General features: G+C 44.7%; 2 protein-coding genes across 3 annotated transcripts; both read right to left on the bottom strand.

Annotated features, from left to right (window-relative positions):
* Positions 1-25,904: 25,904 nt before the first annotated feature.
* Positions 25,905-53,149, bottom strand: RNASEL (ribonuclease L). Its single transcript, XM_036078651.2, is given in 8 exon segments — positions 25,905-28,056; positions 28,058-28,166; positions 28,830-28,975; positions 31,723-31,864; positions 39,254-39,459; positions 40,634-40,719; positions 48,813-50,473; positions 53,054-53,149. Coding segments are annotated over 7 exon segments (2,214 nt in total). The 5' UTR covers positions 50,287-50,473; positions 53,054-53,149; the 3' UTR covers positions 25,905-28,005.
* Positions 53,150-59,986: 6,837 nt separating this feature from the next.
* Positions 59,987-65,767, bottom strand: RGS16 (regulator of G protein signaling 16). Of its 2 annotated transcripts, none has more exons than XM_036078652.2 (5): positions 65,575-65,767; positions 64,535-64,645; positions 63,711-63,775; positions 63,258-63,424; positions 59,987-61,863 (listed from the first exon to the last, which is right to left on the bottom strand). In XM_036078652.2, the coding sequence occupies exons 1-5, from the start codon at positions 65,616-65,618 to the stop codon at positions 61,642-61,644; spliced, it is 609 nt and encodes a 202-aa protein (XP_035934545.1). In that variant the 5' UTR covers positions 65,619-65,767; the 3' UTR covers positions 59,987-61,641. The 2 variants fall into 2 exon arrangements, with proteins under 2 accessions (XP_035934545.1, XP_035934546.1); XM_036078653.2 differs by having other exon boundaries at positions 63,711-63,772.
* Between the last annotated feature and the right edge of the window lie 6,322 nt (positions 65,768-72,089).

Genomic DNA, 72,089 nt, shown 5'->3' with positions numbered 1-72,089 from the left:
AAGGTGGCAGCTTCACATAGGTAAGAGTCAGACCACACTTGGACTGGCTGGCCTATGAGGTCCTGGGCTTTTCCAGCAATCAAGCTCCCAAGTGTCTCTTATAGGCGGCTACCCTAGCCACTCTGCCTGGCACCACCCTGGCAAGGCGGTACAGCTTCCTGCTGATCTGCCTTCAGGGGAAATAAGCACGCTTGTTTAGGTTATGGCTTGGAATCAAGTAGATGCCTTGTAAACCCAACAGCCTGCTCTCATGAGCAGCTTCTGCCCAAATTTTTCCTGTAATAGTCCCTGGTTATGCTGCCTGTGTGGACTGCACATGTATGTACCCAGAAGCCAGCTTGTGCAGACCCAGCCCTCCAAGCTTATGGAACTCTAGCCAGGCCCCAACCACCTGCAGATCCTCTAAGGGTAGAGGGAGCCCACCTACCGGAAAAAGCTCTGAGGCAGAAGCTGCAAATGTACAACAGTCTGTCATCTTGTGGGTTTGCTGCCTGAGGGGTCCTGGCCTGAACAAGGAACAAGGACTCCCACGTGTCTCCTCACAGTGGGATACTCTGTCCTGCACACCCTGCCTCTCCCTGGCAGAGCAGTTGAAAAACCTTCAGCTCTGCCTTTCGGGGGAATATTGCATAATGGGTAGGTAGGCCTTACAATTAGGTCCATACCTTGTACCCCAGGAGCCTGCACCAGTGACATGACCTCTCCTGATACTTGCCCCATTCCAGGTCCCTGACTAACCTGACCTCACTGCCCATGCATATGCAGTAAGCACCACTTCAGCCACTTTGGGCTGCCTAGGCTCTCCCGACCTGTGGAGCTAGAGCCCATCCCCAAACCCCTGCATTGCCTCAAGGTTGGAGGGAGCGCATACTCCAAAAATCACTCTGAGGTAGCAATTGAAACGGGTGACAATCAGTCCCCATGTGGACTTACTGTGGCTGGTTTCCCAGGCTTACCAGTAATCAGGGCTCCCAGGAGTCTCTTACTGAAGGATACCCTGGCCAGTATGACTTGCCCCTTCCTGGCAAGGAGGTCCAGATTCCTTCAGCTCTGCTTTCAGAAGACACAAGTGCATTTGTGTAGGTTAGGCCTTAGACTTGGGCAGATGCCAGGTAGCCCAAACATTCCACTGTTGAGATCTGGCTTCTCCCAAGTCTTGAGCGGTTCCAATTTCCTGTTTACCCTGAACTGCAATGCCAGGGCATGCACAGTTGGAAGCCCTGCACAGGCTGTAGTGTGGAGGGTGCTCACCACCAAAAATCACCATGAGTCTACAGCTGCAAATTGGCTACTATCAGTCCCAATTTGGACTTGCTGCCTGATGGAGTCCTGGGCTTCTCTAGCAACCAGGATCCCAAATGTCTCTTACTAGATGATACCCCAGCCAGCACACCCACCCTGCCCTAGGAAGGCAGACCAGTATCCTCCAGTCCTGTTGTCAAAGGGAATATGCACAAAGGTATAGGTGAGAGCTTGAATTGAGGCAGATGCCTTTTGTCCAAAAGATCTTGTTCCATGACTCAGCCTCCCTGGATCTGTGCCTTTTTTTCCAGATTCCTAGCTACCCTGAACTGCTCTGACCGTGCATGCATAGTTAGCACCCCTCCAGCTGGCCTGAGGCCTCAAGGGCCCTCCAGGCTGATGGAGCAGGGCCTGGCCCCAAACACCTGCATAAGCTTTGGTGTGGAGGGGGACCACCCCCTAAATTCACCCTGAAGCTGCATTTGGACTTACTGCCTCAAGGAGTCCTGGAGTTCTCCATCAACCAGAACTTCTTAGATACATTCATAAGCTTACACCAGCTAGCCCTCTTGGCCCTGCTCAGGCAAAAGAGGCCAGTATCCTCCATCTTTACCTTCAGGGGGAATATGCACATTGTGTAAGACAGGGCCTGGAATTAGGCAGATGTCATGGACACCTTGGAACCCATTCTTCAGACCTGGCCTCTCCTGACACTTGCCCAGTTCCAGGCCCCTGGCGTACCTGACCTGTGTGACCTGAGCATGTATAGTATGAGCCCTGTCATCCTGCCTTGGGCATCTGAGGCCCATCCCCAGATTGAAGGGAGCCCATCCTTGAAAATCTTTCTGAGGTGAAAGCTTTAGCCTGGTCCCCATTTGGATGGCTGCATAATGGGGTCCCAGGCTTACCAGTAATTAAGACTCCCAGATGTTTCTTAGTGAAGAATACCCAAGATGGCCAGCTGGCCTGACTCCACACTGATGTTAAAAAGAAAACCAAAGGGGTGCCTGGGTGGCTCAGTTGGTTAAGCGTCTGCCTTCAGCTCAGGTCACCATCCCAGGGTCCTGGGATCGAGTCCTACATCGGGCCCCTTGCTCAGCAGGGAGCCTGCTTTTCCCTCTCCCTCTGCCACCTTCCCTGCTTGTGCTCTCTCTCTCTCACTCTCTCTCTCTCTGACAAATAAATAAATACAATCTTTAAAAAAAAAAATGTATGTAAAAGCAAGGGTTCCTAAATTAAACAGAATGGGATACCCATTTTAATTGGCAAGGAAAAGCCTCCAGAAGATTTCAAAATTCCAAAATAGTTTCATTGAAAGGTTACAAAAGGCTGAAGAAAATTTAAAGACGTAAGAGATACCTAAAAGAAAAGACTACAAAACTGATGTAACTCCTACTACTGCCCTCTTTCCTCTTTTGAGTGCTCACTCTAGTCTAAATTGTTTGTCCACTCTGAAAGACTATATACAACCATAAACAAATGTCTTTCAAGTTAATGGAAGGACAGGAGAGTCCTCAGACGGCCAAAATTGATGACACTGAGGGATTTTTGGTGAACTATTATTCCTTAAATAGCCAAGGGGGAACTCTGGTAGATACCAGAGCCTATAGGGGGGATCTTAGAAAAACTGACAGAAGCCAGCAAAGAGTAAAAATTCTTACCAGAATCAATTCTTCTGAATCTCTGTCTGTAGCACCCAGGCAAGAGGTAAAGATAATATTTTACACTGTCCTTTCCTTTCCAAATCCAAACCCATTGGTTAATTAATCCTTTCTCTCTCAGAGATAGTCATTGCCTTCTTGCTTGTCTCATTTTACATAACTGGGCTTGGCTTTCTGCCTGCCTGGTACATGCCAGTTGTTGGTTTTTTCCTTTGGCTATCATTGGGAGTGACTCTGGATCTTGGGAAGGTACTATCTTTTGCACCCTCTTTAGGGACCCATCTTACACCCAAGGTGGGGGTAGTTATTCAATACTGCCAAAAAAATTTTAAATTAAAACTATGTACCCAGTGAAAAGAAGTACATTAAGAATAATATAGTTAGATAGGGGGATCAACTTATGATGTAATTTAAGTTACAATCCAAGTCTCTGAGAAATTGAGAGCAACTCTCCTTATCTTACAAATCTTTTGCAAAACAAAAGTCAGCTCTGGAGGCAATTCAAACTTTAGCTATTCCCGTACCTATCACAAAACTTCCCCTATTTATCTCAGAAGGCTTGTAAATTATTGCTTTAGAAAACCAAAGTCCTTCTTAGAACTTACATTCTTTTTCTGTCTGTTGAAGTTATACATCTTATCATGCCACTGAAATGTAAACACAGCCCACAATCACCTGAGACTAGAAGGGTAAAAAAGAAAAGAGGCTTTCTTAAAATACAAACTGCTAGACAGGAGCAAGTCCCATTGCTACAGCCAGCCTGGACGCACTGGGTAAAGGAAAAAAAAAAAAAAAACAGCTAGAATACAAAAAGACCCACCCTAAAACTTCACCAAGTGGCAGGGGAGCTGCTGGAATGCTCTCCAGGTCAGAGAGCCTGGTGGGCACAGATTATGTTCCCCCTCTGCCTTGATAGCATGGATAGGAGCAGGGTTCAGGTGCCCTAGCTGACCTACTGCCTCAGTGAGCTCTGGGCCCCTAGGTCACACCAGCCCAAGCTGTCCCACCAAAGAAGCCCCAACACAGCGCACCCTGGGACATCCCTGTTCAGCATTCACTACAGCTCCAGCCATGTCACCAAGGTGACACAGGTGCAAAGCACCCCAGTACATTCCAGGCCCATACCACTTCAGCTCCGGAAAGCTTGCTAGGGCACCCCAGCAGAGAGCACTCTCCGACCTCTCAGCTCATGCCTGCTTTGGCTCCAGCCACCCCTCCAAAGCACCTGGGAACACACGGCCCATGACCACCTTGGTTTCAACCTCCCCTCCCAGGTACCTCTTGTATGGAGTGCCCAGGACACCTTGGCTTGCACCCACTTCAGCTTTAGCTGTACTGCTTAGGAGCTCTCTGCACAGAAAGCCACAAGATGACCCAACCCACACCCATTTCAGATTCAGATGCCCAGCCAGGGCACCCCATGCATGGAGAGTCCCAGGACCATCCCAGCCCATGCTCACTTCAGCTCTGGCCATTGCATCAGGGCAACTCCAGCACACAGTACCACAGGATCCCCATCCTACCCCAACCACAGCTCCAGCCAGCCAGCCAAAGTCACCAGGCACACACAGACTACACAGGAAATGACCATACACAAGACCCTTCTTTCAGGTTTAGGAGAAGTAGGTGTTCTGCTGAATTCTTAGAAACAAACACAGAAAGTGAAGCAAAATTAGGAGATAGAGGAATATGATCCAAGCAAAAGAACAAGACAAAAATCTCAGAAAAAGAACTAAATGAAACAGAGATAACCAATCTTCCTGATAAAGAGTTCAAATTAATGTCATAAAGATATTTACTGCATTGGAAAAAAGAAGGGATGAACTTAGAATTTCAACAAAGAGAAAGAAAATAAAAAAATTAAAAAATCAGGGTTGAAGAATACAATAACTGAAATGAAAAATACACTAAAGGGAATCAACAGCAGATTAGAGGATGCCAAACAGATCAGTGACCTGGAAGACAGGTAATGTGAACACCCAAGCTGAACAGCAGAAAGAAAAAAAAAGAATAAAACAAAAGGAGGACAGGTTAAGGGATCTCTTGGTCAACATCAAGCAGACAAACATTTGCATTAAAAGGGTCCCAAAAGGAGAAGAGAGAGAGAAAGGAGCAGAAAACTTATTTGAAGAAATAATATTTGAAAACTTCCCTAACCTGGAAAAGGAAACAGACATCCAGGTTCAGGAAGCATAGAGAGTTCCAAATAAGATGAATGCAAGGAGGGCCACACCACAAGACACATAATAAAAGTGTTAAAGATTAAAGATAAAGACAGAATTTTAAAAAGCAGCAAGAAGCAACTAGTAATGTACAGAAGAAACCCCATAAGGCCATCAGCTGATTTTTCAGCAGAAGGTTTGCAGGTCAGAAGGGAGTGGCATGATATATTCAAAGTGTTAAAAAGAAAAAAACCTACAACAAAGAATACTCTTCCCATGAGATTATCATTCAGAATAGAAGGAAACATAAAGAGTTCCCCAGACAAACAAGAGTTAGAGTTCAGCACCATTAAACTTACAAGAAATGTTAAAAGAACTTTTCTAAGTGGAAACGAAAAGGCCATAATTAGAAGAAAGTTATAAAAGGAAAAAATATCATGAGTAAAAGCAAACATATAGTAAAGGTAGTAGAGCAATTATTTATTCAGCTAGTATGAAGGTTAAAAGGCAAAGTAGTAAAATCAGTTATATCTTTAAATTAGGTAAGGAGATTCAAAAAAAAGATATAAAATATGAAAACATACACATAAAATATGGAGTAAAAATGAAATTCTTTTAGGGCACCTGGGTGGCTCAGTTGGTTAAGCAACTGCCTTTGGCTCAGGTCATGATCTCCAGGTCCTGGGATCCAGTCCTGCGTCAGGCTCCCCCTGCTCTGTGGGGAGTCTGCATCTCCCTCTGCCTCTGCCTGCCACTCCCCCTGCTTGTGCTCTCTCTCTCCTTCTCTCTCTGTGTCAAATAAATAAATAAAATCTTTTAAAAAAATGAAGTTCTTCTAGAATGTATTTGAAATTAAGTGATCATCAACTTAATATGGACTGCCATACACTGAGGATGTTATATATGAAACTCATGGTAAGCACAAACAAAAAACCTACAATAGATACACAAAAAAAGAAAAAGAAAAAATCCAAGCATAACAATAAAGAAAGTCATCAACCACAAGGAAAGAGATTACAAGGAGAGGAAGAAGAAAGGAAAAGAGAACTACAAAAACAAATGGAAAATGATTAAAATGGCAGTAAGTACATACTTACCAATAATTACTTTAAATGTAAATGGTCTAAATGTTCTAATCAAAAGACACAGAGTGAACTGAATGGATAAAAAAAAGTATATGCTGCCTACAAGAGACTCACTTCAGACCTAAAGATATGCACTAAAAGTGAAATATCCCACGTAAGTGAAAGCAAAAGAACAAGCTGGGGTAGCAATACTTATATCAGAGAAAATAGACTTTAAAACAAAGACTGTAACAAGAGACAAAGAAGGGCATTACATAATGAGAAAGAGGTCAATCCAACAAGAGAATATAAAAATTGTAAGTATCTACGCACCCAACATTGGAGCACCTAAATACATAAAGCAAATATTAACTGACATAAAGGGAGAACTTGACAGTAACACAATAATAGTAGGAGACTTTAACACTTCATTTACATTAATGGAAAGATCTCCAAGCAGAAAATCAATAAGCAAACAGTGTCTTTGGATCACACATTAGACCAGATGGACTTAACAGATATATACAGAACATACAAAATACACATTCTTTTCAAGAGAACATAAAACATTCTCCAGGATAGATCACATGTTAAGCGACAAAACAAGTCTTGATAAATTTAAGAAGACTGAAGATCATATCATGCATCTTTTCTGGCCACAACAGTATAAAACTAGAAATCAGTTACAAGGGGGAAAAAAAACTGGAATAAAACACAAATGCACGGAGGCTAAACTATATGCTACTAAACAACAAATGAGTTAACCAAGAAATCAAAAAGGAAATTTAAAAAAAAAAAAAAAACACATGAAGACGAAAATGAAAACACAATGGTCCAAAATCTTTGAGGTGCAGCAAAAGCAGTTCCAGGAGGGAAGTTTATAGTGATAAAGGCCTACCTCAAGAAACAGGAAAAATCTCAAATAAACAATTTAACCTTATACCTAAAGGAACTAGAAAACAAACAAAACCTGAAGCTAGTAGAAGAGAGGGAATAATAAAGGCCAGATTAGAAATAAATGAAATAGAGACCAAAAAACAAAAAACAAGGAAACCAAGAGCTAATTCTTTAAAAAGATAAACAAAATTTATAAAACTTAGCCAGACTTGGAGCACCTGGCTGGCTCAGCTGGAAGAACCTGCGACTCTTGATCTCAGGGTTGTGAGTTCAAGCCCCATGTTGGGTGTAGAGATTACTTAAAAATAAATAAATAAAATTAAATTTAAAAACTTTAGCAAGACTCATCAAGAAAACAAGAGAGAGGACCCAAATAAATAACATCAGAAATGAAAGAGGAGAAATAACTGATACCATAGAAATACAAAGTATTATAACATACTACTATGAAAAATTATATGCCAACAAATGGTCAACATAGAAGAAATGGATGAATTCCTAGAAACATACAATCTTCCAAAATTGAATCCAGAATAGAAAACCTCAACAGACCAATTATTAGTAACAAATTGAATCTGTAATCAAAAAACTCCCAACAAACAAAAGGCCAGCTTCAGGTGAATTCTACCAAATATATAAAGAAGAGTTAATACTTATTCTCAAACTATTCCAAAAAACAGAAGAGGAAGAAAAACTTCCACATACATTCTATGTGGCTAGTATTTCCCTGATACCTAAACCAAAGACAGTACAGAAAAACAAAAACAAATAAAAACCTACAGCTCAATAACCTTGAGAAACATAGATGCAAAAATCCTCAACAAAATATTAGCAAACCTCATTCAACAATACACTAAAAGGCTCATTCACCATGATCATGTTGGAGATTTATCCCAGGGATGTAAGGATGGTTCAATATTCATAAATCAATCCATGTGATACACACATTAACAAAAGGAAAGATAAAAATCATAAGATCATCTCAATAGGTGCAGAAAAAGCATTTGACATAATTCAACATCCATTCATGATAAAATCTCTCCACAAAGGAGTTTAGAGGGAACATACTTCAACATAATAAAGGCCATATATGGCAAACCCACACCTAACATTATATTCAGTGGTGACAAACTCAGAGCTTTCCCTCTAAAATCGGAAACAAGACAGGAAGATCCACTCTCTTCAGTTCATTCAACATAGTACTGGAAGTCCTAGCCATAGCAATCAAACTAACTAAATAAATAAATGGTATCCAAATTGGTGAAGAAGTAGTAAAACTACCACTATTTGCATATGACATGATACTATACATAGAAAACCCTTAAGACTCCACCAAAAACCATTAGAAGTAATAAATGAATTCAGTAAAGTTGCAGAATATAAAATTAATATACAGAAATATGTTGTGATCCTATAGACTAATAACAAAGTACCAGAAAGAGAAATTAAGAAAGCAACGTCATTTACAATTGCATCAAAATGAATAAAATACCTAGGGATAAACCAAGGAGGTAAAAGATCTGTACTCTGAAAACTATAAAATATTGATGAAAGAAATTGAAGATGACACAGATGGAAAAGACATACCATGCTCATGGATTGGAAAAATACTGTTAGGAGGGCCATACTACACAAAGAATACACAGATCCAATGCAATCCTTCTCAAAATACCAATAGTATTATTCACAGAGCTAGAACAAATAATCCCAAAATTTGTATAAAACCCAAAAGACCACAAATAGCCAAAGCAATCTTAAGAAAGAAGAACAGAGCTAGAAGTATCACAATCCCAGATTTCAAGACATACTACAAAGTTACAGTAATCAAAACAGCATGGTACCTGCACAAAAATTAAAACATAAATCCATGGAGGGGTGCCTGGGTGGCTCAGTTGGTTAAGTGTCTGACTTCTGCTTAGGTCATGATCTCAGGGTCCTGGGACTGAGCCCTGCATTGGGCTCCCCACTCAGCAGGGAGTCTGCTTGTCCCTCTGCCCCTCCCCCCACTCACGCTCACACTCTCTCACACATGTGCTCTCTCTCTCTCAAATAAATAAATAAAATCTTTTTTTAAAAAAACATATATCAATGGAACAGGACAATCCAGAATAAACCCACCCTTACATGGTCAATTAATAAATGACAAAGAAGGCAAGAATATACAGTGGGGAAAAAGACAGTCTCTTCAATAAATGGTGTTAGGAAAACTGGACAGCTACAGATGTTTTTCAAGTTTACATGATCTGGGAAAAATATTTGATATTAAGGCTAATTTAATGTTGTTGGCTTCATTAAAATAAACAGGTCTTTAGATTTATCAATCTTAAATATGAAACTCTTACTCTTGAGTTTACTAGCCAAGTAAGTTTATATTACCTCTTATAAGATCTGTCAACAAAAAAAGAATAGCTTGGAAGAATGGCTGATATTGTCTGATGTCTCATAAAATTTTCCTGGGTAATTGAAACATAATTATTGAGGGCAAATGATTTAGACATAAGTAAAACAAGAGTTTATTGATACATTTTTTTTAAGATTTTATTTATTTATTTATTTGACAGAGAGAAAGACAGCAAGAGAGGGAACACAAGCAGGGGGAGTGGGAGAAGCAGGCTTCCCACAGAGCAGGGAGCCAATGTGGGGCTTGATCCCAGGACCCTGGGATCATGACCTGACCCGAAGGCAGATGCTTAACAACTGAGCCACCCAGGCGCCCCTACACATACATTTTTTTCAACTATTATATTTTGTGGTATATGTACTCAAAAACAGTTTCCCCAAATCTTTTTGGTAACCTGAAACAAAGTTTTACTAAATTAACTGATGAGTTAAATTCATTAAATATCTAGATTATTTCCACATAAGATAAGCTACTAAACATTAATTACTGAACATAGATTTATCTACTTTTGGCTTCCATTACAGAGAAACTAAAAATAAACTTGGGTCTATTCGTAAACATATTTTGTGGTTTATTGAAAGATTGTACTATGAAGAAGCATATGTTTCTAGAAATTATAAAATGTATTCATAAATTTACAAATCTAGGGGTGCCTGGGTGGCTCAGTCGTTAAGCATCTGCCTTCAGCTCAGGTCATGATCTCAGGGTCCTGGGATCGAGCCCGGCATCGGGCTCCCTGCTCCGCGGGAAGCCTGCTTCTCCCTCTCCCATTCCCCCTGCTTGTGTTCCCTGTCTTGCTGTGTCTCCCTCTGTCAAATCAATAAATAAAATCTTTTTAAAAAATTAAAAAAATAAAAATTTACAAATCTAAAGAATACTGGTGTAACAGTTCACAATTGCTTACTACTGAGTTTTACTGAGTTAAGGTTTCTAACGGTTAAAAATTCCAATTAATGTAAGTAATTAAAACTACTAAAAATAATAAGGGAAACATGTCCATGTGCCAGGAAAGTAGGATGTGTTTTCAGTAGCAGAAGGTACAAGAAATGGAGATGCATTTTTTGTAAGGGTAAAGAGTGGAATCTTGTTCTAGGGTAAGGCTTGTCATTAAAAAAAAAAAAAAGAACAAAATCAGAACGTAAAAAAGAAAGTTGTAAAAGTTTTGTGGAAAATAAATCTTTAAAAAGAAATGTTAATATGTCATCAGCTGGTTTTCATGTAAAGACAGCAAGAACAGAATCTATAAAGATGGTGGCACATGTAGATAAAGTCCATTCTGCTTCTAGAAAAAAAATAACCCCTCATTGCCAGACTTCTGCCAGCCTAATGTCCTTATAATATGGCAACAGTGTGCCCTGAATCAGAGAAATTAAGATGCATAAACAATGGCTGTAAATTAAATGAACAGTCAGGGCTATGGAAAAACCAAGACGGTGACCTGGTTCTTCCCAGCTCCCTAACAAACCCTGCTGCTTTGTGTTTATATTCCTTCACCCGTTTAAGTGCACTTAAAATGACTCAAATTACAAATACACATTAGTGGGGAAACTTCTATAGAATTGCAAAAACATTCTACAAACCATGTCTGACTGGTCAGGTCCATAATCCTGGAAAAACTGTTTTTGTTCCCAGGAAGCATCAGACCTCCTCCCTCCGGCCTATAAACATCTACAGCCAGACTTCATTCAACTGCCACTTAGTCTGGGTTACTAATATATTTTTGTTATTGTTCTATTGTTTGTATGTTTTTCCAGACGGGTTGAAGCCTTTCCCTGCCACAAGGCTGATGCCCTCACAGTGTGTGTGTGTGTGTGTTGGGGAGGGGGGCGGGCTGTTCAAAAATGTGTTTCCTACTTAGGGTATACGGACCTTTAATCTCCAGTAACTGAGGCACCAACTTCCCTGGGCAAATCATACAAGCCTTAACAAAAACCTTACAAACTTCTTAGAATTGTCCCATGCTAGTATGACCAGCTACTTAAGTCTCTCGTGTCTTATGTTCACGCCTATCATCCACAGGTTAAAGAAACCTCGCCAGATTCCAATTCAATGGATCCTGCTGGCCACAGTTTAGAGCCTGGTGATTCGATATTTTATAAATTTCAACACAGAAAAATAGCTCTTGAGCCCCATGGGAAGGGACTTTACCCAGCTCTCCTGACCGCTGGCACTGCTGCAAAACTAGAAGTTATTAAGCCTCGGGTACACATCTCATGCCTTAAAAGGCTCCATCTGCCACCTGGTCCTGTGTAGACACTAGAGACCTCCAAATCAAATTGATGAGGAAGAGAAGTAGCTGACATTGATGCAAATTGTTTCTACCCAAGCCAACGAATCAAAATTCCATACTTTAACCGAACATAAAACCCCTTCTCCTTCTTTTTGTTTCCTTTAGTTCGGCATTGGCCTGGAGAGATAACACCCTCGTCTTTATCTCCCAGGCCCATGCTAAGGGGGTAACCTCTGGAATTGAATAAAACCTTTTATTCCAAGCTAGGAGAAAAGCAAAATAAGACATTTAAGACACCCTGAATTTACATTGTTGAGTTAAAAAGACATAGCAGGAGGCTTTCACGGGATTCACTCCTTTGGGCAGCTTCCTATCTCCCTGGTTAGGGATAAATATAAATGAGGCTATAATCAAAAACTTCTCCTTAATTCTTAAAATTATTGCAGAAACTGCAAATAAATAAAGCTGCTCAACAAAGATCTTTAGATTGGCCAAAGTTGTTCTTGACAATAGGATACCTCTTGATTATCTTTTAACAAGCAAGCAGGTGTCTGTGTTGTGGCCAATACCACCTGCTATGTACGTCTGCCTGTGTTAACACTTCTGGGGAAGTTAAAACTCAGTGACATCAGGTAACAAAACAAACCACTTGGCTTCAAGAGGTGACTCCCTCCACGGGGCGGGGCGGAGTTTACTTTGACTTGTTCAATTTTAATTGGTTTGTGTCTTGGGTACCATGGCTCCAAAATGTACTCCAAACATTGGGAATTATCATGGTTATAGTCATCATAATAACCCCTCAAAAGCTTTGAATGCAGGTGTATAGCCGCTAACCACCAAGCAAATGATCACCCTAAACCTGGAATGTCAAAAAACAAAGAGGATGGACAAAAAACGAAGAGGATGGACAAATCAAAAATGTCAAAAATCACCCTAAACCTGGAATGTCAAAAAACGAAGAGGATGGACAAATTAAAGTAAACCTCAAGTCGTAACCTGTGAATATCACAGAGTTTAAGCAAAAAAGTCATGACCTATGCATACCAGGCGAAGGAACAACGGAAACATCGAGAACTGCAGAGCTGCGGCTAAGAGAGGCGATGCCTGAAATTTTGATCCCATCTCTCAGTTAAGCTGGGGCTGATCAAAAGGGGGGAAATTATTAAAAAGAAAACCACAGGCCCAGAATCACTTAGGTTAAGGCACCAAGTCAGCAAACCAAGACTTAGTACATAACCTAATTGCAGTTTCAACCCCCCACCCCCCAGGAATGTAACCTTTAACCAGTCAACATGGAATTTCCTGATCAATACTAAGAAATTTACTGATAAACCTCTTCCACTCCCCGTAGGAAGGCAAACTTGCCTAAAAAATGCATTCCTTGCTAATAAATTCCTCTTTTTTTTTTTTTAATGCCTTCTCTCTGCCTTTAAAATCCTTTCTCTTGTTTAGCTCAGTGGAGCTCCCCTCTGCTTGCTAGATGGGATGCTGCCCAATTCATAAATCGTTTAATAAGACCAACTAGAGCTTCAAATTTACCCAAAAAAAAATTGACCCTGGCAAGGCAGTGCAGTTTCCTCCAGTCTTGCCTTCTGTGGGTATACACACATTGGTGTAGGTTAGAGCTTTGAATATGCAGATGCTTTATGCCCCCAACAGCCATCTCTTGTGATCAGGTTTCTCCAGACACTTACCCTGTAACAAGTCCCTGGCTACCCTAAATGCTCAATACAAGCATGCACAGAAGGCACTCCATCAACCAAGCTTGGGCAGCCAAGGAACTGCAGGCCTCGGCATCTCTGGGTGGTCCTAACCATCTGCATATCCTCCAGGGTGGAGGGTGCACATCCCCTGAAAATCTTTCTGAGGCATTAGCTTTAAACTAGGAAGAGCCAGCCCCCGTTTAGACTGGCTGCCTGATGGGGTCCCAGCCTTACCAATAATCAAGACTCACAGGAGTTTCAGTGGAGGCTAGCCCCTGGACAGGCCACCCGGCCCCCTTTTGGCAAGGCTGTCCAGATGATTCCAGCTTTACCTTCAGGGGAAATATGTGTATTTGTGTACATTAGGGCTTAAAATTAGGTAGATGCCATGGACCCCCAAGAGCCCATTCATGAGACCTGAATCCCCCAATATTGCCCAGGTGCATGTCCCTGGCTGTCCTGACATGTACATCCGTTGCATGAACAGTATGCACCCTGTCCTGCAGGCTTGTTGAGCTGGGGTCCTCCTGACCTATGGAGCTCAGGCCAATGGCAATCACTAGAAGATCCTCCAGGGTAAAAAGCCCACACCCAGAAATCATTCTGAAGAGGCAGCTTTAAACTGGTGACCGTCAGTCCAGGTGTGGACTCACTGACTGGCTTTCTGCTGGTGTCCCAGGCTTCAGCCACGATTAAGGCCATAGGTGTCCCTTACTGGAGCACACCCTGAGCAAAGCAGCCCGGATTCCTCCAGCTCTGCCTTCAGCATGAGTATGTCCATTTGTGTAGGCAACAGCTAGGAATTAGGCAGATCCCTTGTAAGTACAAGAGCCTGCTCCTGTGACCCAGCCACTCCTGACACTTGCCTTCTGCCAGGTTTCTGGCTACCCTGACCTGGAAGGCCCGCACATGCACGGCATGCAGCCCACAAACGGGCTTTGGGCAGACTGGGCCATCCAAGCCTGTGAAACTGGCCAGGCCCCAACTACCGGCACAGCCTCTGGCATGGAGGCTTCCGAAAATCTATCTGAGCCCAGAGCTGCAAATGGGTGATAGTTAGTCCCCATGTGCACTGGCAGCCAATGGGGTCCTGGGCTTCTCTAGGAACCAGAACTCCCAAGTGTCTCCAAATGGAGGCTCCCCTTTCCCTGCCTGCCTGGCCGCTCCCTGTCAAGGCAGTCAGAAAACCTCTAGCTCTGCCTTAAGGAGGAATATTAAACAATGGGTAGGTAGGCCTTAGGCATTAGACCAATGTCTTAGTCCCCCAGTAGCTCTCTATGGTGACCCAACCTCACCCAACATTGCCCTACCCCAGGTCCCTGGGTGCCCTAACCTGCACTCGGGACACGGTCAGCCAGACTCAGGCTGCGGGGCACTCCGGGCCTGCACACTGTCGGCCAGAACCCGACCACTTGAATGGCCTCAGGGTGGAGGGAGCCCACTGCCCCAAACCTTTCTGAGGTGGCAGGTTGAAACTGGCAACAGTCCCCAACTGGGACTCAAGGCCTGATGGAATTCCCGGGCTTCTCTAGCAACCAAGTCTGCCAGGGGTCTCTTGCTAAAGGCAGCACCAGATAGCCTTCCCAGCCCATAATGGCAAAGCAGTTCAGATCCCCCGGCTCTGCCCTCAGCGGAAACATGCCCATTCTTGCAGATGAAGGCTTAGACTCAGGCAGATGCCTGGTACTTCTGATAGCCTGCCCTTCTCACCCAGCCTCTCCCAACACGGGCCCTGTGCCAGGTCTCCAGGTTCCCTGAGCAACGCATCTCACACCTATGTATTTCGTACCCCATCAGCCATCCTCAGGAAGCGGAGGCCCTCCAGACCTTACAGCTAGGGCCCATCCCCAACCACCTGCAGATCCTCAGGGATGGAGGGAGCCCACGCCCATTGCTCTGAGGTTCCAGCTAAAAAGGGCACCCATGTGGACTTACTGTGTGCTGGGGTCCCAGGCTTCTGCAGCAATCAGGGCTCCCCGGTGTCTCTTATTTAGGATACCCAGCCAGCCCATGTGATCCAGCCCTGGCAAGGCAGTCCGGAGGATTCTGGCTTGGCCTTTAGTGGGAATATACACACTTAGTAGGTAGGTGAAGCTTGTAACCATGGAGTTGCTTTGTAACCCCAAGAGTCCGCTCCAGTGACCCGGCCTCTCCAGAGGCTTGCCCTGTTCAGCGACTTGGCTGACCTGCCCCGCCCACACATGCGCAGTAAAGACCCATAAGCCAGCCTCAGGCCAACCCGAAACTCCAGCCAGGCGGTAATTACCTGCAGAGCCTCCGGCCTGGAGGGAACCAACATTCTGAAAATCGCTCTGACTGAGGCGGCAGCTGCAAATGGGTGACAGACCCCATGTGGACTTCATCTCTGATGGGGTCCAGGGCTTCTCCGGGACCCAGGACTCCCAGGTGTCTCCAAAAGGAGGATGCCCTTTCTTGCCCACCTGGCTCCTCCCTCACAAGGCAGTTGAAAAACCTCCCGCTTTGCCGTCGGAGTGAATATTCCACATTATTAGATAGGCCTTGAGATTAAGCCCACGTTTTGGACCTCCAACGACTCTCTGCTGTGACGAGCCCTCTTCCAGGTCCCTGGCAAGCCTGACTGCTCCTCCCACGCATGTGCAGTATACATTCCAGGGTAGCTGGGACCCTCAGGCCTTTGGAACTATGGCTCATCCTCAAACACCTGCATTGCCTTAAGGGTGGAGGAAGCCCATCTTCCCCCCGCCCCTCCCCCCACCAAAGAACTCTGAGGTGGCTGCTGAAATGGGCAACAATCAGGCCCCATGTGGACTGGCTACCTGATAGGGTCCCAGCTTCTGCTGCCATCAATTCTCCCAGGTGTCTCTTATTGGAGGCTACCCCAGCCAGCCCGCCAGATCTAGTCCTGCTAAGGCAGTCAAGCCTCCTCCAGCTCTGCCTTCAGGGAACTATGTACATTTGGGTAGGTTAAGGCTGAGAATTAGGTAGATGCCTTGTACTCCTAATAGGCCCTCCTGTGACCGTGCCTCTCTGACTTTGCCCTGATCCAGGTCCCTGGTTATTCCCTATCCGCAGGGCCCATGCCTATGCAGTCTGCTGTCTGTCAGCCAGTTTTGGCCTGCAGGGGGCATTCCAGGCCTGTGAAGCTCAGGACTGACCCCAAGCACTTGATTGGCCTCAGGGTAGAGAGAGCCCTTCCCATGAAAATCTTTCCAAGGTGCCAGCTTTTAACTGGTGAACTAATAACCACCCCCCCCCATTCGTTTGGACTGCCTACCTGATGGGGCCCCAGGCCTCTCCAGCAACCAGGGCTCCCTGGTGTCTCCTACTTGCAGGTACCCCTGCAAACCAACCCTGCCCACCTTGGTGAGGAAGTCCAGACACCTCCAGTTCTACCTTTCAGGGGAAATATGCCCATTTGTGTAGGTTAAGCCATGGATTTGGCAGATGCCAGGTATTTCCTGATAAGATTTTCCTGATTTCCTTCACAATGTGGAAGAAGTTTTTTTTAAATGTGAACAAATACGTTTGATAATTTCAGGTAGTGATTAGTGCTATAATGTCTTCAAAAATAATGACAGCTGTGAACAACTTTGGAGAAGGAAGGCCTGTCAAAAGACAGCAGCTGAAGCCTAGCAGATGAAAAGGGATTACCATGCCAGGATCAGCAGGATAAAACTCCAGGCAGAGGGGACCACAAAAGCCACAGCCTTTGAACAGGCAATGGTGTCAGCATTCTTGAGGAACAGAGATAAAGCCAGGGTGGGAGGAGGTGAGCAAGTGAAAGCAATAAGCACAGAGTTCTAGGGCCCTGTATGTGATGGTGACAGTTTGGGCTTTATCCTAACTACAATGAAAAGCCATTGGAGGATTTTAAGCAGGGAGGTGACCTGATCTGATTTCCTTTTCTTTTTTTTTCTTTCAAGGTCATTTTGTAGAGGAAGGATTGTTAGGGGACAAGTATGGAAGTCCAATAATCAGTTATGAGGCTCATGCTCAAATGAAAAATGGTGGTTTGACCCAGCCAGTGGACACAACAGGTTGTGAGCAGATTTGGGATTTATTTTGGAGGGAGAACCAACTGGACTTAATAGATTGGATGTTGGCAGGTGGATAAAAAGAAACAAGACTAATAATTTGGGGGCAACTAGGCAGAGGATGGTAGTAACATCCATAGGTAGAACCTGAATTTCCAAACATGAATATCATCTGCCAACTTATGATGCCATCAGTCATGGTATTTGAAGAGGTTATCTAAGGAGAAAGGGAAAAAAGTGAGTTGTTCAAGGACTATGCCAGGGACACTCAGTGTTTAGAGGATGAGCAGAGAAGTTGCTGGCAAAGGATACTGGGGAGGAGCAATCAACAGGGAGAAAAAGCAGGTGAGTGGTGCTAAGGACAGGTGACAAAGCAGAAGAGCAGCCAGCTGTTAGACTGATTAAAACAGAGAAGCACCTTTGGACTTGGTACTATGAAGGTCATGGGTAACTTTGGTCATGGGTAACCACCTAGGCTTCACTGGAAGGAACAGATGAAAGCCCTAATAACCCCTACTCACAATAATCATCCAGCCTGCCCAAGCTCACCATCTTTGGCACTCCAGCAAGACCATACCCTGTGGACTTGCAGACCTGGGTTTTGCATCCTGACTCTTCCACTTACCACTTATGTGAACCTAGGCAACTTATCAATCCTTTCTACACAGTAGTTACCTCTTCTGTAAAATGGGAAAATTGCATCTCATAGGATTGTCCTGGGTGTTGCCAGACACCATGTATAAAAGCATTAGGCAGTGGAGCAAGATGGCGGAGGAGTAGGAGACCTGGGTTTTGTCTGGTCCCAGGAATTCAGCTGGATAGGGATCAAACCATTCTGAACACCTACAGACTCAACAGGAGATCGAAGAAAAGAATAGCAACAACTCCCTGAACAGAAAAGCGACCACTTTCCGGGAGGTAGGACATGCAGAGAAGTGAATCCAAGGCGATATTCGGGAGGATAGACGGCGGGGGAAGGGGCCTCCGTCGGCCGCTTCTGGCAAGTGATAGAGCCGCGGAGCACAAAATCAGAACTTTTAGAAGTCCGCTCCGCTGAGGGACGTCGCTCCAGTGGCTAAGCAGGGGGTGGAACCCTTGTGGGACAGTGTGGTCCTGGGACCCTCGGGGTCACAGAAAGACCGGGGGTGCCTGAGTGTGGCAGAGCTCCCAGGTATCGGACCAGGGAAGCCGGCTGCAGAGACGGAGCCAAGGCGCAGGCTCTCAGCTCCGGGTTGCCATAAACCGTGATCCGCGGCACAGTCGGGCCACTGCTCCTCCAGCAGGGACCCAACAAGCGACAGATCCGGGGAGACTTACCTTCCTCCCCCGGGAGGAGCGGCTCAGGAGCGCACCACAGGGATCTGCTGGGTTTGGAGACTCCACACCGAGTCGGGTGCCAGAGATAGAAACGCTAGGTCACAGGCCAGGTGAGCACAGAGTGTGGCCGGAGACCGGGGAAACAGGAGTGATTGACTGCTTTTCTCTGGGGGTGCACTGAGGAGTGGGGCCCTGAGTTCTCATCTCCTCCGGGACGGAGATTGGGAGGCCACCATTTTCACTCTCATCCTCTAAAACTGTACGGAAAGCTTGCAGGGAACCAAAGCTCCTGAGTGCAAACCCGAGCATATTACTTAGCCCGGACCGGGCAAGGGCGGGGCACTTCCGCCTCTGGCAAAGACATTTGGTAACCATGGCAACAGGCCCCTCCCCCAGAAGATCAGCGAGAACAGCCAGCCAAGACCAAGTTTACTGATCAATGAGAATGGCAGAACTCCAGAGCTAGGGGAATAGAGCACAAGAATTCATGGCTTTTTTCCCATGAGTCTTTAGTCTTTCCAAGTTAATTTTTTTTTAACTTTTTTTTTTTTTGAATTTTTTTTTCCCTTTTTCAACCAACATCCTATCAATCCCTTTTTTAAAAAATATTTTTTATTTTTCATTTTTAGAGTCATATTCTATCCCTTCATAGTGGTTACCATTATTTTTGATATATATATATAAGTTGTTCTCTCTTTAAAATTTTGAGATACAGTTTCTTCTAACAGATCAAAATATGCCCTAAATCTCTAGTGTATGGCTTTGTCCTAGTCTCCTGACTGATCACATTCTCTCTCTCTTTTTTTTTAATCCTCTTCTTTCTTTTTTCAACCAACTTCTTATCTTATCAATTCCTTTTATAAAATCTTTTATAATTTTCATCTTTACATTCGTATTCCATCCCTTCATCGTATTAACCCTTATTTTTGTACATATATAAGTTTTTCTTTCTTTAAAATTTTGGGAGGCACTTTCTTCTAACAGACCAAAATACGCCCAAAATCTAGTGTGTGTGGCACTGATCTATGCACCAACCTGATCATATTTGATCATATTATGTTTTCTTTGTTTTGTTTTGTTTTTGTTTGTTTTTATCTTTTTCTTTTTCTTTTTTTTTTTTTCTTTGTTCCTTCTTTTCCCTTCTTTTCCTCTGGTTTCAGGTCTTTTCTGATTTGTTTAGTGTATATTTTCTGGGGACGTTGTTACCCTGTTAGCATTTTGTTCTCTCATTCATCTGTTCTCCTCTGGGCAAAATGACAAGATGGAAAAAATCACCTCAACAAAAAGAAAAAGAGGCAGTACCGACTGCCAGGGACCTAATCAATATGGACATTAGTAAGATGTCAGAACTAGAGTTCAGAATGATGATTTTAAAGATACTAGCTGGGCTTGAAAAAAGCATGCAAGTTATTAGAGAAACCCTTTCTGGAGAAATAAAAGAATTAAAATCTAACCAAGTCGAAATCAAAAAGGCTATTAATGAGGTGCAATCAAAAAATGGAGGCTCTAACTGCTAAGATAAATGAGGCAGAAGAAAGAATTAGTGATATAGAAGACCAAATGATGGAAAATAAAGAAGCTGAGAAAAAGAGAGATAAACAACTACTGGATCATGAGGGCAGAATTCGAGAGATAAGTGATACCATAAGACGAAACAACATTGGAATAGTTAGGATCCCGGAAGAAGAAGGAGAGAGAGGGGCAGAAGGTACATTGGAGGAAATTATAGCAGAGAACTTCCCTAATTTGGGGAAGGAAACAGGCATCAAAATCCAGGAGGCACAGAGAACCCCTCTCAAAATCAATAAAAATAGGTCAACACCCCAACATCTAATAGTAAAACTTACAAGTCTCAGAGACAAAGAGAAAATCCTGAAAGCAGCTCGGGAGAAGAGATCTGTAACCTACAATGGTAGAAATATTAGATTGGCAACAGACCTATCCACAGAGACCTGGCAGGCCAGAAAGGACTGGCATGATATATTCAGAGCACTAAATGAGAAAAATATGCAGCCAAGAGTACTATATCCAGCTAGGCTGTCATTGAAAATAGAAGGGGAGATAAAAAGCTTCCAGGACAAACAAAAACTAAAGGAATTTGCAAACACAAAACCAGCCCTACAAGAAATCTTGAAAGGGGTCCTCTAAGCAAAGGAGAGCCTAACAGCAACATAGACCAGAAAGGAACACAGACAATATACAGTAACAGTCACCTTACAGGCAATACAGTGGCACTAAATTCCTATCTTTCAATAGTTACCCTGAATGTAAATGGGCTAAATGCCCCAATCAAAAGACACAGGCTATCAGATTGGATAAAAAAATAAGACTCATCGATATGCTGTTTGCAAGAGACTCATTTTAGACCCAAAGACACCCCCAGATTGAAACTGAGGGGGTGGAAAACCATTTACCATGCTAATGGACACCAAAAGAGAGCTGGGTGGCAATCCTTATATCAGACAAATTAGATTTTAAACCAAAGACTATAATAAGAGATGAAGGACACTATATCATACTTAAAGGGTCTCTCCAACAAGAAGATCTAACAATTGTAAATATCTATGCCCCTAACATGGGAGCAGCCAATTAATAACAAAAGCAAAGAAACACATCAACAACAATACAATAATAGTGGGGGACTTTAACACCCCCCTCACTGAAATGGACAGATCACCTAAGCAAAAGATCAACAAGAAATAAAGACTTTAAATGACACACTGGACCAAATGGACTTCACAGATATATTCAGAACATTCCATCTCAAAGCAACAGAATACACATTCTTCTCTAGTGCCCATGGAACATTCTCCAGAATAGATCACATCCTAGGTCACAAATCAGGTCTCAACCAGTACCAAAAGATTGGGATCATTCCCTGCCTATTTTCGGACCACAATGTTTTGAAACTAGAACTCAATCACAAGAGGAAAGTCAGAAAGAACTCAAATACATGGAGGCTAAAGAGCATCCTACTAAAGAATGAATGGGTCAACCAGGAAATTAAAGAAGAATTAAAAAAATTCATGGAAACAAATGAAAATGAAAACACAACTGTTCAAAATCTTTGGGATACAGCAAAGGCAGTCCTGAGAGGAAAGTATATAGCAATACAAGCCTTTCTCAAGAAACAAGAAAGGTCTCAAATACACAACCTAACCCTACACCTAAAGGAGCTGGAGGAAGAACAGCAAATCAAGCCTAAACCCAGCAGGAGAAGAGAAATAATAAAGATCAGAGCAGAAATCAATGAAATAGAAACCAAAAGAACAGTAGAACAGATCAACAGAGCTGGTTCTTTGAAAGAATTAACAAGATTGATAAACCCCTGGCCAGACTTATCAAAAAGAAAAGAGAAATGACCCAAATCAACAAAATCATGAATGAAAGAGGAGAGATCACAACCAACACCAAAGAAATACAAACAATTATAAGAACATATTATGAGCAACTATAGGCCAGCAAATTAGATAATCTGGAAGAAATGGATGCATTCCTAGAGATGTATCAACTACCAAAACTGAACCAGGAAGAAATAGAAAACCTGAACAGACCTATAACCACTAAGGAAATTGAAGCAGTAACCAAAAATCTTCCAACAAACAAAAGCCCAGGGCCAGATGGCTTCCCAGGGGAGTTCTACCAAACATTTAAAGAAGAATTAATACCTATTCTTCTGAAACTGTTCCAAAAAATAGAAATGGAAGGAAAACTTCCAAACTCATTTATGAGGCCACCATTACCTTGATCCCCAAACCAGACAAAGACCCCATCAAAAAGGAGAATTACAGACCAATATCCTTGATGAACATGGATGCAAAAATTCTCACCAAAATACTAGCCAATAGGATCCAACAGTACATTAAAAGGATTATTCACCACGACCAAGTGGGATTTATTCCTGGGCTGCAAGGCTGGTTCAACATCTGTGAATCAATCAATGTGATACAATACATTAACAAGAGAAAGAACAAGAACCATATGATCCTCTCAATAGATGCAGAAAAAGCATTTGACAAAGTACAGCATCCTTTCTTGATCAAAACGCTTCAGAGTATAGGGATAGAGGGTACATACCTCAATATCATAAAAGCCATCTATGAAAAACCCACAGCGAATATCATTCTCAATGGGGAGAAAATGAGAGCTTTCCCCCTAAGGTCAGGAACACGGCAGGGATGTCCATTATCACCACTGCTATTCAACATAGCATTAGAAGTCCTAGCCACAGCAATCAGACAACAAAAAGAAATCAAAGGCATCCAAATCGGCAAAGAAGAAGTCAAACTCTCACTCTTTGCAGATGATATGATACTTTATGTGGAAAACCCAAAAGACTCCACCCCAAAACTGCTAGAACTCATTACAGGAATTCAGTAAAGTGGCAGGATATAAAATCAATGCACAGAAATCAGTGGCATTCCTATATAACAACAACAAGACAGAAGAAAGAGAAATTAAGGAGTTGATCCCATTTACAATTGCACCCAAAACCATAAGATACCTAGGAATAAATCTAACCAAAGAGGCAAAGAATCTGTACTCAGAAAACTATAAAATACTCATGAAAGAAATTGAGGAAGACACAATGAAATGGAAAAACGTTCCATGCTCATGGATTGGAAGAACAAATACTGTGAAGATGTCAATGCTACCTAGAGCAATCTACACATTCAATGCAATCCCTATCAAAATACCATCCACTTTTTTCAAAGAAATGGAACAAATAATCCTAAAATTTGTATGGAACCAGAAAAGACCCCAAATAGCCAGGGGAATGTTGAAAAAGAAAAGGAAAGCTGGCAGCATCAGAATTCCAGACTTCAAGCTCTATTACAAAGCTGTCATCATCAAGACAGTATGGTACTGGCACAAAAACAGACACATAGATCAATGGAACAGAATAGAGAGCCCAGAAATGGACCCTCAACTCTATGGTCAACTAATCTTTGACAAAGCAGGAAAGAATGTCCAATGGAAAAAAGACAGTCTCTTCAACAAATGGTGTTGGGAAAATTGGACAACCACATGCAGAAGAATGAAACTGGACCATTTCCTTACACCAACACAAAAACAGACTCAAAATGGCTGAAAGACCTAAATGTGAGACAGGAGTCCATCAAAATCCTAAAGGAGAGGGCGCCTGGGTGGCTCAGTTGGTTAAGCGACTGCCTTCGGCTCAGGTCATGATCCTGGAGTCCCGGGATCAAGTCCCACATTGGGCTCCCTGCTGAACAGGGAGCCTGCTTCTCCCTCTGACCCTCCCCCCTCTCATGCTCTCTCTATCTCATTCTCTCTCTCAAATAAATAAATAAAATCTTTAAAAAAAAAAAATCCTAAAGGAGAACACAGGCAGCAACCTCTTCGATCTCAGCCACAGCAACTTCTTCCTAGAAACATTACCAAAGGCAAGGGAAGCAAGGGCAAAAGTGAACTATCGGGACTTCATCAAGATAAAAAGCTTTTGCACAGCAAAAGAAACAGTCAACAAAACCAAAAGACAACCGACAGAATGGGAGAAGGTATTTGCAAATGACATATCAGATAAAGGGCTAGTATCCAAAATCTATAAAGAACTTATCAAACTCAACACCCAAAGAACAAATGATCCAATCAAGAAATGGGAAGAAGACATGAACAGACATTTTTCCAAAGAAGACATCCAAATAGCCAACAGACACATGAAAAAGTGCTCAACATCACTCGGCATCAGGGAAATCCAGATCAAAACCTCAATGAGATATCACCTCACACCAGTCAGAATGGCTAAAATTAACAAGTCAGGAAATGACAGATGTTGGCGGGGATGTGGAGAAAGGGGAACGCTCCTACACTGTTGGTGGGAATGCAAGCTGGTGCAACAACTCTAGAAAACAGTATGGAGGTTCCTCAAAAAGTTGAAAATAGAGCTACCATACGACCCAGCAATTGCACTACTGGGTATTTACCCCAAAGATACAAATGAAGGGATCCAAAGGGGTATGTGCACCCTGAGGTTTTTAGCAGCAATGTCCACAATAGCCAATCTGTGGAAAAAGCCAAGATGTCCATCGACAGAGGAATGGATAAAGATGTGGTATATATATACAATAGAATATTATGCAGCCACCCAAAGGAATGAAATCTTGCCATTTGCAATGACGTGGATAGAACTGGAGGGTGTTATGCTGAGCGAAATAAGTCAATCAGAGAAAGACATGTATCATATGACCTCACTGATATGAGGAATTCTTAATCTCAGGAAACAAACTGAGGGTTGCTGGAGTGGTGGGGGGTGGGAGGTATGGGGTGGCTGGGTGATAGACATTGGGGAGGGTATGTGCTATGGTGAGTGCTGTGAATTGTGCAAGACTGTTGAATCACAGATCTGTACCTCTGAAACAAATAATACATTAGATGTTAAAAAAAAAAAAGAAGATAGCAGGAGGGGAAGGATGAAGGGGGTATTTGGAGGGAGAGACAAACCATGAGAGACAATGGACTCTGAAAAACAAACTGGGGGTTCTAGAGGGGAGGCGGGTGGGAGGACTGTTGGCCTGGTGATGGGTATTAAAGAGGGCACGTTCTGCATGGAGCACTGGGTGTTATATGCAAACAATGAATCATGGAACGCTACATCAAAAACTAATGATGTAATGTATGGTGATTAACATAACATAATAATAAAAAAAAAGAAAGAAAAAATATATATATACCTCAAAAAAAAAAAAAAAAAGCATTAGGCACTGGAAACCAGCAGGTGCTCAAGAAGTGGTGATTGTTACTTTACCATTATTTTCTCTCCTATGTTGCTTGTCCAGAACATTCCAGGCGGGCAACCTCCTCTCCTCTCTCTATAACTGGCACTCCTGCTTGACAAGCCCAGGCATAGAATCACCTTGCCTAACACAGTACCCAACATGAGCCACAAACTCAATTAAATGTTTGTGATAATGACAATGTCATGAGAAATATTTGCAGAGTGTCCAAGAAACCTTCAGAGAATTAAAGCAGAGGGTAAATTGTTCAGTTCTTTCCTTCCCTCTCTACAAAGACACCCAAGCTGGCTACTGTTCCAGAATAACTGGAGGGCTGAAAATAGCCTCCTTTTTCCATTACTAAAGAGCAAGATGCCCTTTCTTAAAATTTACCCAGGCATTACTCATTGAACATTTTCTATTATACTTATCACTACTCTTTATAATGAAAATATCACTTTGAGAAAATCAGACTTATTAAGATGATTCCAAGTTTTATTGAATATGCTTTACAAATGGGCATTTTGATTGACATATCCAGGCTTACTACAAATCAAAAAAACAAAACTTAATTTTAAAACCTAAAGCAATCTTCTTGTTTCTAAAACCTTATAGAACAGCCTGAAGTTTCTTTCTTCCAGTACTTCCTTTTTTTTTTTTAAGCAAGGAGAGAATGATCCATGCAATCACAGGTGAGAGCGGAAGACATCAATGTCAATTTTGTTTAGTTTAACTTCCAACACTTCTTGACTTTAATGAAGTCAATGAAGCCTGGTTCAAGCTACCTTCTCTTCAGAAAGAACCTAAGATACTGTTGTTTTTTGTTTGTTTCTTTGTTTGTTTCCCCAGATCCTCCCATTACAAAGCTCCACCTTGACCACCACAACGAGAATAAGTGGAAAATACATCAGACTTAATGCCAGAAAATATGTTCAAATCAAGACAGTGATACTTCCTAGCTATGTATTAGAGCAAATCAACATGTCTCTATCCTCATCTGCAAAATGAGGATAACAGCATTTACCTCACAGGATTGTTTTGAAAACTAAAAGAGAAAATATGTAGGTGTAATTTATAAATTATAAAGCACCATTAAAATGTAAGGTAGCATTATTATTCATGTATGAAGATGGTTCATTCATTTTTCAATGAATATTTATGTGGCAGACTTTTTGCTAAGCATTAATGATACAAATAAATTTTATATATATATATATCTCATTATATATATAACTCATTGGCACTTGAGCTCTTATCTTATAGTCCAGTAGGGAAGAAGCATGTGAAGGTGGAGGGAAGCATGCTTTGATGTGGCTATAGGTGCTAGGGAGCCAGAGAAAACACTTGGACTGGGGTGTGGAAAGTGAGGGTGTTCAGGGGACTTCTTGGAGAGGTGACACTGGAATTGTTTCACTACAAATTCAAAAGCAAGAAAACAAATCCAAGTCACTCCTCTGTGAGGTGGTCCACATAATCCATGGTCCTGGGGCCCAAGTCAGTTCAAAGGTGTCCTGATCCCTTAAGGCAGAGTTTCTCAGTCTTGGTACAACTGATATTTTAGGCTGGATAATTCCATGTTGTGGGGGGGGGCTATCCTGTGCACCGTAAAATGTTTGGCGTCATCCCTGACCTCCATCTACCAGATGCCAATAATATCCCCTTATCTTCCAGATTTGAAACCGAAAGCATCCCTGGACACTGCCAAATGGCCCCTCAGGGGCAAAACTGCCCCTAGTTGAGAACTACTGCCATAAGGTCATAGAAAACCAGTGCAGGTGGTTCTAGAAGGAATGGAATTCATACAATTAGTGCCTAGGCTTATTCTAGGTGCTCAAAAAATATTGAATGAATGAATAAGTGGAGTCAATGAATGAATGAGCTTCCTGGAGTCCCCTTGACATATTCCTTTTGGGATCCATCCAGAAGATCCCTGGGCTAGTAATTAAGTTCAAAAGTACCCACGTGAGTAATAACAATAACACAACATGCATTTATACAGTGCTCTGTAAAAATTGTGTGATCTTGGGTAAGTAGTTCAAACTGTCTGAGTCTCAAGTCTACCAGTTCTTGTTCTTTTTTTTTTTTTTTTCCAGAGATTTTAAGTAATCTCCACACCTACCATGGGGCTCAAACTCACAACCTCGAGACCAAGAGTCACATGCTTTACCGACTGAGCCAGCCAGGTGCCCCAGGTCTGCCAGTTCTTATGTGGAGATAACAAACCCTAGCTTGCAAGGTCATTGGGAGAACCAAATGAGATAATCAAGCATTAGAGGTCTAAGCACTCACTCCTTCGTTGCAACTGATAAGAGGACTCTTAGCAAGATGCCCCCCCACCCAGCTCCTGCCACTAAGCTTTACCTGTAAGAAGGACAAGGAGGGTAGTTGGAGTGTATACTTTTTTGGTTATAAACATGTGGGGAATACTGAGCACTGTGCCAGGACCTGACACATCCACTATCTAACTCACCCTTGCAAGCAACCAGGTTAGTTAAGAGGCCCAGAGAGTTGTGACATGCCCAGGATCACACAGCTAAATAAGTGCCTCCCTGAAAGCAAAAGCCTCAGCCACCACTCAGGGCTGACCTTCATCACACCAATGCTTGTTTGGATTGTGAGTTTTTGGGGAAATGCTTTCTGTATTCTGTGTTCTGTAGTTTCTTATAGACATACATGACCAGATCGGGAAAATTCTTCTGCAAATACTGGAAAGGTTCTCCAATTCTCGACCTCATCCTGAAATGAAACATAAATGTATTAGCATTGTTGTCCCCAGATCATCTTCCCCCTTTATAGCATCTGGGCCCGGAGATCTCTTTGCTCCCTCAATTTCTAGAGCAGAGCACGTCAGGACTTTGGAATCCAACAGAACAAGATTCATCTCCTAACAACTCTTCAGCTAATTGGCAACTTATTTGTGAACCCCAGTTTTATCATTCATAACATGGAGATGATATAGTTCCACAATCTCTTACCTACAGTTCCAAAATCCAAAAAAGCCCTGAAAACTGCAAGGTTTTTTGAGTTCGCAGCTACCATTTTGGGCAGCAAAAGCTGATTTCACTAACACGGGTCTACTTTTTAGACATTTACAGTGCTACATTCACCTTACCCAGCTGCCCAGTCCCCTGCACTGCTTCCCACGAGGGAGTCACTACCCTTCTGTTCAAGAGGGCTCAGCAAAAAGCTAAGAAGGAAGATGAGAGCCTGCCAGGCACATCCATCATTTATTGTTCTGACAATGTGTTGGCCCTTTTCCAAACAGAGGGAAGGAATTACTTTTCATTTCATCAAAATAAATTTTCTTCTTTCTAACAAATAGCAGATATAAATTTAGAATGGGATTTTTTAATCATCCTCATTTCATATATGGCTTACAGGAACAGAAATAATACTCACTCCTTATTTTTTTCTTCATTAATATGTTCTCCCAGATTCCGGATGAACCTTAGCAGATCATTCACAGTGTCCTTATAGGTGTAGGTGTAGGTATACCTTTTATTTTCATAAAATTTATTCATTTCTCCCATAACATACTTGTCAATCTAAAAAAAACATTATGCAAAAGATGTGGTAGCACCACAGAATAAATCCTCATGGGATGTTAATACAAAGAGGCAAAATACAAATTTGAATATATGCCCAATTTACCACTAATTAATAGAGCAAATTAATAGAAAGAAATGAATGGAAGTAAATACTATACAGTAATGGCGTCTGGATGTGGGATCATAAGGAACTCTACATTCCAGTCTCTCTTTTCCAAATGAACTATTTTCATGAGAAATTAAATATATTGAAACATGGTTTAGGAATTCTTTGGCTGTTATACCAGGAAATTTGCTCATCATGCTATGCAGTATTTTTATCCTTGCAGTGACCCATCCGAGTTGGTAACTGATTGCATTTCCCCCTTGAAGAGGATTCATTCAGACTAACAATAGACCTGACAGCCATTGCCGAAGCGAGGGTGGTTGTTTTTGTTCGGTTTTGTTTTGAATTCTATTTCCAAAGGTCTCATGTTTCTCCTTGCCTCTAAGTGTCCCAGAGCAGTTTCTCTCAAGTCAACGCCTCTCTCTTTGTGCGTGCACCCTTGTCGATGGCTGTCATATTTAGAAAGCCTGTCTGTGTGGCAGGACGGGGCAGCCTGTGGAGAGGAGGCAGCAGCAAACACTGGAAAACCTGGCTCCTCCACATCGCCGCAAAGCTGAACGTCCAACCGTGAAAATGGGCAAGTCACGAAAAGCAACAGAAAATCAAAGTCTCACATGGGAACTAACAGATAAGACTTGAGTCTGTCAAAATTCAATATAAGTCAATGAAGTTTAGGGGAAAGAACTGATGAACTGGGAAACGAAAGAACAGGTTTTCCCTCCCGGTTCTGCCAATCTCTGCCTCTCCAGTCCTGGCTATTTCAGGTCACACCTCTGAGTCTCAATGTGCTCAACCGTTAAATGGGTTGGTGGACTCGATGGCACCATCTCTTCCTGCAGGGAGTGGCTTTAGCACACGGCCTTGGCAGCCAGACTGCCCAGTGGCAGACTCTGGGGCTGGCTCTGGACCGTTGGAAAAAGTGATTTGTCTGTGCCTCCATGGGCCCACCTGTGACAGGGAGGCAATTAGCTCAGAGGTTGTTATAAGGATTAACCGTGGAGACTCATAAAGCCCTGGGAATGGTAACTGCCATATAGTCAGCACTAGAGAATTGTCAGCTATTACTGTCATCGGCTTTGGTTTCAGACTTCTCTATTTCTGCAAGTTTAAGTTTTAGAAGAGGCTTTTTTTTTTTTTTTAAGATTTTATTTATTTATTTGAGAGAGAGCACGAGCAGGCTGAAGGGGCAAAGGGAGAGGGCAAAACAGGCTTCCCGCTGAGCAGGGAGCCGGGCACGGGGCTCGATCTCAGGACCCTGAGATCATGACTTGAGCCCAAGGCAGACGCTTAACCGACTGAGCCACCCAGGCGCCCCTTAGCTGAAGTTTTATAGACATTCATTAGCAGAGTCATGGTGCACCTACTCCATGCCAGGAATTCAGTAGTGGACAAGACAACGGACAGTCTCTTCCCTTGTGGAATTTGCAGGGTAGCCGGAAAGATGGACACCAAGGCAGCAATTATGAGTGTGATGTATCATCTAGGGGCAAGCGAGGGAAGGAAAGCAAAATGAGAGTCAGAAACAAAGAGGTGTGGGAGAAGCAGTCCTAGATCAGGCACAGGATAGGGAAGCTGTTGGTCTCAGTCAAAGAACTGAGGATTATGGATTCTCCCATAGTGCTTTGCACAGTCTCTGGGCTACCCAGCATGCATCCCACAGGCAATGTTTCCGTGGGTCTCTCGGCCTTGCATGGACCATGCTGTACTCTGCTTCACATGCCCATGGCCTTGTGTGGGTCCAGCAGGTAACTGGTACTTGATAGATGTCTGCTAAGTAATAATAATGAAAGTTCTGGGAGGTGCCTGGGTGACACAGTTGGTTAAGTGTCCAACTCTTGGTTTCGGCTCAGGTCATGATCTCAGAGATGTAGCCCTGCCTCGGGCTCCACACTCAGCACAGAGTCTGCTTAAGATTCTCTCTCTCTCTCTCCATCTCCCTCTGCCCCTCCCCCCTCCCTGCTCTCACACACACGCATGCACTCTCTCTCTGAAGATAAATAAATCTTAAAAAAAAAGAAAGTTCTGATAGCACCGACTAGATTGAGATGATGGCTGATTTTTTATGTTTTACTATATTTAGTTCAAGTTAGGTGGACCCTTTCCTGAAGAGGAGGAATTTGAAAGATCACCTTTTCTTCACAGTGTGTTTTCTCAGGCAGAAGGTAGATGTGTGTGTGGCTGCTCAGAGCTGGGCTGTACACAGATAGCAGAGGCAGCTGATCACTCCCTGGATGAGAAGCCTCATGGTGGAGCAGCTCCTTGGGGTTAAACTCTTATTTAATCAGCTGCTCTTGTCACAGTAGTAATAAGATCATTAGCCAGGCCTCTCTTAGAACCAAGGCTGGAAGGAAAGAGCCCTAAGAAAGGAAAAGACCCCTGGACTGGGACAAGGCCTTCCTAAAGAGGAGTGTAGATGAAAGTCTGTCTGTCAGGAGGGCCTGGCCTCTGAAAGATGGAGCAGGGACCCAACAGGGCAGAGGGGGACTGGGATGGAGAGACAGGCAGGGAAATCACCTCTTCCACCCCTTGGTTGAGCCAGGCCAACAATATAAAAAAAAAAAGTTAGAAAAACTAACTTAACACATTATACAGATCCTTATTCCTAGAATAACTTCCAGATCATAGGAACTGTTCATACCTTAGAAGTCCACTTGGCAAAACTTCTGGAACATTCAGATTTTTCAGGTTTTAGTAGTTGAACAATCTTGCTCTTATGCAATCGTCTTTTGCAACTTTTAATGTCAGATTCATTTCCCACATCCCTAAGGGTCCTATAGCGGCTGAGGATGACAGAATTATCATGGTCATTCCATCTGCCCTCTCTTTTCAGAAAGAAAACAATGTTACATTTTGCTTTTTGATAAAAGTAGTAAAACCATGTCTCTAAAAATCCTGCATGATGAGAGAGGCAGACAGGCATCTTTTTCTCTCTCTCTTTTGCTGTTCTTCAGAAAACAAAACCAGAGGGACACCTGGGTAGCTCAGTCGGTTAAGCGTCTGCCTTCGGCTCAGGTCATGATCTCAGGGTTCTGGGATTGAGCCCCACATTGGGCTCCGTGCTCGTGGGGACTCTGCTTCTCCCTCTTCCTCTGCCTACTGCTCTGCCTACTTGTGCTCTCTATCTCTCTGTCAAATAAATAAATAAAATCTTTAAAATTAAAAAAAAAGAAAGAAAACAAAACAAAAACAGAATCTAGAGAGGTTAAGTCACTGCTCCAAAGACACACAGCCAGGAAATGCCAAGCTGAGAGGAGAGCCTGGGTCTGTTGATTCCTAGCCTGACTCATTCCCACACCGCCCTACCACTATGGTTAATATCATGTGTTAATTTGTCTGGCCACAAGGGGCCCAGATTAAATAATATTCTAGGTGTATCTGTGAGGTGTTTCCAGATGAGATTCGCATTTGAGCTGGTGAACTCAGTAAGGCAGATCACCATCCCCAATGTGAATGGGCCTCATCCAACCCACTGACAGCCTATTTAGAATAGAATATGGAGGAAGGGAAAAGATGGCGGAGGAGTAGGGGACCCTATTCCAACCAGTCCCCAGAACTGAGCTGGATATCTACCAGACCACTCTGAACACCCACGAAATCAGCCTGAGATGTAAGAAGATAGATCTGGATCTCTACAAACAGAATATCGCAGGCGGTTCGTTTCAAGGTACAAGCAGGGAGCTGGAATTCCACGGGCAGATGTCGGAGGATAAACAGAAGGGGTAGGGAGCTGTGGGTGACTGGTGAGCGATGGCCTCTCATGCTAGGGCTGGGGCACAGACTTGCAGACCAGTAGCAGCAGGGAAAGGACTTTAGGGCAGCCCCCCCAGAGGGAAACCCAGAGCAGGGCCAAGCGTGCGAACTGGGGTGGCTGCTGGTTTTAGAAGCACAAAGGGCAGAGACGTGCCCTGACCTGGAGGCAGGACTGGGAGCCCTGCAGAGGGGCACACAACCCAGGACACTGCTGTTTGTAGCAGCATGGACAGAAACTGAGATAGTGTGGCCGGGAGAGCTCACTGAAGAACAGATGGCAATCTCTCTGCTCTGAGGCAGAGGGTTGGAAACAGTCTCTTCTGCTCTCTCGGAAGAGACGCAGAAAGCTGCCAGGGAAAGCCCCCAGAGAACAAAAGCCCCAAAAAACCGGTTTTTACCAAGCCCATCCCACCTCATAGAGGGCAGGGCAACTCTGCCCAAACAGGGTTGCCTGAGTAACAGTGAGGCAGGCCCCTCCCCCCAGAAGACAGGCTGGGAAAACAAGAGGCCAGCAGCCCTAAGGTCCCTAGAAAACAGGTGCATCTTGCTTGGGTTGTGGTCAATAATTTGGACTCCATACATTCCCTCAACCACCCCTCAACAAAATGACTAGGAGGAGGAACCCCCAAAATAAGAAAGACTCAGAGATTATGATTTATGCCAAAGATTTACAAATGCATTCAGATATAACCAAGATGTCGGAGATGGAATTCAAGCTAGCAATTGTGAAGACAATGGCTAGAATGGAGAAATCAATTAATGGCAACATAGAGTCTCTAAGGGCAGAAATGAAAGCTGAATTGGCAGAACTTAAAAATGTTATCAATGAGATCCAATCTAATCTAGATAATCTAACAGCTAGGGTAAGCAAGGCAGAAGAACGAATTAGTGACCTGGAAGACCATTTAGTAGATAAAAAGGGAAAAGAGGAGGCCAGGGAAAAACAACTCAGAATCCATGAAAATAGAATCAGAGAAATAAGTGACACCATGAAACGTTCCAATGTCAGAATTATTGGGATCCCTGAGGGGTAGAGAGAGAGAGAGGACTAGAAGATATAATTGAGCAAATCGTAGCTGAGAACTTCCCTAATCTGGGGATTGAAACAAACACTTGTGTCCTAGAGGCAGAGAGGACCCCTCCCAGGATCAAGGAAAACAGGCCAACACCCCAGCATGTAATAGTAAAACTCACAAATCTTAGAACCAAGAAAGCCATCTTAAGGGCAGTTAGGGGGAAGAGATTCCTTACGTACAGAGAGAGGAACATAAGAATAAGGTCAGACCTACCCACAGAGACCTGGCAAGCCAGAAAGGCCTGGAAAGACATATTTAAGGTACTAAACAAGAAGAACATGCAGCCAAGAATACTTTATCCGGCAAGGCTGTTATTTAGAATGGATGGAGAGATGCAGAGCTCCCAAGACGGGCAGAAACTGAAAGAACATGTGACCACTAGGCCGGCCCTGCAAGAAATATTAAGGGGGGTTCTATAAGAGGAGAAAGACTCCAAGAGTGATACAGAAAAGAAATTTACAGGAACAATCTATAAAAACAAGGTCTTCACAGGCAACATGATGACAATAAATTCATATCTTTCAATAATCACTCTCAACCAATGAGAACAAACGAAATCAATGTGGACGGCCTAAATGCTCCCATAAAATGGCACAGGGTTGCAGACTGGATAAAAAGACAGGACCCATCCATATACTGTCTACAAGAGACTCATTTTGAACCTAAAGATACATCCAGACTGAAAGTGAGGGGATGGAGATCCATCTTCCATGCCAGCGGACCTCAAAAGAAAGCTGGGGTAGCAATTCTCAGACAAATTAGATTTTAAACTAAAGACTGTAGTTAGAGACACAGAAGGACACTATATCATTCTTAAAGGGTCTATCCAACAAGAAGATCTAACAATTGTAAATATCTAGGCTCCCCAACATGGGAGCAGCCATCTACATAAGCCAACTGTTAACCAAAATAAAGAGTCATATTGATAACAATAGGTTAATTGTAGGAGACCTCATCTAAGCAATAGACAGATCATCTAAGCAGAAAATCAACAAAGAAACAAGAGCTTTGAATGACACACTGGACCAGATGGACCTCATAGATATATACAGAACATTCTACCCTACAACAACAGAATACTCATTCTTCTCGAATGCACATGGAACTTTCTCCAGAATAGACCACATAGTGGGTCACAAATCAGGTCTCAACCAATACCAAAAGATTGAGATTATTCCCTGCATATTCTCAGACCATAATGCTTTAAAACTGGAACTCAATCACAAGAAAAAATTTGGCAGAAATTCAAACACTTGGAAGCTAAAGACCACTCTGCTCAAGAATGTTTGGGTCAACCAGGAAATAAAAGAAGAACTTAAACAATTCATGGAAACCAATGAGAACGAAAACACATTGGTCCAAAACCCATGGGACACTGCAAAGGTGGTCCTAAGGGGGAAATACATAGCCATCCAAGCCTCACTCAAAAAAATAGAAAAATCCCAAATTCACCAACTAACTCTACACCTTAAAGAACTAGAGAAAAAGCAACAAACGATGCCTAAGCCATGCATTAGAAGAGAAATAATTAAGATTAGAGCAGAGATCAATGAATTAGAAACCAGAAACAAGTAGATCAGATCAACAAAACTAGAAGCTGGTTCTTTGAAAGAATTAATAAGATTGATAAACCACTGGCCAGACTTATCCAAAAGAAAAGAGAAAGGACCAAATTAATAAAATTATGAATGAAAGGGGAGAGATCCCAACTAACACCAAGGAAATAGAAATAATTATTAGAAATTATTATCAACAACTCTATGCCAATAAAGTGAGCAATCTGGATGAAATGGATGCCTTCCTGGAAACCTATAAACGGTCAAGACTGAAACAGGAAGAAATTGACAACCTGAATATGCCAATAACCAGTAACGAGATTGAAGCAGTGATCAAAAACCTCCCAAAAAACAAGAGTCCAGGGCCTGATGGATTCCCTGGAGAATTCTACCAAACACTCAAAGAAGAAATAATACCTATTCTCCTGAAGCTGTTTCAAAAAATAGAAACAGAAGGAAAGCTTCCAGACTCATCCTATGAGGTCAGCATTACCTTAATCCCCAAACCAGGCAAAGACCCCATCAAAAAGGAGAATTTCAGACTGATATCCCTGATGGATATGGATTCCCAAATCCTCAACAAAATCCAAGCTAATAGGATCCAACAATACATTAAAAGGATCATCCACAATGACCAAGTCGGATTTATCCCCAGGATGCAAGAGTGGTTCAATATTCACAAATCAATCAATGTGATAGGACACATTAATAGGAGGAGAGAGAAGAACCATATGGTCCTCTCAATTGATGCAGAAAAAGCATTTGACAAAATACAACATCCTTTCCTGATTAAAACTCTTCAGAGTATAGGGGTAGAGGGAATATTCCTCAAGTTCATAAAATCCATCTATGAAAAACCCACAGCAAATATCATCCTCAATGGGGAAAAGCTGAGAGCCTTTCCCTTAAGATCAGGAACACATCAAGGATGCCCACTCTTGCCACTATTGTTCAACATAGTACTAAAAGTCCTAGGAACAGCAATCAGACAACAAAACAAAATAAAAGGTATTCAGATTGGCAAAGAAGAAGTCAAACTCTCTCTTTTCACAGATGACATGATACTTTACGTGGAAAACCCAAAAGACTCCACCCCAAAATTACTAGAACTCATCCAGCAATTCAGTAATGTGGCAGGATACAAAATCAATGCACAGAAATCAGTTGCTTTCTTATACAATAACAATGCAACTGTAGAAAGAGAAATTAGAGAAACAATTCCATTTACTATAGCACCAAAAACCATAAGATACCTCGGAATAAACCTAACCAAAGAGGTAAAGGATCTATACTCTAGGAACTACAGAACGCTCATGAAGGAAACTGAAGAAGACAAAAAAAGATGGAAAAATATTCCATGCTCATGGATTGGAAGAATAAATATTGTTAAAAATGTCTATGCTACCCAGAGCAATCTATACCTTCAATGCCATCCCAATCAAAATTCCAATGACATTTTTCAAAGTGCAGGAAAAAACAATCCTAAAATTTGTATGGAATCAGAAAAGACCCCCAATCACCAAGGAAATGTTGAAAAAGAAAAACAAAGCTGGGGTCATCATGTTACCCAATTTCAAGCTATATCACAAGCTGATCACCAAGACAGCATGGTACTGGCACAAAAACAGACATATAGACCAATGGAACAGAATAGAGAGCCCAGATATGGACCCTCAACTCTATGGTCAAATAATCTTTGACAAAGCAGGAAAAAATATGCAATGGGAAAAGGCAGTCTCTTCAATAAATGGTGCTGGGAAAATTGGACAGCCACATGCAGAAGAATGAAACTCAACCATTCTCTAACACCATTCCCAAAGATAAACTCAAAATGGATGAAAGACCTCAACATGAGACAGGAATCCATCAAAATCCTAGAAGAGAACATAGGCAGTAACCTCTTTGACATCGACCACAGCAACTTCTTTCAAGATACATCTCCAAAGGCTAGTGAAACAAAAGCAAAAATGAACTTTTGGGACTTCATCAAGACAAAAACCTTCTGCACAGCAAAGGAAACAGTCAACAAAACAAAGAGGCAACCCCCAGAAGGGAGAAGATATTTGCAAATGACACTACAGATAAAGGGCTAGTATCTAAGATCTATAAAGAACTTCTCAAACCCAACACCCAAAAAACAAATAATCAAGTCAAAAAATGGGCAGAAGATATGAACAGACACTTCTCCGAAGACATACAAATGGCCAACAGACACATGAAAAAATGTTCATCATCATTAGCCATCAGGGAAATTCAAATCAAAACCACATTGAGATACCACCTACACCAGTTAGAATGGCAAAAATTGACACGGTAAGAAACAACAAATGTTGGAGAGGTTGTGGAGAAAGGGGAACCCTCTTACACTGCTGGTGGGAATGCAAGTTGGTACAGCCACTTTGGAAAACAGTGTGGAGGTGCCTCAAAAAATTAAAAATAGCGCTACCCTATGACCCAGCAATTGCACTCCTAGGTATTTACCCCAAAGACCCAGATGTAGTGAAAAGAAGGGCCATATGCACCCCAATGTTCACAGCAGCAATGTCCAATTGGAAAACCCTGGGGCAAGAGCTCTCCTGAGGTCCTGAAATAGAGCCCCAATGTTCACAGCACAATAGCCAAACTGTGGAAAGAGCCAAGATGCCCTTCAACAGACTAATGGATAAAGAAGATGTGGTCCATATATACAATGGGATATTACTCAGCCATCAGAAAGGATGAATACCCAACTTTTACATCAACATGGATGGGACTGGAGGGGCTTATGCTAAGTGAAATAAGTCAAGCAGAGAAAGTCAATTATCATATGGTTTCACTTATTTGTGGAACATAAGGAATAGCATGGAGGACATTAGGAGAAGGAAGGGAAAAATGAAGGGGGGGAAATCGGAGGGAGAGATGAACCATGAGAGACTATGGACTCTGAGAAACAATCTGAGGGTTTTAGAGGGGAGGGGGTGGGGGGATGGGTTAGCCTGGTGATGGGTATTAAGGAGGGCACGTACTGCATGGAGCACTGGGTGTTATACGAAAACAATGAATTGTGGATCACTACATCAAAAATTAATGATGTATTGTATGGTGACTAACATAACATAATAAAATAAAATTTAAAAAAAAGAAAGGTAAAAAAATAAATTTTATTGACATAAATATTAAAAAAGAAATAGAATAAAAGATGGAACTCATCCCTTCTTGTCTGATTTTTTTCAGCTGGGCCATCAATCTTCTCTTGCCCTCAGCCCTCCCAGTTCTCAGGCCTTCAGACCCTTACTGGAACCCACATCATCAGTGCCCCTGGCTCTCAGGCCTTTGGATTTGGACTAAATTACACTATGGGCTTTCCTGGGTCTCCAGCTTGCAGAGGCAGATTGTGAGAATTCTCAGCCTTAATACTGCATGAGCCATTTCCTTCTAAAAAAATAAATATATAGGGATGCCTGAGTGGCTCAGTTGGTTAAAGTGCCTCACTCTTGATTTCGGCTCAGGTCATGATCTCAGGGTCCTGAAATAGAGCCCCACGTCGGGTTCTGTGCTCAGCACAGCAGTATCTACTTAAGATTCTCTAAATAAATAAATAAAATATTTTTAATAAGTAAATCTATATTTATATTTATCATTTGGATATCTATATCTATATCTATCTAGCTATATATCATTTGAACATATATATATCTCATGACTAATACACTCATTGTCTCCCTTCTGGAGGCCTGGAATATGCCATCAACTTTTTTTTTTTTTTAAAGATTTTATTTATTTATTTATGAGAGCAACTTTTACTTACTTCTCCCAACTCCAAAAGAAGGGATGACCCAGCAGGCCACTCAGGTGCCCCTGCACATTGTCTCCAGGGTTAAACAGTTGATGAATGAGGTCCCGAGTTTCCTCATCTGGAGAAAGTTGAATCACCTCTTCATTACTTTTAGTCTTCAGTGTCTCAAAAGGGAGCTTTCCCTTCCTTACCACATATAGGACTAGCTGTCCAAGGGCCTGCACAAAAGCCACAAATCAAGCCAAAGGTGTCTGTGAATTCTCACTCTGTATGGAGGTGTGGTGCAGGTTATGACCAAAAGAAAGTGGGAGAAATCTCGAGGAGTCCACAGGTTCTGCATGGAGAACCCTTCAAGACAGTATATGGTCCCCACAATTTAGGTTTATAAGGAGCAAAAGATAATCCTAGGCCAGAGTTGTCAGGGCAAACTGCTTAGAGGAAGAGGAATTTGAGCTGGACCTTAAAGTATGGATCGAATGTCAATAAACAGGGGAGAGGAAAACTGTTTTCAACAAGGGAAATGCCAGGTCTCTGGCTGGAAACTGAGACTTTGGGTTGGGACTATGTGAGATGGCAGATAAAGGAGCCAGTCCAGGTCCAGTGGGACACGGTGACAGCTCCAGGAGTTAGGCCATGACAGGGAAGAAAGGTCAAGCAGGAGGCCAACATAGGCACTTCCTACAGCAGGCAAGACACCAGTCACGGAAGGAGCTAAAATCCTTTTAGCAGCAAAGGCCAAATGTGGCTGGAGAGCTCTTGCCCCAGGGTTGAACGTTCTGCACCCTGGAGAACCCCCCCAGGAGGAAACTGCCTGGACAGGGTGAGAGTCAGCCTGGAAGCTTTGGTCCACAGGGGTCAGGCTCTGTTTCTGCTGTCTCCTCCCAGGAGAAACAGCTATTTCAGGCTCTTAACCTCTGTGGCCAAGATTAGTTTCTTTCAAGCTGAAGACCAATCCAATCCCTCCCATGGGTTTCAGAGGGCCTTCGTATCTGGCCCTTCTAGGAGTTTAGCATACGAGTTTGAACGGAATGGGAAAAGAAATCCCATTTGCTTTGTCTGCAGGCAGGAAATACCTCCTGCAGGAATTTTGGAGGCCATTTGGACATACCTCCTGAAGGTAATTTTAGAAGAGGTATGGCATGCTCAATTCATTTCCTATCTAGCTGGTGGAGGAAGAGAGAGCCAAAGAGATACAGAAAGGGGCCACAGCAGCCCAGAGAAATGCCACTGTCGGCAAGGGAGGGAAGGCAGTGAGCCCTGGGCGAATGCCTTGGAAGTTAGTTAGAAGAGGTAAAACAGAAATGACGTCTAATTGGCCATAGGAAATAAGGGAATGAACGAAACAAATAAGGAAGCAGAAAGATGGAAAAGTAAACCAATTGTAGAATTTACCTGTAGATCTCTCTTGATTTCCTGCGGTTCTCCAGTCCACTTGATGCTTTCATCAAAATCTGCCAGGCAAACAGCATTCTTGGAATCTAAGGGATAGTTTATAGAGATACAGTGAAAATCCTCTCTCTTCATGTTGTAATTAACTTGAATAAATATGTACCACAATGCGCTATCATTTCTGAAGAAGGCAATAATAAAGCTTATATCTGCATGGCTATTTATTCTTCAAAGAGCCATGTGCACAGTGTCATTTGACTTATTAGTCAATGGCAGGATTTAAATTTCATTTTCTCCAGGCCTGGGCATGGGGAAGGATGAGGATAAAGTTAACCAGTTCCCCATTCAGGCAATTCCTGGGGGCAATGAGCACAGATTTATAAAGGGACTGTTGGCAGGAGATACGTTGACTTCCTAAGGCTAAGTAACAACTAACCAACGAGACTCCAAATCCAAGAGCAGCTTACCACAGCGCTCCACTCAATCAAGCCCACCAAGCACAGCCCCCTATGACACTGTAATCAGTTATCATGGATTAACCACGTGCTTGGAATGAGCCACTACCTCCTTGCCCTCCTCAGAATCGTTCTCTCTTGAAGGAAGCCACTGAGTCCTCGGGAAGAAGGATGCATGGATGGGTGAGGTCAGGAAAAAGATGAAAGGAGAGCAAGTCAGTGACCTGTCCTTGAAGAAGTAGCTCCTGCTTCTGGCTTGAAGGTGTCTAAGAAAGCAAAATGGGTAACTACAGGCAGCAGGATGGTCAGCACAATTGTGTGCTTCTCAAACCCCTTTGGTTCTAAACTTAGATATCAAAGTTGAGTGGAAACCCACAATCTAACAAAAACGAAACAATTAAACTATTCAACAAGGGTCTAGTGAGGGGAAAAATGACAGTGAAAGAGGAGAACACAGCACAGGCCCTGTGGAGTTTTGAGTCTCTGAGCAATGAGTGAATGTAAAATTAATTGCAACTTTATTTTTTTTAAAGATTTATTTATTTATTTTAGAAAGAGAGAGAGCAAGTAGGGAGAGGGACAGAGAGAGACAAGCAGACCCTGCGCAGAGCATAGAGCCCCATGCAAGGCTCGATCCCAGCACCCTGGGATCATGACCTGAGCCGGAGGCAGATGCTTAACTGGTTGAGCCACCCAGGTGCCCCTAATTGCAACTTTAAAAATGCTAGCCCAAAGTGCAGGATGCTCTGAAAGTGTATAATAAGAGCCACATGGCTGTGTGGGAGAGAAAAGTCTTCCTTTAAGGAAGGACACTGAGAACAGAGATCAGTAGAATTCACGTGGGTGAATGGAACAGGGAAGAGAGAATTCCAGATAGGAATTCCCAAGGCGAAAAGGAACCTGAGGAATTCCACTCTGACAGAAAGGAGGCCCGACAGCCTGGAGAGAAGGGATGAAGTTGGAAAGTAGCCTGCAATGAGGTTGAAGGGGCAGAGGGTGCAGATTGGAAACCAGGGACTGCTTACAGCTATTCCAACTAATAAATCCCCTTCACTGTTTAAGCCACTTTGAGTTCTCTGCTACTTAAATTTGCAAGCACCTAAGGGAACACTTCACAACTCTTCTAACACTTGATTTTTTTTTTTTTAACGAGCCCCAGGGTTTTTTATTTATTTTTAGATTCAGTCAACATTGTTAAAGTGCTATAAAAATTTTAAACTCTTACACTTAGTTTCTGCACTTATAGAATCACAGACTGCTAACAGCTGGTGGGCAGAGTTAGGATAAAATTTGCACACTCCACCCTGCTGTCAGTGAATCAAGAGTCTCTTCATCCTCACTCCCACCAGAGCGATATCATCTAAGATGATATTTTTTAATTAAAAATTTTAATTAAATAAATAAATAATTTTTCATTAAAAATAACACATATTTAGGTTACTTAAACAATTAATTTTTTTTGTTTATTCTTTGCTGCTTATAAGTCACTGTTTTCTACCAGGCTCTTTCTCTCCTTCCTTATGCATATCCTCTAGCAGTTCTTTCATATATGGTCTGTGGGTAGGAAGTCTTCCTGGATCCTTAAATGTTTAAAAAATGTATTTCAACAACTGGTGCTTAGAAAAACTGGACAGCTACATGCAAAAGAATGAAAATGGACCACTTCTTACACCATACACAAAAATAAACTCAAAATGGATTAAAGACCTAAATGTGAGACCTGAAACCATTAAACCCCTAGAAAAAAAACCAGACAGTAATTTCTTTGACATTGGCCATAGGAACATTTTTCCAGATATGTCTCCTCAGGCAAGGAAAACAAAAGCAAAACTAAACCACTGGGACTACACCAAAATAAAAAGCTTCTGCACAGCAAAGGAAACTATCAGCAAAACGACAAGGGAGCCTACTGAATGGGAGAAGATATCTGCAAATGATATATCCAATAATGGGTTAGTATCAAAAATGTATAAAGAACATATGCAACTCAACACCAAAAAACACAAACAATTTGATTAAAAATGGGCAGAGGTCCTGAATAGACATTTTTTCCAAAGAAGACATACAAAGGGCCAACAGACACAAGAAAAGATTCTCAACATCATTCATCATCAGGGAAATGCAAATCAAAACCATGAGGAGATATCACCTTACCCTTGTCAGAATGGCTAGAATCAAAAAGACAATAAATAATAAGTGTTGGCAATAATGTGAAGAGAAAGAAACCCTTATGCACACTGTTGGTGGGAATGTAAATTGGTGCAGCCACTGTGGAAAACAGTATGGAGGTTCCCCAAAAAGTTGAAAATAGAAATACCATATATCCAGTAATTCCACCACTGAGTATTTACCCAAAGAAAACAAAACCACTAATTTGAAAAGTTATATGCACACTTATGTGCTGCAGCATTATTTACAATAACCAAGATATGGAAGCATCTCAAGTGTCCATCAATAGATGAGTGGGTAAAAAAGATATGGCATATATATACACATATATAATGGAATATTACTCAGCCATCAAAAAATGAGATCTTGCCATTTGTGGCAATATGGGTGGTCCTAGAGAGTATAATGCTAAGTGAAGTAAGTCAGTTAGAGAAAGCCAAACACCATATGATTTCACAAAGGGAGAAAAAAGGGCAAACAAAAAAAGACTCTTAAATACAGAGAACAAATGGGTGGTTTCCAGAGGGGAGGTGGGTAGGGGGATGGGGGAAATAAAGAGGATTAAAGTACACTTTTCATGATGAGCACTGAGTAATGTCTAGAATTGCTGAATCATTATATTGTATACCTGAAACTAATATAACACCGTATGTTAATAATACTTCAATCAAAAATATGTATTTATTTTGAATCATGTATAATTTGATGGTTGTCTTAGTCAATTCTGGATGCTATAACAAATTACAGTAGATGGGTGTGGCTTAAACAACAGAAATTTATTTATTTCGCACAGCTCTGAACACTGGAAATCTGAGCTCAGGGTGTCAGCAGCATTGTGTTCATGGTAAGGGCCCTCATATTGGTGTACAGACAGCCATCTTCTTTGCTGTATCTTCATATGGTAGAAAGACAACTAGCTAGCTCTTTTTATAAGGGCACTAATCCATCCAAAGCAATTTTGAGAAAGAATAAAGCTGGAGGCATCACACTTCCTGGTTTTAAATTATATTACAAAGACCTAATAATCAAAATAGTACAGTACTGGTATAAAATCAGGCACATAGATGAATGAAACAGAATCAAGAGCCCAAAAATAAACCCACACATATACAGTCAACTATTTGACAAGGGAGCCAAGAATGCTCAATGGGGAAAAGATAATCTCTTCAAAAAATGATGTTGGAAAAACTGGATAGTTACATGCAAAAGAATGAAAGTAGACCCCTATCTTATGCCACTCACAAAAGCTAATTTGAAATGGATTAAAGACTTAAATGTAAAACCTGAAACCATAAAACTTCTAGAAGAAAACATAGGGAAAAAGCACCTTGATATTGGTCTTAGCAATGATATTTTAGATATGACACCAAAAGCAGAGCAACAAAAGCAAAAATAAACAAGTGAGACAACATCAGACTAAAAGCTTCTGCACAGCCAAAGAAACCATCAACAAAATGAAAAGGCAATGTATAGAAATGAAGAAAATATTTACGAATCATGTATCTGATATGGAGTAAATATACATATTAATATATATTTATATATATGAAATTTCTATGCATATGAAATATATATGTTTACATATATGTGAAATTTATATATATGAAATATATACTTATGTACATGAAATATATATATATTTATATATATGAAATTCATTCAACTCAATAGCAAAAATCAAATGCTCTGATTAAAAAATGGGCAAAGGACCTGAATACACATTTTTCCAAAGACATTAAAAGAGCCAACAGGTACATGAAAAAGTGCTCAATATCAGTGATTATCAGGGAAATGCAAATCAAAACTACAATGTGATATCATCTCACACATCTGTTAGAATAATTATCAAAAAAACAGGAGATAACAAGAGTTGGTGAAGATGTGGACAAAAGGGAACCCTGTGTGTTTTTGGTGGGAATGTAAATTGGTGCAGCCACAGTGGAAAACAGCATGAAGGTTTCTCAAAAAATTAAAAATAGATAAAACAGAAGTGTATCTGAAGGAAATGAAATCACTATCTTGAAGAGATATCTGCAGGGTTTCAACATACGAATTCTGGGGAAATACTAAGATTCAGCTGTTAGTAGGTTCTTTCTCCTCAGTTCCTTCTTTTTGTATTCAGGTTACTGATGAAAGAAGTCTCTTACCAATCCTGATTCTGGTTTCTATGTAGGTAATTTGTTTTCTCTTGGGAGCTTTTGAGGTTTTCTTTTTCTCCCTTGATGTTTTGATATTCCTTTAAGTTGCGACTCAATGGGTTTTTTTCCTTATTTACCCTCAGCTCTTGGTGAGTTTTCAATAAGAGAACTATATCTATCTTTATTTCTGGGACATTCTCACTTTTTTTTTTTTTTTTTCCAAATATTGCTTCAACCTCATTACTTCTTCCCTCTGAAATGCCTGTTAGAACTTTGGATCTAAATCCTAACTTCTAAACCTTTTTCCCTATCCACCCCTTTATGCTTTTCTATTATTTCCTAGGAAAATTTCTCGGGCACATCTTCTAGCTCGCTAATTTAATCTTCAATCCAGTCTCGAGTTTTAAATTTTTAAACAATTATATTTTAAATTCCCAAATTCTCTATTCAGTTCTTTTCACAATGCTTATTGTTGCTTCTTGGATGAAATAACCTATCTTGGTTCTCTGGTTTTATTAATTATACTTACTTTAAAGTACTGTGGTTACTCAGGATGGCAAACTCAGTAAATGCCCATGTCCTAACCCCTGGAATCTGCAAATATTACTTTATATAGTTATACACTCACACAAAAGGACTTTGCAGATGTGATTAAGAATCTTGAAACAGTGGGCACCTGGGTGGCTTAGTCAGTTCAGCATCCGACTCTTGATTTAGGCTCAGGTCATGATCTCAAGGTAGTGGGACCGAGCCCCATGTCAGGTTCTATGGTGAGTGTGGAGACTACTTAAGATTCTCTCTCTTCTCCCTCTGCCCCTCCCTGCTCACACTCTCTCTCCCTCTCTAAAAAAAGAGAGAGAGAATCTTGAAATAGTAGAGATTATTGTGGGTTAGCAGGGTGAGTCCTAAATGCAATCACACATATCCTTATGCAAGGCAGGCAAAGGGAGATCTGACAACAGAAGAGAAGGCAATGACTACAGAGGCAGAGATTGGAGTGATGCCACAAGCCAAGGAATACTAGCTGCCCACCAGAACAGGGAAAAGGCAAGGGTCTCCCCCCCCAGCCTACAGAAGGAATTTGGCCGTGCTGACACATGATTTGGGGCCAGTGGAACTGATTTCATACTTTTTGCCTCCAGAACTATGGGAGAATAAATTTCTACTGTTTTAAGCCACCAAGTTTGTGATAATTTGTTCCAGCAGCCATAGGAAACTAACACACTCAGTTAGCTTTGTTTCTTTGGGTCTAAGTTCTTCTATTTCATGCATCTCTTTCATGGTATCAGCACTTCATAAATATCTTCAGTGATTTTTGACTGTAAGCCTTACTTTGCAGTTGAGAATCCCTGATCCCTTTGAGTTGCTTCTGTTAATGCCACCCAACACGGGGGAGAGATGGAGGCAGTTGTCTGAACTTCTGCTTTGCGTTTTATTCAGTGAAACTAGGGGGTAAGCAGGATGTGCCACTTAGTAGGGTGCTTTGGCAGAAATCTTGTGGATTTAACTGCTCTTTGTTTCTCTTGAGATTATCAACCACCCAGTGTCTCAAATAGTAGCCCTGTCTGCAGACAGACAGGCCTGGCACAGATGCTTGGTCTGTGGGGAATGCACAGGGTGTGATCTTCCTATTTTCTACTGATACAGCAATCTGCCTGTTAGCTGATCTTTTGTCTTCTCCTGCTTCTGGCTTCCATTACTCCTGAGTGGTGTTTCTTTGCACTGTTCCCACTTTTATGAGTAATATCTAGCTGTGGCATCCTGCATTTGTCCTGGGTTCCCATGTCTTTCTTTAATCCCATCCTATCATGTTCAGTCTCTTTATGATTCCTCAAAGATTTTGTCCTGTAAAACCTCTTTTGTTATTTTGATCCCAGCTAGGAATTCATTTAACAATCTTTTCCTATCATTTTAGGGATCTAATACAAAGAACAGTCTGTAGTATGTGTTAGGTTCACCACCTGGAGGCAGAAATATAGTCAATTCTCAATTCTCTATTGTTCAAGCTTAAGAATAAAAGAGATGGTGCCAGAAATTCTGAAGAAGAGTTAGTGACAAGTAATTTTTCTTTATAATGTGACATGTGACTCTTTTGCATCAAGATCAGCAGTTAGAACTGGGAAGGACCCTGCCCTTGGCTGCACCTTGAGGATTCTGCTTCACTTTGTAGAGCTGCACATATTTCTGGCCTTTGTCAGTCTCCCCAACAAAGTTGCTTAAAACCAGGAAGGAATGCCACTAGCACCTGTCCTCAAATTAAAGCCAGATTCCAGTTGTATTCTGATGTCTACCTACTTCCTTCCAGGTCTTGTCCAGGACCTTAAATACTGTTCTCTGCCTTTCAATACCTGAACCCTCTTTTTGTCTTGTTCCCTTACACCTACCTTAAATCTCAGTACATGTCTGTAGATTAGGTATCTGTTTCTGCTTAGCCCTCTAGACAAGTACCTGGCCTTTGCTGAGTACCTACAACGTACAGGTAACTTGTCTAACACACTGCACTTAGACCTCATAACAACCTTATGAAAGAGGTGTTAGTCATCTTAAATGAGGAAACTAAGGCTCACAGAACTAAGTGACTTGTTTGAGGCTGCAAAGCTACAAAGTGGCATGACTAGGCTGCAAGCCTCCCTACACATGGCTAAAGCCAAGACTCTTCCTACTGCACCACATCACCTCTTGGGACTTTACACTCAGCTCTGCTTCTTTCCTTTAATGTTTCTTTCGTTTATTTTGTTTTTGGCTGAGGCCAGTGGGTGCTGACTCGTTCTGCCCACTTGGAGTCTGTTTCACTTGTTGCATCTTATCCTGGCATGCCCAGTTTTGACCTTGGTTTTGCCATTAAATTTCACAGTGGAGGGACGCCTGGGTGGCTCAGTCACTTAAGCGTCTGCCTTCAGCTCAGGTCATGATCCCAGGGTACTGGGATCGAGTCCCTCATCAGGCTCCTTGCTCAGAGGGGACCCTGCTTCTCCCTTTGCCTGCTCTGCCTGCCACTTCCCCTGCTTGGGTGCCCTTACTCTCTCTCTCTGACAAATACATAAATAAAATCGTTTAAAAAAATTTCACAGTGGCTACCATCTTGGCTGAAGGAACACACCTTCAGGATTCTCTGACTGGCAGGCTACTTTAGGAATTCAAATTTCTGGAGCTGACTCCATCCAAGACATAACCTTCATATTTGTATTTGCCAAAGGAAATATGAGGTTAGCCTGGTATTCCATTGGCATCTGTCACCTCCACGTGGGGTAAGGGTTATACCTGGTAGCAGGAGAGATAGCACTCTAATTATGAATCTGTTGCATTAATCCTCAAACTGAATAATCCACACTTACTCTACTCCTTTCCTCCTTGTAATGAAAATCCTTTCTTTTTGTAAATAAAGACCTCGCAATTTCTAAGAGAAGACTGGGGACTCACCTATTAAGATGTTTTGTGGGCACAGATCCTGGTGAGTGTATTCACACAGCAGATGTAGCTCTTCAACAGCCTTAAATACAGATGAGAGGGTGTTTCGGGCAAACTCGTCTTCCTCGTTTTCCACAGCCTGCCCACTGTGCTTGGCCAAGTGTTCCTCCAGGGTCTCCTCACAGAGGGCAAGACACACATACAGACAGTCCTTGTAGCTCTCACTCCCGTAGAATGTCACCAAGTCACTGTTTGCTCGGCAGTTCTGCAGACAGGAGACTTCCTGATGTCCATGTGTGCTGCCTTCATAGAATCGTTTCACAGCTACTTCTTGCCCTTCATAGAACCCAAGGTAGATGTCCCCTTCAGAAGTGTCAGCAATCTTATATTCTTCATCAATAAAGATCTTGAGTTTGCCAATCATAGGGCGGTATATTCTGCGGAGGTGTTCTAAGGCCTCCCCCCAGCGTGAGCTCTGAGGCTTCCAGTCTTCAGCGGGAGGGGGACAATCTTCTCTGGCCCCATGGGAGAGAAGAAGCTTTACAAGGGAACTGTCATAGTTGCGCCTCGCTATCATCACAAGTTCCCCACAGTCTGTGATGGCTCCTTTGTTGCATAACAGTTGAGCAATTTCCTTCAGTCTGAGTTGGACAGCCAACAGAAGCGCTGTTTTGCCCTCACTGTCTGTCTCATTAATCTCTATATGTTCTTGTTCCAAAAGCATCTGCACCAAACCCAAGTGCTTCTTTTCCACTGCCAGGATCAGGGGTGTCTTTCCTTTCTCTCCCCTCACATTGACATCAGCCCCATGGTGCAGCAGAAGGCGAGTGATGCCCTCCACGTTTCTATCATCAGAATTCCTAAATGCATAGATCAAAGCATTTCTGCCCATATTGTCACGGGCTTTGACATCTGCCCCCATCTCATCAAGGAGGATCTTCAAGACATCTACATGTCCATTTTCAGCAGCATCCATTAGAGCTGTGGCCCCTCCTTTCCTAAGCTTCTTTTGATCCTTCTTTGTCTTTCGGCTCAAATTCACCTTTGCCCCATTCTCGTACAGGAATTTTAAGGCTTTATCCCTCCCATTCACAGCCGCTTCCATGAAAGCTGTGAAGCCATTAGCATCACACTCATTGACATCCGCACCTTTAGAAAGGAAAAGTTTGAGCAGCTTCACATTTCCCACAATCCCAGCAATGATGAAGGGAGTGGCCTCATTCTTCTTCTTCAGACAAGGGTCAGCACCATAACGAAGCAGAAGATCCACCATGTCCTCCTGGCAACTTTGTACCGCGTTATGCAAAGGTGACCAGCCCCACTCGTCCTGGAAGTTGACATCAGCCCCTCTTTCCAGCAATTGTTGGACCAGCTTGATGTCTTCATCTTTAACGGCTCCAATTAACTCATTGCCATCCACTGATGTCTTCTCATTGCTGGAGGGTGTGGGTCTCTCCTGAAGGTCGTTATGGCTCTTGGTCTCCATGATGGTAATTACCACTGGCTACAACTCTGTGCCTTTGAGAAAATGAAAACTTATCTCCTTGGGACTTGATCAAAGAGACATGGAGCTCTTTGCACTATCAGGTTAAACAGAATTTATCTGGCTGTGGACCAGCAATATGAGGAAGGAAATACTCTTGGAGTCTTCTAACATTCCACCTGGAGATGAGCTATTTTGTAATTTTATAATAGTGAGAAAGCATTTGAATTAGAAAAATTAATTTTACTAGCAACTTTTTCAAAATACATCTACTTATTTATATAGAACTTTTTATTATAGAATATTATGAACATATATAAATTAAAAACAAGAAAATTTTTACACTGCAGTCCCACCACCCAGAAATAGGCATTGTTAAGATTTTAGGGGACTCCTGGGTGGCTCAGTTGGTTAAGTGTCTGCCTTAGGCTCAGGTCATGATCCCAGGGTCCTGGGATCAAGTCCCACATCAGGCTCCTTGCTCGGTGGGGAGCCTGCTTCTCCCTCTCCCTGTGGTTCCCCCTGCTTGTGCTTGCTCTCTCTCTCTGACAAATATATAAATAAAATCTTTTAAAAAAAGATTTTAGTATATTTTTTTTAAAGATTTTTATTTATTTATTTAGAGAGGGAGACAGTGCAAGCAGGGAGAGGGGCAGAGAGAGAGGGAGAGGGAATCTCAAGCAGACTCTGCACTATGCCGGGAGCCCGCCACAGGGCTTAATCTCACAACTCTGAGATCATGACCTGAACTGATATCAAGAGTCGGATGCCCAACCAACTGAACCACCCAGGTGCCCCTATTTTAGTGTATTTCTATAAATTTTTTAAAAAATAGTTGAGATCATGCTATGTGAGGATCCTGTATAAATATCCTGCTTTCTTTCATCTAATGCCATTGTATAAATAATTTCCTATGTTATCACAAAGTCTTTTAAAACATTTTTAATGGCTCTGCAATACACCACCAGTCAGTTGCTTCATTTCCCTATTACTAAACAGTTTTTAAAAACAACTTTTAAGCAAGATTTTTAAAATTGGAATTTTCTAACCATTCTAAATAATGTTGCAGTAAATTCAGCTTTTTAAAGCTTGTTTTCTTATGATAAATCTTATAATAGATTTCTTATGATAGATTTCCAAGAATTGAATGACTGGTCGAAGTGTAACAGCATGCCAACAGGTCTTAAGTGTTAATTGGCTTCAAGCTTATCCACTCTTTGCTTGCTGACCTAAGTCCCTTGATCTGTAGCAGAACTAACTTACTTTCCTTGAGATTTTCAGACCACTGGCCTTGAGGAGTGAAGGACCAGACTTCCCAGAAGATAAGGCCTAACTCCATTCAGGAACAGCTGCTAGAGATGCTAGCCTACCTGTTTAGGGTCATACTGACATACGACTGACTGCCTGCACCTGCCACTCCTGCATGCAGCTCCCACCCCCACCCTCTTTCCCATGCCTTTCCCCCTAAAGCCCTCCAGCTTCCCCTAGGATGAGGAAGACGGTCTTTGAGACATTAGTCTGCCATCTTCCCAGGTTGCCAGCTTTCTGAATAAAGCAGCCTTTCCTTTCCCACCATTACCTGCCTCTCTAGTACTGATTTGTGAGCAGCCAGCAGGCAAACCTGAGTTTGGAACCGGTTCTCTGTCCGGTAACAAAAGGATTATCATTGTTTTAAAAATTCTCAACCTATGTTAATAAATTTCTTCCAGTGTCATATTAACATACTCTCACTAGAAATAGATGGTCTCTTAAAAGGAAAAAAACCCTCATTTATAGGGGAAAAAATGTGTTTTGTGTCAATTTGCATTTCTTACACCTCTCAGTGTATTTACTGGCTCTGGGCATGTCTTTATGCATGTGTGCTTCTATTCAAAGTAGTAGAGAGAAGTGGAAAGAGCTCAGACTCCAACCTCACAAGATTTAAGTTTGAACCCTTGATCATTTAACTTCAGACTGTTACTGCCTAATTGTGTAACATTAGGTTATTCTCAATTTTCCGTCCCCTCATGCATATAAAGTATGGCAAATATTAGGCATTCAATAACCGATAGACTTAATAATGTCCCTTCAGGAAAACAAAATTCAGCGATTCCTACTCTCGCCATCCAAGTGCATACACACGCTACACAAATGGGGGAGCTGGTGGTGTTGAGTTAGTCCAACTGCCCTTCGTCAGAGGAGGGCAACAGAGCCAGAGTTCAGCCACCAGACAGCACGGAACTGGTCCTTGCAGATTTGTAAAACTGCAGCTGCTACAGAACCCGCCAAGCGCCTGTTTTTCAGCAACCTGGCCACCGGGACACTCTCCAAGCCCCCACCCTCAGAGATCTAAATCGATTGTGCTACAAAAGCAAATCACCTGGCAATGAAATCTTTGAGACACATGTTTGTGCTCAAAGTTCCTGCTACAACAGGTGTGAGACAGGCTGGTCTAAAGAAAGGAGCAGAGAAGGGAAGTCGAAGAAACCAAACCCCCAAGTAAAATAGCTGTCAGGTACAAGCCTGCTTTCGGTTTCGTTTTCTCGCTCTCACCATTGGTGCTGGACAGAGAGAGATGGCTTGATTAGGTACGGCGTGGACTGGACTGACTGCGGGCCAACCCTGGAATTCCGGGGTGGGGGGGGGGGTGGTCAGGACCAGAGAGCCCGGCCAGAGGCCGGCGGGCTCCGCGCTGTGCACTCACCCCTTTCCATCTCCAGAGCCCGGAGCCCAAGGAATCCCTCAAAGGTAACAATTTCTCAAGCTACCCCAGCTCTCCAGCCCCTCTTACCTTCTAAACTCAGACGCCCCTCCGCTCTTCCTTGGAGAGCGTTCAATCGTCAGATCGCGGGGCCAGCAGCAAAGCACTTCCTCTCTGTGATCAGAGTCCGCGGGGCGGGGCAGAGAGAGAGAGGGAGTGAGGACAGAGCCGGGAAGGTAAAGCCGCCCGCCCCCGAGTCCACAGCGCATTTAACCCTTGGCAGGACCGCGAGGCCTCCGCTCTGACCGCAGAGGGCCCATCTGACGGCCCACACCGAGCCGAGCCCGCTTCGTCTTTACCACGTTATTCCAAATCCCCTATTGAGGGAAATGAGTGGTAAAGAAACATTTATTGAGCACCGACTGGGTGCGGGGGCCCCCTGACCATTGCTTCACAAGTGACATGACCCCGGTTAACCCCTGACAACCCAGATGATGAATCTGAGGCTCAGGGAAGCTAAATAAACCCAAAGCCCAAGCTCCCTCACTCATCTAGGCACACTCAACTCACTCATTGCCTGGAGGCCCTGACCACCCCCCCCACCCCACCCCACCCCACCCCCGCCCAGAAGGGCACCAGTCGGGCAGTCTAAAGACTTGGTCCTGCAGCCAGTGCTGGGGCCCTTTAGGGGAGTGAACTCAGGTGGGTGGATGGTTTAACCATGTGAAGTCTCAGTTCTCTCGTGTAACATGGTTTTTAAGATTCCTTTCTGGTCTAGAAGTTCTGTTCTTGCCACTTTCCTAGCACTGAGATGCATACTGTGTACTGAACGCTGCAGTGGGAAATATTCCTGTCCTCAAGGAATAGCCAGTCTTGCTGGGGAGACCAACTCCTGCCTATCTTGAACCAGGAGAATCAAGAAGGGGTGGCCCAAGAGACATGTAAAGTATGACAACTGTTCTGGTAGGAGGAGACTTCAGTCTGCCCACAGAGACCCCAGGCACGAGGCTGAGTCCAGAGCTCCAGACTCTGAAGAAGGAGCCACCACCAAGAGCACAGGCAAGCAGGCTCAGGAGTGGGTGGGAAACCAAGGGGGAGGACATGCAGAGAGACACCTAGGCCAAGGCCAAGGCTAAAGATAAGGATGTCTCCCTCCATCCCTTTGGCTTCCCGTTTCCACACACAGCATGTTAGATATTGGGACACGGTATCTCACCCTTCCCTTCTTTGGACCTTCTTTGCATTTGACTTACCAGAAGCTCCTCTTCTTCAATCTTGGCAAGAAGACAATGGGGTCAAATTGAATCAGATATATTACTGATGTTCTCACAGCTTCATCACAATTTTGCTGATTAAATCCAGATTTTCCTGCTTTCCTTTGACTGTAGTAAACATTCATCTTAGCTATTCTGTGACTTGTTAAGAATAAAATAAAAAGATGAGGAAGTAGAGGTGTGGCTAAAATAGGAAATTAAAATTTGCAAACAAAACAAACAAAAATGCTCAGGACCCAAGTGATCATAAAGCAGAATTCCAAAGGAATAAACAAAGGAGTAGCAAGAAATGTGGGCAAGGCCAAACAGCTGGTATGGCTAGAAACTCCCTAGCACTTGCGAGTGAATGAAGGCTCTTGCCAGGGCATTCCATGCCCATGGGCAGGAGCAGGAAATGGCAAGACTCTTGCTAGCAGATGTCAAGGCATTAAGTCTCCAGAATGCTTCAGAGCAAGGACTCTGGTATCAGATTACCTCGCTTCAAATCTACACTCTCCCACTGTGTGTGATAGAATAATTACAAAAAGTAGCCACATTTTTTTTCAACCCTCCCTCTACCCGTGCCCTTTACAATTTAACTTCATACTTTTTCCTCATTAAGTACTCTCATTACTCCCCTCTTTGAATCTGGGCTGGGCACCCTGCCACCATATGAAGATGCCTGGACTAGCCTGATGGGTGATAAGAGAGACACAAGGCCCAGACACCACCATTGCCCAAGCCAACAACCAGCCAATCCTTAGATATATGACTCAGGCCAACCTAGACCAGCCAGCTCTCACCAGCGCACCAGTGGATCACAGACACAAGAACAAGCCAGTTGAGATTGGCTGAGCCAGGCCCAGAGAAGCAGAAGTGCCTAGCTGACCCACAGACTCATGAGCAATAATAAATGCTTATTATTTCAAGCCAGAGTTTTGGAATGGTTTGTGATGCAGCAATAGCTCACTAATAGAGCCCCCGGCTAACTCTTTGAATTTGGGCAATTTCCTTAAACCTTCCAGCCTTTGGTTGCTACATCTGCAATATGGTGATATCAAATAATAACATAAGTTACCTCACAGGAATATGGTGAGGATTACAGAAATGGATATATGTGAAGCACTTGGAATAGTGCCTATCACACATATGTAGCTATAATTCGTGGATTATAATCTGTGGAGCACTGTGCTGAATATTTTCCATAAATTTTCTCATTCTGTTATCACAAAAGTCCTTTGAAGCCAGTCCTATTTCTTATTCACAGGTTACGGGAAAAAGTGAGTCTGTGAGAAATCCAGTAATGTGCTGAAGATCGCTCGGCTGATCAGTAGCGGATGTGGGACTGAATTCAGAGCCTGCTGTCTAAAGCTTGATTGTCTGTGAAACCGCCCCTTGGTACCGGCAGGATGGAGTAAGTTAAGACAATGATACTCTCCAGCACAGAACTCTCTCTTAAGTGGGGGCCCAAATTATAATCCAAATAAAGGATTAATCCACGCGTTATCACTTTTCTCAAAGTTTAAATCAAATCCTTGTCTAGGTTGGTGACCAAAGCTTGGGAATCACCAACACCGTAAGTCAAGAGGTATTTTTTCTAAATGATGGAGATTCAAACTGTTAGCTCCATCTAGCAGCTAACAGCATTACATCCCTCACCCTTGGGATCTCTCCTCCGTTATTTAAATTTCAAATCTTTCTTTTCTTCCCTAAAGCAATTTGAAGAGCTGGACCAATTTAAAGTTTCAGTGAAAGGGAATTAGCTTGAGATCAGCCCTTAATATGCCCTGAACACCTTTCTCTCTTTACCTAAGAGCTTCAGTTTCTAAAGTTAATTTAGCCCTATTGACTAAAGAAAATCTTGTTTTAAACCCTATACCCACTGGTTGTCTTACCAGTTATGCTAATTATTCTCATTTATATTAAACGTTCACATATTTAATAAAATGCGTTAGTAAACAAAACCATAAATTATATCTCTTGGAAATCATTCCAAAGGAAGGAGCCAAACAAAATAGAACCAAAGTCAAGCAATACCAGGGAAAAAGTTTGCCTTGCCTGGTATGGACACAGGGGGGCAGCAGAGGGTGAAGGATGGGCCAGAGTCGCCGGGGGTTGGGGGGGCGGGGTGGCTTCCAGTCACGTGGGAGCAACAGCACCGATTTGGAAGGAGCGCGAGCTGACCCGGGTTTGAGGGAGTTGATGAATGGCTCAAGCCTTGATTTCCTCACTTGAAATTCTGTAATGCTCTGCACATCAGATGATATACAATAGTGAAACAGCTGTACTATTCTTGAAAGAAACGTAGACTTGGACTCTGGTTCTTCCATTCTATTCAAGAAGTCAATACAAGATTACTGACTGCTGCCTACTGTGTACAAGGCACTGTGCTAAGTACTAGGAATCAGATAATAATAATAATAATAGTAACTAATATTCATGGGACAATAACACTGTGCCAAACACTTATTTCATTCAATGTCTCCTCTGAGGGGTTCACTCTTCTATCTTCGTTTTACTGATGAGCGAACGACCCTAATAACTTCCTAAGTCATACAGAGAATGAGCCAGGGTTCCAACCCAAATATTTTGATTCCACGGCCAGGGCTGTGAACAGCTTTGCTGCAGTCTGTTCGGTGCCATCTTATCAAGGTAGATAATATGGCTTCTGGCCACAAAGAGACCAGTGTAGGGGGAGGAAAACATGTGAAGTGCGCCCTACAGTGTGGACGGCAAAGTCAAAAGAGTATGTCCTAGCATCACAGACATGGGTGAGATTAACTCTGCGCAGTAGACATCTGGGAAGGCTTCACGGAGGAGGTGATGCTTTTGCTGGATTTAGAGGAGGGCATTCCCCTCCTCACCACGCCCCAGTTAAAAAATAAGAGGAAGAGGCCATTCCAAGCAGAGAGAACAGCGTGTGCCTAGAGGCCATCTGGGCAGGAGACAGCTCAGGAGAGGGACTTGGGTCAGCTCAGAGTGAGCCTCAGATGCCATGGTCAGATCTGGACTTTCTCTTGGGAGTCAAAGGGGAGCCATCAAAGGGGTTTGAGTGCAGCCACGACCTGCTCAGATCTGTGCTTTAGGGATGAAGACTGGCAGCGTGGGCAACGAGTGGGAGAGGCCGGGAGAGGGAGACCAGGTGGAAAGCTGTCTTTATAGCTCGGACCGGAGAGGGCGAAAGGCTCCTCTAAGGAAGTCTCGGTGAGCCTGGGGAGGAGAAGCTGGACTCAACCCATTTCCCAGACTGGCTGAGATGACATGTAGAAGAGATGGAGAAGCCTGAACTTGGGTGGCCAGGGCCTCTGTGTATCAAGGTCAGAGAAACGGAAGGCGGTGCGTATCTGTTGGGGACGATGATGACCCTGGTTTCAAATGTGTTATGTGTCAAGACCGTGCAGGACATAGTTGTAATCTGAACTTTCTTCCTGCTGGATTTGAAACTAATCATTAACTCAAGAGCCATTTGCTGAAAGCTTAGCTGCAAGGCCCTGGGGAGAAAAAGACCTGCCTAGTCCCAGGAGCTTGCCATCAGGGGCAGAGAGGTAGAAAGCAGGGATCTAAGTGTTCCAGTTCAGGTGAGCATCAGCAGCAGTGGTACATGAAGGAGAGGCATCCATAATCAGACCCAAAGGCTCAGGCAAGTCTCCCCAGAAAGATCCTTGAGTTGGCCCTTGGAAGATGCCTCCCTAGCTGATTAAGGAGGTGGAGGGCAGCAATGAGAGCAGGGGACACAGCAGGGAGGTGGTCCAGGAAAGTTGGAAAGTTGAGACAGTAACAGCGAATCTGGGACCTGGGACAGATCTGTTTTCAAGGGACAGGGGAGAGAGTAGCAAGAGAGGGCTGGGAGGCCAGCCACAGGCTATTTAGGAAATGCTTTCCCTGCTGAGCCAAAGCCTAGAGTGCTCTGGGGAGGAGGCAGAGCTGGGGAGTCCAAAGATATCAGAGCCACTTGCTAGCAGTGTGATCTTCAGGAAATCCCTTAAACTCTCAGTGAAGCATTACAGCATGGGACTGTTTTGAGCCTGACACCTGGGACATGTCAAAGGTCAGCAAAGAGCAGTTCTCCTCTCTAATGTGGACCTACCACCTTCAGCCACACCACGGAAGCCAAGACCACTTTTTATGTGAAGGGGGATGGGAACGAGCCTTGAGGATGGTCTCACTGGACTGTGGGGCCCACCAGCACGCACCCCCGCCACTGGATGTCCATCGTCCCCATTCATTTCTCTGTCACTCACTGATTACACCTGCCTTTTCCTACTGGCTGCCCACGTTGCTTCAAAAAGCGCACATTGGTGCCCCTGCCTAAACATACTCAGCATCCCCACCCACTATTAAATAAATGAGGTTACTTTCTGTTGAAAGTACAGTTACTGCTTTTGGTTTTCTGCCAGGCACACGTGATGCATTCAAATGCATGTAAAAAGGCAAAAAGAAGGAAAGGAAGGAAGGAAAAGAGGACAATGTGAATACCTCCCCGCTTCCCTGGGTACCCAGCTTTCTTCTTCCCTCATCAATCTCCACACCCATCTCTTGCACACCGGATATGCCCCCCAATGGTATAACTGGGCTGCCCTCGCATCTCCGTCTCCGCTGCTCTCTCTGGCCCGCTGCCCAGGGTCTGTTCCTTACCCCACGAGCCTCAGTCCCCTGAATCACAGGCTAACATACCTACCTCATGGAGCTGGTGGAAGGACTTCATGAGATCGGGGCCTGCCACAGCATCTGATCCAATCTTCCTTCTCAGGCCCCTCAATTCTGAATTCCTCCTGGAGTTGCCCACAGAACCCTCCCTTAGACCTGGGCGTAGAGTGTGAATCCACCGGATTTTCTACCCGCCATCCCTGGAGTCTGGTCACTTACTCAGACTAACAATAGGGGAGAAATAAAAGCCAATAGAAGGTCCAGATCTGTGTACAAACAGATAATTCAAGAAAAGTGCTTGGGAAGATGGCAGTAGGAAGACCCTGAGCTCACCCCGTCCCACATTTTTAACTAGATATTGTCCACCTGCAAGTCAATAAACCAGAGTACAAACAGATAATTCAATAGAAAAGGAATTTTTAAATAGTGGTAAGGAGGGGGGGGGAGAGGATTTGTAGGGTAAGAAAGGCTATTGGCGAAGGAAGAGCAGATATGATCCTTGCAAACCTACCCCCAGATTGTTTCAAGCCCAGCTCAACCCTCTTGCTCCCTCAGCCCATGGAATGGAGCAGCCTCACATACAGAGTGGCTTCCCATAGCTCATCTCAGAGACTTCTATGAAATTATTTGCAAAATACTAATGCTTGGAATTTATATGAAATTCTAATGCAAATTAAAAATGGGCAAAAGTGAATATGCCCCGAAAGCCACCATCTAACTGATCACCTGTGGCTACTGGACCAAGGGGAGCCTCCCCTTGTGTTGTGAGAGGCCAAGTTGGGAATGGTTCACTCTGGGCGAAGTACATGGGCTCTCCGATGACAGCAGGCGGACTGGGTCCCATCGACACAACAGCCCGACGCAAGTTGGGGCCATCACCGGCTACAGGAAGTGACCAATCTTGGTGGCCACCCTTAGCACATATCCCCTTCTCATCAACCCTGCCAGTCACCAGGCAGACATGGGTCTTTCACTTGGGCCTCTGCCTGGGACCCAAGAGCTGTCCCATGCGCGGGGAGGGATCGCCCGGGAGGGGGGCGGGGCGGGGGGCAGCTCCGCCCCCAGGCTTTCCCGGGCCCCTCCCCTCCCTCAGCCAGACCACACAGCCCTTACAGACGGGATCTCATATTTGGGTTTTATTTTTATTTTACAAGAATATAACATGCTGAAACAGGGAAACAAGGATAAAGTACATCATTCCTATCCAGGAAACCAGCTCCATTGTCAACAATAAATAAATATTTAAACGGTGAGGAGCCCCTGACAGGCGCTCAGAGGTTCCCAGCACATTCAGAGGTAGAGTCTGGTGGAGAGGGAGACAGTCGGGCGACCAGCCCCTGCTGAGATTCTCCAGCAGAGGCAAACTGAAATTACAATAATAAATAACAGTAGCAACAACACAACAGTAATAAAAATAATATGCTATGACAATGGTCACAAAACCGACAACACATTATACTTAAATAATTTTCTCCTGGAGGAGCGCATAGTGCAGAGAGAACAGTGTTGCTTTTCCTGGGGCAGAAGGGGGCCGCCTGGTTCATTCACCTCTTGGGCCTGGGCTCATGCAGAAGTCCCAACACAAAAATGTGTGTTCGGTGTTGCCCTGAGGTGACAAGCAGGTTCTGATTTCCCCCAGTCCTGCTCTTCCAAGCAGCCTCTCTCTCCAGCTGCACCCCCGGCTTCTGTCTTCCAAGGGCCATCGTGGTCCCTGGTCCAACTTCTCCCCATACTCCGGTAAGTGCACGTCACATCCACAGGAAAGAAACATAAGGTTCCCCTTCCATTCTGGGCATCTTTTTCCTTGTTCTCACACCCACAAAAAATACTGGCTTGATTTCAACGGAACTTTTGGGAACTGCCAAGAGATGTCTTAGGATCCTTTTCTCCCTCGTTCCACACTGCAGAGCGTAAGAACTCATTGAGAGGCCCCACGCCTTCCTCCTCATGGGCCCTACGGTCCAGGGCAGCCCGGGGCCAAGGGAGGGCACACCCCCGCAACAGGCCCTCGCAGGCCCTGCCCACAGGTGGACCTTACTGCCAGGACAGGTTCGGGGACCGCCTGCAAAGGTCACCAAGAGCACCAAGATCAATTTCACAGGAGCAAGATGGCCCCTTTTCCAGGCTCTCTACTGATGTGGGAAAGGGGCTCCAAAGGCCAGTTTTTGTGGTATAAAAAAAAAATCTCATTTTGGGCAAGGGTCAAATTGGTTCTCTGGGCCGTGAGGCTGGGCACAGGAATGGGAAGAAGTGCAAGCTAAGGGGGCCCCGGGCAGCCCAGGGGCAGGTGAGGAGGACAGAGTGGGAAGGCACCGCATCCGCAGCTCCCTTCTGGGCCTGACAGCCTGGGAACTAGGGGAACAGGGCGCCATCTGAGCCAGCTCCTCACCAGGCAGAAGAGCTGATCTGGTCGTCTTGCTCTGTCTCATTTTCAAGTTTCCTTTATCCGTGTTTCCCAAACCACCCCGGAATATTTCTTGCCCCGTGGAAAACGATAAGAGCCAACAATAACTCCTTCACCACCTTCCCTCTCCCCGGAGAGCCCCACACAACCTTCCCCTTCGGCCCATATGTGCCGGTCCTGGAAGGGGGGGTGGGGGGGGACCCTCTCATGCATGGAATCCAGTCCCACAGTATCTGGAGGAGAGGGGGCTTCCAAAACAGGCTGCCAGATGGGCGTCTTCCTTCACTGTCCTCTCGCGCTTGCTTGGTAGAATCTGCCCCAGGGATGGGTGACCCCACCTCTCCTCCCGGCTGGCTCCCTCACTGCCACGAGGCTCAAGTGTGCAAGGGCTCTGCGGGGCCGCAGCTGGCTGGAGAGGCAGAGGTGGCCGAGGCTTGGGCCGCCAGGTCCCGGTAAGCAGGGGACTTCAGGAAGCGTGGATAGGAGTCCTTCTCCATCAGGGTGTGAGTCTTCCCCTGAGCCACGTCGAAGCACGTGGCCGTGACAGCCTGCAAGTTCATCCTGGTCAGCTCCCTGGTCTCGTGGTCTATGTTCACCTGTGGGAAGGAAAGCAAGCACATGGGTGAGGGGAGGGTGGGCCAGGCAAGGGGTCCAGCAGGCCGGGGGGGTGAGGTGGGGAGAGGGCTGACTGGCAGGATTCTGAACCAGGAACCTGGGGTCTCCTGAGTTGACTATTAACTGGCTTTTCAATTCTGGGCCTGTCCGCACATCGGACCCAGGGTCTGCCCTCCAAAAGTTATCAAGCATACAAATCTAATGCCTTTTCATCCCTGCCTCGGGACAGTCCTGGTTCAGATCGCCGTCACCTCTCTCCTCAGGTTAGTGCCAGAGCTGCTAGCTGCTCTCTCTCCTCGCCCCGCACTCCTGTGGTCTGTTCTCCAGCCAGCGGCTAGAGTAAGCCTTTGAAAACTCAAGTCAGTTTGCCAGCAGCAGGGCCGTCCTCCCATGTCACTCAAAGGAAAAGCCAGCGCACGTGCTGGGCCCACATCTGGCGCCCTGCCACTCACTGGTCCGACCTCCTCTCCTAGTCTGCCTCCCTCACTCTCCGTGCTCCACTCGGGCCCACTCCCTGCTGGGTTTGCACTTGCCATTTCCTGTGTTGGAATGTTTAGAAGGGAGGGAAGTGTTCATCTGTCACCTTATGGGACAGACCACCCCTCACTTCCCTTTGTAAAGCAAAAAGACTTCAAGTCCACCCACCCCATACTTCGGTGCTCCCTTTCAAAACCTGCTTTGCTTGGATCAGAACACGCACCATCCCCTGACATGTATTTACTCATTTAATCGGTTATTGTCATCTTCTCTCATTAGGGTAGAGACTTTTTGTCCCTGCTATGTCCCCAGTGACTATAACCATGCCTTGCATGTAATTGGTGCTCAATAAATCTTTATGGAATAACATGGAAAAAATTCAAGTGCTCAGAAAATACAATACAGCGTAGGATACAAAAGCAAGGCATTACTAGTCTCTCTCCACAAGGTGGCCCCACTCACTTTAGCAAACGCTGGTGGCCCCCGCGGAGACCTGAGGGCAGGCGCAAAACCTCGCCGCCCACGGACCAGCCAGCCTGAGGCAGGTCAGCCAGGGGACTGAACCGGGTCACACAAGGTCCCCAGGTTGCCCTGTCTCCACACTCGTGTGTTTTGAGCCTCTAAAAAGGCCTTAGCTTGCAAAAGTGGGTATGGACAGAAGCCACACCACCTGCCAAGCCCTCTAGCCCCATCAGCGAGACTGAGGGTAAGGGCACCAGGAGCAGCAGAGCGCCTGGGTTTCCTAGTCTCCGGCCCCAGAAGCCCATCCAGCCCCGTGCCAAAGAAGATCACTCTCTAAACTCAACCCTCCCCCTGCTGGACAGCCCCCAGCCCCAATCCTCAGTGGGGAAGGAGGAGGCACGGCGGCAGGATCCCCAGAACATGCTGAGGCTCTGACCTCTTTTGGGGCTTCACGGCAGATAAATTCCTCAAAGATCTTTTGAGCCCGGGAGGCCAGCTTGGTAGCTGACCGGAGCTTCTTGAACTCCTCACAGGCCAGCCAGAACTCCAGGTTCTCCTCACTAAACTCCGTCTTCAGGAAAGCGTGGAAGGCGGCCACTCCATCTGGGGTTGAGGGAAGAGAGGGAGAGACAGGTCAGACAGCAGGACAGCGGGGGAATAAAAGGAGAAAGACAGCAATTGTAGTTAATGGCTCTATTTTTAGGATGTAATTTTCTTGAACAAGGACCTGCCTTTGTATTCTGAACAGAGCCTGGCACACTAGGGGATCATTATTATTATTACTACGACTATTATTTTGCCCACGCTTTTCAGCATCCCTCAGGCTGGCTCCAAAGCACATGGGTACACATGTGCCATCCACAGACAGACACAACAGGGTCCTACTCACTTTTACTGCTCAGTAGCAAGTCAAATGACTCTTTCCACCCCAGCACATCTTCTGAGAAGTTTCTGCTAAAAAAAAAAAAAAAGCCAAGATTTTAATTAAAAAAAGACCAACACACTAATGCATAGCATAAATCCTAGCCAGAACTCTGATGGAAGTTGTATAATTCACACAAAGACTTGCTCAGTGATTATTGGAGCTGACTCCTCAAACTCTTAGTTGAGGCTACAGGTATTTTTCTAGAGGACAGTTCAATAACAAGAAACCAGAGCCAGGAACCTTCTGGCCCTCAGTAAGTAACTCTAAGACGGTCTCTTCACTGTCCAAAATTGTTTCTGTTCCTCTGACTCTGAGCTTTGTTTTCTACACTCCCCCCATGGAAATAAGGGCCTCAGGAATAGAGATTAAGTCTACCCATAACCCCAGACACTAGAGCAGCACCTCACACCCTTGACGTTCAATATGAAAGGGCTCGTAGGCAAAGTGCATGTTAATGGAAGAAGAGTCATTGACTGAAAAGCCTCAAGTGTTCTTAGACCCTGTCCTAGCCCTGGTTGCACAGACGATGACATCTCCAGGTGGGACAGTCTGGTAACTAGACATTCCAACCCTGATACACACATCTGTTGGTGGCCTCAGAGCCCTGGAGCCACCTACCTAGTCACCCACAGCAGACCAGCAGGAATCTTCACTAAAATCTCCAGGAAGGGGTCATCACGGCCCACCCTAGCACGTCCTAATTTCTCCTCGTATTTTCTTTCTTATGGCTCTTTTCCTAAATCTGGCCCCCTCCCCTCCAGGGCCCTAGGCCAGCTAGCAGGACTTACCCCTCTTTGCTGTGTTTGCTGCTCCACTCGAACTTGCCAACACTCCCAGTGTCAGAGCCCAGCTCTGATTTGTGAAGAAAGATCCCCAGCCGTGTCTTGAACTCTTTGGCTCTGAAAAACAAAGCAGGAACACATAAGGATCCTACATTGGCTCAGCCAGGGCTCAAAGGTTTATGGGGTCCCGAAGAAGAGTTTAGGCTGGTGTCACCTTCATTCCAGCCTCAAGGGTTCCTGGGAATCTTCTGCTGTTCCCAGGGCTTAAACTCTGCTTGTCTCTTAATATCACCAGCCCAGAAACAGCCCAGAAAGTAATGTTTCAGCTGTTCCTCAGTAGGACTTACACTTTCTGAGTTTAGAGCACAGCACACATGGGCTTTTTCCCACTTAAGTCACGCCGATCTATCTTTGTGCCTGTTGATTAGCAGAAGGCAGTTCAGCACCCTCTAGGCTTATGGTGACTATTTCTGGAACTGTGTGGAAATTGATTCCTGCTTTCACCTTCTTCACTTTTTCCTTCCCAGCCACCAGCTCCAGCAAGGACTAGAGGTGGTTGAGTAGCTCCCTGGGAAGTGGGCACATCCCTCACTGGTGGACCCAAAAAAACACCTCCCTGCCTTCTCGGGGCCCAGGCAGGCCATGCTCCTAGATCTGGGCTGTAGAATGAAAACCAAGTGCTGAAGAAACTAGAAAAGGGAGTTCTGCCTGCTGATGCCAATGTGCTCCTCCTGCAGCCGGTCTTCGGCAGGTCCGCGGAGGACTGCCATTTGTCAGAGGATGGGGAATGACAGTAAGCAGGGGTTCCTCTGCTTCCCGTGGTTCTTCCTTCTCCCTTCTCTCGGCCCGTCGCTTCTCTAGGACTCTAAGGGAAGCATCTGAAAAGGTGGAACCCAGGTGACCTCCGCCTCTCCACTCGAGTCACTAGAGTCCCATTCTCCCGCCGCCCGGTCCCCAAGCCTGCCGCTCCACTCCCTAAGGATTGGGGGGGACTTGGACTTCTTCCTGCGGGCAGCGGGCAAGATCCAGGGACAAGCTCCTCTTACCTCTCCAGGCAGGTGGTGGGGAAGGTGGCCAGGGTCCGGCACATGGCTGTGGGTTCAGGGCAGCACGTCGTGGGGAGGATGGTGACGGGCTCCAGTGGTCTCCGCGAACGTGAGGAGGCAGAGGGGCAGGGGCGGCGACCGGCACTACTCAAGGCGCTTTAGCTTGATCAGGCTGCACGCGCGGACTCGCGGCTACCCCGGCTTTTATTCCCTCGGAGGGAGCGGGGCGGGGCTGAGCGCCGCCGACCAATCGGAGAGCGGGACGGCGCGCGGGTAAGGTGGAGGCGGGGCCCGGGAGCTCGACGGGGCGGGGCGCCCGCAACTTGCACACCGCCGGGCGCACGCGGCTGCCCTCCCCTCCGGGCTGCTCCGGGTGCGGAAGGAGAAGCGGCGGGGAAGTCACACGGCCCGAGGAGCGCCCACTCAGTTTAGTAGGAAAAAACCCGTCGGCCTCTAGTAAAATCAGAAAACCAACTCAGCGGTAGCGGGCGGATTTGCGTGGGGAGTGACGCGTTGGGGAGGCACAGACCGTGCAGACCACTCACTGCCTGCGCCTGAACCTGCTCGGTCCTCACGGACGGGAGCAAGGGGTGCAAGCCGCGCAAGGCAACGTGTTGATTATACTGATTACTACCATTTATTGTGCTCCTACCCGAATGCTTCTGGGGCTAAGTAGTAAGCCCTTTACCGCAGCTCCTCATCTCATCTCCTCTCCTCCGTTTCAGAGATGAAGAAACTGAGTCAGAAAGTTAAAAGAGACCTACCCAAGATCAGGGGGTTGGAATTAGCAGACAAATGGCCCGGGGTGGGGTGGGGGCGGGGCGGGGCTCTTTATTGAGCATCTGTGCGCCAGGCATTTTTACTAAGTGTCAGGTTAATTAACTTGCTCAGCGTTACACAGTTAGTGTTACGCCAGAATTCAAACATGAATTTACCACGCTTTTTCACTGCCCTCCCAGCCAAAATTAGAATCCCCACACCTCTGTAAAGTGATGAATGATCCTGGGTTTAAGCAGCAGCTAGTTCAGTGTCCTTATCTCTAAGGTCAAGGTAAGAAATACCCTCCCTCTCTCCTCACCCTCCCATAAAGGCCCTACAGCACCCTTCGCCTCCCACCGTGACCCCTCAGTTCCCCTTGGGATTGCTATTAATGAGGCTGCGTGTGAGGTTTAGAGTGTGGAATCCAGAGCCGGATTTCCAGGTTTCGAATCATGGCTCCACCACTTACTGATAGGAGACCTTGGGCAAGCTTCTTAACCTTTCTGTGCCTCAGTTTCCTTTTCTCTAAGATGAAAATATGATACACCTATTTCATAAAGATGTGAGGATTAGGTCAGTTCTCAGTTTGAGTTCCCCAGGAGACAGGAAACACAGTTCCCCTGAAGCAGAGCCTTGCTAGGGAGAGTTCTCAGACCAGAGAGGGATTGAGGGAAACAGGGTTGCTCAGAGGAAGGAGTTAAATGCCAGGTTGCTGCAACAGAGACCACAGTTGGCCCCAGGGCCTTTGTACCACATTGACCATTCATTGGATGTGATTGCTCCAAGAACGTGGCTTAATCTTAAGCAAGGCAACCCCCTCTGTTAAGGCCAGAGGGACTGTGCTGGCAGCCTACAGCAGACAATAGGGTGGAGAATGAGGGCCGAGGTCCCAAACAGGGGATCTTGGTGGTGTACCGTAGCACCCCAAACAAGGTGCTTAGATCAGTGCTGAACACATAGTTAGCACTCAATAAATGTTAGCTCTCAGATTTATTTACTAGGGACACAGGAATTGCTAGACAATAAGGAAAAGTAGTAAGTTTTTTGTGTGTCTTGGGATTTAGGTTTTTATTTCATGAGGGGCATCTAGGAGTTGCTGTTCTTCAGCAAGGCCTGGAAATAAAGGGTCAGAAGAGAGAGAGATAAGAGGAGAAGAGGTCCCCAGCTGAGAGAGGTGGGTGAGACAGCCCAGAAAACCTGGTTGGGGAAGGAAGGGTTGAAACCACAAAGGGGGAGGGGACAGGAAGGCCTGGAGATAGTAGTTGAGCAAAAGAGGCCCAAATCAGAGCAACATGTGGGGTCATCTGTCAAAGGAGAGTCTCTGGGTAAGCCAGGGCCTGCAGAAGATGACCCAGTTAGTCAAAACATAATGCACTCTGAAGAGTAGAGTCCAGTCCTTCCCCAGCCTCCCAGTGGGTTAGTAAACAGGGGCAGGTGCCGAGCAGCTCACACATTGGCAGCATCATCCCAGATGTCAGCAGCCCCCCCTCCATCTCCGGTTCTTCCTTTCTCTCAAGTGCAGGACTGCGTTGGTGTGGGGCAGGGAGAGGGGTAAGGGTTGTGGTGTGCAGCCAGGCAATGTAAGGATGCCTTTTGAATGTCTGTTTCTCAGCATAAGCCTCCGTCCACACGAGGCAGCAGCCCACGCGGCCCATCGGCAGGACTTCTGTGGAGGAGCTGGTCGGCTGAGGTGAGGCCCGCTCTTTCCCCCGTGCTGCTCAGGCTCCAGGGCATGATTGTATTATTCAGCTCTGGCGTCTGGGACAGCTTCTCTTCAAGCGACGAAAACAAGTCTATGGATGAATCGAACGCCCGGTCTTGCCCTCAGGAGCACCATGTTGGAATCAGCCCAGACATAGGCACATAACAATAATAATCGTGATTATGCACAGAATCTCCCTAAACCTTCCTGTTCCATCTGCATCCCTGTGAATAGGCCAGAGGAGCCTTTTAATTTCCATTTTGTGACAACAAAACAGCCAGTGCCTAAGGTGCCCTCTCTTAAGTGCCCTGGATCAGAAAACAGCTGAATCGTGTCCAGCTCTCCAGATTCCTGAGCTGGTGCTCTCTCCCACTCGACAAAGAAAGCAAAAGAGGCAAGAGAGACAAAGCGATGCTCGCAGTCTGGCACATCCAATCCAAGAGCACAAAGCTCAGGGCTCAAGAGGAAGAGCCCTTTCTGAGTTCAACCTGCCTTCCCAGTTGCCATGGTTACCTCTTCAGTTTCCAGGCAGAAACTTTTTGAAGTTCACAATGTATCCCAAATTCTCTTCCCAGGAGGTGGGCTGGTTCACGTCTGCAATTTCAGTAATGACTCGACAGTTGCTGTAAATCCAGCAATGGAGCCCACCTGTGAACCGCACTGGCTTTGACATGAACCTGACCTCGTTTTTCGCCCAGCGCTCGCCGCACAGCTGTGCTGTCTGTCATGGAGGGTGTGGGGACACAGCTCCGCAGCCTGGGTCATCTGGGATCAGGATTAACTATCCCAGGACATCCCAGCCACACGGCCCTCCAGCCGCTTCTGCCTCTCTGCCTTCCCCATCCCCAGCACCATGCTCTCCCCCCAGCGGAAGGCCACAGAAGACCTTTATCTCCTGAAAAGGGTCAGGGGAAATGGATACACTTTCTTGACTTCTGATTTGGCATAGATGGTCCTCACAGGGGTCTGGATGTTCCCCATTCAATCATCGATCCACTGATAAATATTTATTAAGAATTTATTATGTTCCTTAGCCGGTGGGGAAATCACACAGCTTTTAGGCTCTTCGCTGAGTTTAATGACCTTCTATTTCCTCCTCGCGGAGGAAACGGAACTAGCACAGCGGGGAAGGAGAGGTGAAAGGAAGTTGTTGACAGGAGTTGCAACAGAAGTCCAGAAAGAGGAGACATCCGGGAGGGTCTGCAGTATTGAAAGAGGAGGGAATGAGGTTTGAGCAGGATGGAATACAGCCAGAACATGCCGGACATGTAGGAAGGAGCATGCTCCACGTGGGAGAAATAGCTAGGAAAAGCCAGTTGTAGTCTGGCGGTGCAGAAAGATTTAGAAATTCCCTATATATAGCAGAGGCTCTCAGGCATGTAGGATGCACAAGTGGATGTCACTGTTTGGTAGAACATAAAAACAGCAGGAGCTGCACACATCATGAGGCAGCTCGGTAAGGAGAGAGAGAGATCCCCTCCTGAAGACGGGAAAGAGGGGCTGGATACATCAAACAATTGTTTTTCCCGATGATCCTTCAGAGCACTGGGTACAGCTCCCTTTGATGGCTGTTTTATGCTTCTCCCACTTCTCTTCCTCTTTCCTCCCTCCTGTCTGGGAAGAGCTCTGAGGGAATGGGAGTTTGGGAAGCCTGCTTTTCTCTCCCCAACCAGGCCAATGGACCCCTAGCTTCCAAGGCAGGGCAGTCTCAGCCACTTGGGGAGGAGGCTGAAAATCGTCGGTGGTACCCACGGCTGATAAGGGCATGTCTAGACTCCTCCGTACGGCATATAAGGCTCTGACCACCTGATCTCATATCCATCACCTCACACCCTAAATCCCAACCAAACTGAGCAGTTGGCAGGTTCCCACGACTCCACGCCGCCTTGCACGTACAAAGCCCTGAGCCTGAGGTTCTCTTGGCCTAAATATCCTGTTCCTGTCTGTACTACTCGTTTTAAAAGAAATTCCCGTCATGCTCCTTCCAGCCAGTCCTACCAACCCCTCATCAGAGGCGACCAGTATTCTTACTCCTAGAACCATAGCACCAGTGTTGACTCTTCTTGACTTTTGAACTTAATTTTGAGGCCTAATTTTGATTTCCAGTCTGTTTGCTTATGAGCTCCTGGAGGGTAGGGACCATTGCCTTGGTCACCTTTTCATCTTCAGCGTAGCACCACACCCAGTTCAGGGTATGTTCTAAATAAATGCTGGCTAGATGGAAAGCGTGTTTCAACACAGATCAGAACAGCTAGCATTTATTGCACACTTCCTTTGTGCCAGGCTCTGTTCTGTGTGTGCTTCCCTGAATTCTCTTCCAGCTCTCACAAGTGCCCCATAAGATGATTACCATTTTGTCCTCATTCTACATTTGAGGAGACCGTGGCTGAGATTGGTTAAGTAACTGGCCTCGGGTCACACAGCTACTTAGTGGTCGAGCTGGGTTTTGATCTCTGACAGTGCAACTCTAGAACCTATACTCCTAAGCATACACCATGCCAGCCTGGGGTGTGGTATTCTCCAGAAGGCAGCATTTGCGCACCATGAGAAGAATAAAGCATGAGCCTGGGAAATCCTGACAGGATGCTCTAACTTCTCGAGCTGTCTTCTGTAACTTCCTCTTCTTATTTCCTCTCCCTCTCCCTCTTCTTTGCTAACTCCATTCTTCTCTTGTCCTGCACATCTTCCCTTCGGTCTCTTTGCCCTTCGTGTATGTCGTCACTGGCTCTGGACTTTTCTGCTTCTTCAGTCCCTTGTATATGCAGTTCCCACGTGTGGCGGCAGAGAACCCCTTTTTCTGCTGAAGTCCTTTCATGAATATCTGGGCTTTGATTTATCTTTGCAGGAAAACTCAGAGTTCCGTTGCTTTGCCTGCCACCGTTTCGGGCTGTGCTTCCCCATCTCTCTTGGCTCACGCGGGACCCTGGTCCCCACCTGGAGGGAGCCCTGGGGCAGCTTCCAAGGGAGGCAGATCTTCAGCTCCCAAAGTCTTGGGGGAGGTTTGGGCCCTGGGGACCTTTGCTCACCTTCAGCTTCCTGGGAGCCTGACTGCTGATAGATGGCGCTTCCAGGGTTCATGCTTTCTTGATTCTTAAAGGTTGGCTGTGGCCCTTCGCAGGCCCTTTGCTAGGCGTCTGTGGTCTGACACTCACACATGGGCTTGCCCTCCTGGCCGTGATGGTCGGCCCCACCCCACACCTTAACCAACCGGTGGCCTGCCCCCGACTCCTGAATTCTCCCTGATGGCCGGTGCCTGGCGTCCTCCCCACAGCAGGCCTGTCCCCGGCCTATATGCACACTCATCCCTTGCTGCCTCCGCTCTCACCTACAAGTGCTCCTGCCATCACTTTGATGCAGTCCCTAAAGTGCCAACTAAATTAATGGCAATAAGTGAGCCCTGTCTCATCCTAAGACTGCGAAATAGGAGAAGTACTCAAGAACCCTGGGTTTCTAAATGTCTTCCCCTTTCTCACCCTCCCTCCTCATCCCTTTGTTCACTTTTGTCATGAATGTCATATTCCTGAGAGCATTTCACTTCTACTCCTGGAGACATAGAAACACATTTATCACAATGTGAATTTTTCTCATTTAATAATTCTTCAAGGCCCTGAGGAACCACTTAGGAAGAAAGATCAGAGGGGGAAAAAGGGAGCTCTGGGATTTGCATATCACTGAAAGGTGCTGTTTACAATTCCAACTCCCTGATCCTTCCCAGGCTGAGGAGTGAGGACTTTAGGATTCCAGAACTGGAAAGTCGGGCAGGTGCTATGTGCTGGACTGTGCCTCTTTCCAGGCAGGAAACAAGTACTGGGGGGCAGGGGTGGGATCTAATAGATGCCACCCCCTAGTTGGGGAGGAAAGGGGAATTCTGACCAACTCACTCTGTCACGTTCCTCAACCAGGACAACCACCTGTGCTCGATGTGAATAAAGAGAAGGCACACCGCTCTTTGGGAAGACTCTGCCAACAGCCTAATTGTTGCTTCAAGGGGGACAGGGATACAGAATAGGTGAGGATGAAGCATTGTTTTACTCTCCAACTATGTGTGTGAGTG

Source organism: Halichoerus grypus, chromosome 7 (assembly GCF_964656455.1).
Source record: "Halichoerus grypus chromosome 7, mHalGry1.hap1.1, whole genome shotgun sequence".
Taxonomy (NCBI): Eukaryota; Metazoa; Chordata; class Mammalia; order Carnivora; family Phocidae; genus Halichoerus; species Halichoerus grypus.
Note: the sequence above shows the minus strand (reverse complement) of the source record. Positions and strands in the feature narration are given on the sequence as shown.

Bases quoted from the DNA above. Each gene is read 5' to 3' on its own strand.
- RGS16 (XM_036078652.2), bottom strand. From the start codon at position 65,618: ATGTGCCGGACCCTGGCCACCTTCCCCACCACCTGCCTGGAGAG. The intron at 63,425-63,710 runs GTGAGTAGGACC...CCTCAACCCCAG, and splicing joins CTTGCTACTGAGCAGTAAAA to ATGGAGTGGCCGCCTTCCAC. The intron at 61,864-63,257 runs GTCAGAGCCTCA...TCCTTCCCACAG, and splicing joins GCCGTGAAGCCCCAAAAGAG to GTGAACATAGACCACGAGAC.